Source organism: Coregonus clupeaformis, unplaced genomic scaffold, assembly GCF_020615455.1.
Source record: "Coregonus clupeaformis isolate EN_2021a unplaced genomic scaffold, ASM2061545v1 scaf0247, whole genome shotgun sequence".
NCBI lineage: Eukaryota > Metazoa > Chordata > Actinopteri > Salmoniformes > Salmonidae > Coregonus > Coregonus clupeaformis.
In genome coordinates this window covers 434,784-494,901 of record NW_025533702.1, presented here as the reverse complement: position 1 = coordinate 494,901, position 60,118 = coordinate 434,784, and the positions used below count along the sequence as shown (strand labels likewise).

General features: G+C 43.4%; 2 protein-coding genes across 2 annotated transcripts in view; both read right to left on the bottom strand.

Moving 5' to 3' along the window:
* Nucleotides 1-10,845: 10,845 nt before the first annotated feature.
* LOC121535008 (unconventional myosin-VIIb-like) lies at nucleotides 10,846-41,002 on the bottom strand. The gene is made up of 48 exons (XM_041841656.2): nucleotides 40,934-41,002; nucleotides 40,343-40,379; nucleotides 37,287-37,388; nucleotides 36,682-36,834; nucleotides 34,365-34,549; nucleotides 34,019-34,140; nucleotides 33,785-33,927; nucleotides 33,359-33,472; nucleotides 32,924-33,077; nucleotides 32,621-32,697; nucleotides 30,391-30,510; nucleotides 29,955-30,097; nucleotides 29,602-29,812; nucleotides 29,377-29,512; nucleotides 29,088-29,257; nucleotides 28,756-28,899; nucleotides 28,367-28,525; nucleotides 28,131-28,223; nucleotides 27,856-27,950; nucleotides 27,519-27,603; nucleotides 27,030-27,248; nucleotides 26,701-26,910; nucleotides 26,195-26,503; nucleotides 25,822-25,971; nucleotides 25,583-25,651; nucleotides 25,352-25,476; nucleotides 25,028-25,154; nucleotides 24,745-24,864; nucleotides 24,022-24,195; nucleotides 23,339-23,566; nucleotides 22,858-23,025; nucleotides 22,118-22,235; nucleotides 21,839-21,965; nucleotides 21,161-21,333; nucleotides 17,551-17,732; nucleotides 17,075-17,187; nucleotides 16,648-16,802; nucleotides 14,586-14,739; nucleotides 14,149-14,304; nucleotides 13,857-13,962; nucleotides 13,641-13,754; nucleotides 13,410-13,521; nucleotides 13,091-13,197; nucleotides 12,796-12,981; nucleotides 12,237-12,353; nucleotides 11,883-11,966; nucleotides 11,494-11,613; nucleotides 10,846-11,258 (listed from the first exon to the last, which is right to left on the bottom strand). The coding sequence occupies exons 2-48, from the start codon at nucleotides 40,358-40,360 to the stop codon at nucleotides 11,160-11,162; spliced, it is 6,546 nt and encodes a 2,181-aa protein (XP_041697590.2). The 5' UTR covers nucleotides 40,361-40,379; nucleotides 40,934-41,002; the 3' UTR covers nucleotides 10,846-11,159.
* Nucleotides 41,003-49,259: 8,257 nt separating this feature from the next.
* Nucleotides 49,260-60,118, bottom strand: part of dis3l2 (DIS3 like 3'-5' exoribonuclease 2) — a 20,392-nt gene continuing 9,533 nt past the window's right edge. The window contains exons 9-21 of the mRNA XM_041841655.1: nucleotides 59,956-60,118; nucleotides 59,637-59,716; nucleotides 59,376-59,488; nucleotides 59,122-59,229; nucleotides 58,725-58,958; nucleotides 58,323-58,402; nucleotides 57,471-57,654; nucleotides 55,319-55,405; nucleotides 54,791-54,938; nucleotides 54,289-54,419; nucleotides 53,682-53,786; nucleotides 52,443-52,547; nucleotides 49,260-51,695 (exon numbers count right to left, since the gene is read on the bottom strand). The exon at nucleotides 59,956-60,118 is cut by the window's right edge and continues 11 nt beyond it. Coding sequence (XP_041697589.1) covers nucleotides 51,597-51,695; nucleotides 52,443-52,547; nucleotides 53,682-53,786; nucleotides 54,289-54,419; nucleotides 54,791-54,938; nucleotides 55,319-55,405; nucleotides 57,471-57,654; nucleotides 58,323-58,402; nucleotides 58,725-58,958; nucleotides 59,122-59,229; nucleotides 59,376-59,488; nucleotides 59,637-59,716; nucleotides 59,956-60,118 — 1,637 coding nt within the window. The 3' untranslated portion in view covers nucleotides 49,260-51,596. The remainder of the gene's footprint in view (nucleotides 51,696-52,442; nucleotides 52,548-53,681; nucleotides 53,787-54,288; nucleotides 54,420-54,790; nucleotides 54,939-55,318; nucleotides 55,406-57,470; nucleotides 57,655-58,322; nucleotides 58,403-58,724; nucleotides 58,959-59,121; nucleotides 59,230-59,375; nucleotides 59,489-59,636; nucleotides 59,717-59,955) is intronic.

Genomic DNA, 60,118 nt, shown 5'->3' with positions numbered 1-60,118 from the left:
TTTCATAACAGGAGCAAACGGAACGAAACGGGGGTGAACATACCTTTGTCCAATAGAAACTGTGTCACTGTCTGTCCATGTGTCACTGTCTGTCACCTTAAATGTTTCTCCCGACCTGTGTGCACCTACATTGTAAACTTTAATTCATAGGCTAGGTTGTAGCAACCTCACAGTAGCCTAAACCTATCGATGTTACATTGAAATGGGTGAATGGAATATGAATGACAGTCATCCAATATGCTGTAATATAAATAAGGCCATGCTCATGAAAAGAGAAATCGTCCTCCCTCATCAAAAACGGCTCTGGCCGCCACTGGTATTGACTCAGGGGGGTGAATATGTATCTAATCAAGGTATATTAGTGTTTTATTTTTCATTAATCTTTTCAAAATGACAAATGACAAAAATGACAAAAAATTACAAAAAATTACAAAAAATTACAAAAAAATGACAATTCAATCTATTTTAATACATTCATCTTGTATAAATAAACAAAATATCTGACATTGTATTCCCATTTGAACTTTGCTGTGCTTTTAAATGGTTGAAAGCGCAGTGATAGACATTTGGGTGACAACTAAACCAAAAATCAGACATTGTTTTTCCATTGAAATTTGGTTGTGCTTTTAGATAGTTGAAAGCATAGTGATAACACATTGGAAATTCAACTAACTTTTTGCTGTCTTTTTGAGTGGGTGAATATAGGTCTCAACCAAATATTGCCCAATTATGTATGTTTAAATTAAGTGGTGTGACCAGTGGGAAGCATTTGTCCACCATGTTGATTTTCACACACAAGCATCCAAGGCAGGCAACATTCCAACAGGCAGAGGTACTGTAGGTTGGTTGATAGTTAGATAGAGGTTGGCACCTCAACAAGCATGAACTTGGCAGGGCCCTTCCTTGTACAAGCCAGGGAAATTAGATGGCAAGATATGGCTGATTTAATAGGAGCGGAAAAGCTTCAATGGGAACACAGGAACTGGAGGCATGTGCACGCCGCACAGCTATCAATCTTATTTATGAACTGAGTGTGTTTTTCTTCCACCTTTCACTGACAGTAGTTTGAGGAGCTGCCAACATTCTTTCTGATTCTCTTAAAGGCGGTTGACATGCTTAAACAAGGTTCTCTATCCCAGACTTTAAATTATGGATCGGAATGTTGACAGGGTCACAGGTGACATTTCGCAGTGGGGCTAGCATTTCAGGAGAAAATTAATTTAGCGTTTTTTTTGCTCAACCACTTGAAAGCTCTGCCTTGTCCTCCGTCAATTGTGATTAGAGGATCAAATGAGTTGATGTGTTATACGCATAAATTATTTATGTACACTGTTTTTGTAGCATTTGTGGCTTCTTGGGCCCTTTACGTTTTACAACATAGGCTTAATAGTGTAGAAGAGGCTTTGTAGTATGAGGGTTTAGAACACTGATGGGAAAAAGTGATATCAAAGCAGTGGGTGATATCAAAGCAGTGAAAAGCATTGGAAGTCAAGAAAATACCCTTTTCACATTACAGCCAAACCAAGCTGAGCCAAGCCAAGCTGTACTAGGCTGGCCTGGTTAGGCATCCACCATAGTTGCTGGAACCATGCTAGAAATGACAATGTGAAAAGGAAATACACGCGCCAGCACAGTATGATTCGGGTTGGCATGATCGTGTCAATCAGGCAGTGGAGATTAGAGATCAGTCTTTACATTGAGCCTATCAACACATGTTTCTGGTATGGGCCATAAGATGTACTAGACCCTAGGACCTATGCAGAACACTCCATTTCAAACTCCCTTTGGCTTTGGCAAGAAGCGCTGTAAAAGTATCATCCTTGAAAGGGGGAAGTGATTCAAGAGGAAAACACATACTTAATTAGTTATTTATTTTTATTCCAAACATTAGACACCACAAAGAAATCCTCAACATTTCAGTTGACTGCCTTTGTCAAGGGATGGGCTCTCTGCTCTGTGCAGTGAAGCAATATAATTTATAATATAATAACAATATAATTTATAATATAATAACAATATTATTTATAATATAATAACAATATTATTTATAATATAATAACAATATAATTTATAATATAATAACAATATAATTTATAATATAATAACAATATAATTTATAATATAATAACAATGTAATTTCCAGTCATCTGTGTTTGATGTTTGCACAAACCAGTTTTGATCTTCCAAACTCGGAATGTGTCCTCATGCAGCGCCCCACTGGGGCTGAACTCATTGTATGTTGTTGTGGCGTTTTCAGTGGTGAGATTGATTCACTTTTCCAAGGGCAGACATTTCCACTATTGATTAATGGGCACATGGAATAACGTTCAGAATCCGGGTCTGCTCCAGCTTATAGGGATTTTTAAAACACCCAAAGGGGAAATGAATTGACATAGCCGCGCGACATTTGTTTTTCTTGTCATCAAACCAAAACATATTTTGGACCTTAGGTAATGCATGTGTAATGTGTGATGGTGGCTTTAGATCCGCAGGGAGTTAACTCGCCCCACCTACTAGCCTACTAAAGCCAAAAGCTGTTACTGGCACCTCTAGCCCCCTTTTCATTGGCCCATATGCTTACTCCCTCATTAGGATTTAAGCTTTTTTTATGAGCACTTAGTTCTAATGTGATCGTACCAGTTATTGAGTGTGGACCAATTTAGAACTTGGGTAGACCTAATTAGGGAACTAAAAACGACATGTTAACCAATGTCTATTGACGATCACTAGGGGAAATGGCCATTGGGCAGATACGGTTGATGATGAATGAACATTAATTTTATAATTGAACATTAATATTTGGAATCCTTCAGCAAGGATAGGGGAAGTAAAAACATAGGCCTAAATACCTCAAGAATGAGTTTTCCTTGACTTATTTTTTCCACTATACACCCACAATGTTAACACAAGCAAAGTGTTGTTTTACTTTGGGTCCAAATTCAGTTTTTTACCGCCCGTCCTTCACACTCTTCTGGGACCCATCTCTCACTGACATCATTTCCCCTCTCCACACAGCGAAACATTGTCCAAACATCCCTCAGGGAAGAGCGAGTGAAGCTTAGCTTGTGGGAAAGTATGTGTCATGTCTCTAAGCATTATGGGGTGTGCGGTCCAGAATCAATGACCGCCAATCTTCACAATTTAACGTTTTCAGGGAGCATATAAAGGAATTCACATTGTGTGAATGCTCCATAGTACATCAGTGTTAGTGCCCTTGACATGCAGTTCTACAAAACTAAATACTGCCTTCTAGTGGCTCTGACCAGCTTGGTTCATCAATCAAATGTATTTTATAAAGCCCTTTTTACATCAGCAGTTGTAACAAAGTGCTTTACAGATACTCAGCCTAAAACCCCAGAAGCACAGTGGTCAGGAAAAACTCAAAATGTTCATCCAATATAGTAGTCAATAAAAAACGATTTCTTGCATTTCAATACACATTTTGTGTGCAGGTCTGGCTGTGGACAAGAATGTCCACCCTAACTCTGAGGAAGATGGGCAGGGCTGCGTCCCAAATGACAAATAGGGAAGAGGGTGCCATTTTGGATGCAGCCCAGGTCACATATACTTCACACATTACCATCTGACAGTCAAGAAACAACTGCCATTTTGTGCTGATAGAGGGTCTACCTTTTAGTCCTTTGACACATTTCTCTCTTGTTGGCACTGAATACATTTTTGGTAAACAATTTCAGCATAAAAGAGAGATAAAATGAGTGTAAGTACACGATTATGGAGTTGTGGTCCACCTCTCTCTCTCTCTGAGTGAGCCTCCCTCCATATTTCCTCTCTCTGTCATTCAAAAAGTTGGTTTTCTTTCTTAAAAGCATTGTCCACATCCTGCCTTATTCCCATCTTAGATATATCTTTGTCCTTATCTTCTGTATTGTTTCTGTTTCTGTCCAGTTCTCTTTCTTTGTGGATGTTATTCAAAAACTTTAGCAGGTCACTCTTCTGGTTGAATCTGCTACCACAGACATGTCATTTATCCGCTGAGTGAATCCGTATACGAATGGTTAAAGTCCCCTTCTGATGGAAACTTTTCCCAAAACTTTTGTTTGGGTCAGAAGATGTTCGGTTAAGTTCTCATTGTCATTGAAGCTTTTCCCACAGTCACCACAGCTAAAGGGATTTATCTGTATATGAGCGATTATGTATATGTGTTTTCAGGTTTTCCTTATGATTGAAGCTTTTTCCACAGTAACCACAGCTTTCTCACCTGTGTGGATCCGTAGACACTGAGTGTACAAAACCTTAGGAACACCTTCCTAATATTGAGTTGCACCCTTTTGCCCTCAGAACAGCCTCAATTCGTCGGGGCATGGACTCTACAAGGTGTTGAAAGCGTTCCACAGGGATGCTGGCCCATGTTGACTCCAATGCTTCCCACAGTTGTGTCCAGTTGGCTGGATGTCCCTTTGATGGTGGACCATTCTTGATACACATGGGAAACTGTTGAGTGTGAAGAATCCAGCAGCATTGTAGTTCTTGACACACTCAATCCGGTGCGCCTGGTACCTACAACCATACCCCGTTCAAAGACAAGTCAATCTTTTGTCTTGCCCATTCACCCTCTGAATGGCACACATACACAATCCATGTCTCAATTGACTCAAGGCTTAAAAATCCTTCTTTAACCTGTCTACAGTGATTGAAGTAGATTTAACAGGTGACATCAATAAGGTATCATAGCTTTCACCTGGATTCACCTGGTCAGTCTATGTCATGGAAAAATAGGGTTTTCCTATTTTTTTGTACACTCAGTGTATGTGCTTTCAGCTTTTCCTTGCGATTGAAGCTTTTTCCACCGTCACCACATCTAAATGGGTTCTCACCTGTGTGAATCATCATGTGTTTGGACAAATTTCCTTTGTGTTTGAAGGTCTTGCCACAAGTGGGGCAGGGTCTTTAGTTTACAGGTGTTGTAGCGCCTTTTGCAGAAGCGGCATTCAGTAAAATGCCTATGCAGGTCAATTTTCAGAGCAAACGTTTTTCCACAGTCATGGCAGCGATAGATTCCCTCCCCTCTGTGAATCCTCATGTCCATCTTTAGCTGTCCAATCTGAGAGAAGCATTTACCACGGTCAAGGCATTTGTGAGTCTTTAGACATGGTGCTGAGTCTGGAATGGTGTTTTGATCCAATAGTGGGATCCAGTGGTGGGTTGGGATCCAATGGTGGGCTGCTGTCAAGTCCTACTGGGTCGTTGCCTATGACTAAACTGTGGCTGGAGGCGTTATTTTGGTTATCTGGAGGGTCACAGGTAATGTCGAGACTCTGTAGGTGGGTTTCAAAAGGTTTGAGATCAACTGGTTTAGAGTCACTCTCTTGGTTTTCCTCAGGCTGGGTGAATGAATAACTGAATAACTCTATGATATCAGCCTCCAGCCCTTGCTGCTCTTCCTCCTGACTGGTCCTGAGTTCCTACTGTTCCCCTGTAATCTGTGTGGGCTCTGGGTCCTCCTGCCCCACAATGGGGCTCCACTCCTGCTCACGGTGCTGCTGTTCAGGGGGAACCTCCTCTTCAGAGACAGGAAGAGAGAGCTGCAGGGTGTCTGGAAGGAAGTAGAGAGGAACAGAGGTCTATCGAGTATGTTACAGCTTAGACATTCCCTGGCTTATTGCCTATTGCCTAGTGCCATGACATTTCAAAACGCTGTTCCTGACTCAAACAATTAACACAGATTAAAACATATTTCCTAAACACTTTATTAATTGAGTAGAACTGCAGCTAGCTGCATTAGTAGATGACATATATAGCTGATCATTTTCCTCCTGGTATTCCTCTACTGCTTTCTCAAGTGCCCCAAAAATCTCAACGGCAGCTGCTGATAACTGCTAATTGAAAAACACATGCAATGACTGTAATTTAGACATTTTCAGACAGTGGACTGAGAGGGGTATTCAGCTGGTATTTAGTACCAGTCTGTTTAACTTTGACTCCACTCCTTGCCACTCCTTGTCATGTTTAGCAATGACATTGAGTACAAGGAGTGGAATGTTAGCAAATCAGGTTATATATTTCAGGCAGGCGTAGTCCACAAGGGCCTTTTCTCAATTATATTTGATCAACTTGCATCCTCTCTCCTCCGTCCTCTGGTCTCCTTTTGAAAAAGGTCAAAGGTAATCGAGGAGAGGTGGCGAAGAGAGGGAAAGTGACCGAAAATGCACTTCCAATCGCACATCATCAGGCAAATTACATTTACAAGGTGGAATCCCAAAATACATTTTAAAAAAATCAAAACAAATGTAGCTAGTTATGTAAGACATTTTATAGATAAAAGGATAAAGTAGCATATTGTTTGAAACAGTTTGCATGCTTTTCTCCTTCAAGAAACAATAGCTGATTCAAAGGCAGATTTCAAAACTCTGTGAAGGACTCTGGTAGGATACACTTGTGCTTCCTCGCCAAAAGGAGGATATCGAGGAGGGGAGGACCGTTGTCCGTTTGCCTACTAACGAATTGACACACTCCTCGACCACTTGACCACTTATCAGTTTCCAGGTCACAGAGGAGAGAGAATGGAGGACGGACTTTTGCCCAAACGAAAAAACAAACAATGAATGTTCAAAATCCAAGCAAACTCGCCTCCAATCTACTTGTGTTCTTCTTCTTCTGTGGGTTTTAATGGCAGTTGGCAATTTAAATGGTAAATTATTTACCCCCCCTACTGGACTGGAGTGTGGACTAGTGGCAGGGAAGAAACCTTGCCGATATGGTGTTAGAACTCTGCGCCCACCAACTCCCTAAGAAAACTACATTTAAATATATAAATCACATATCCGGTGGTTTACTAAGCATCTCTTTCATATCTGCCTCCTGAATGCTGTTCAACTCACCAGGAAACTCTCCCTTTCCCTCCTGACATGTTCCACTGTCTCCACCTCCTGGCAATAATCTCACCTCCTAGTTGGGTGCTGCCTATGCTTTCAACCTAATATGATCCAGTCTTGGCCTAGAAATTATGGTCTCCCTTCTGTCTACCTGAGGACCTCCCTGCCCCCATCTTTCCCTGGATCTTATAAAGATGTCAGCCCTTTCCCTCTTTATTCCACACAGGGGTGGACTGAGACCAGAAATCGGCCCGGGCATTTCTAACACACTTGCCCATTCCTTCCCTCAAGGCCCCCACACCTGCCTTAAGGCCCCATTATTAGCCAAATAATTATAATAATGTTAAAAAAAAACAATTTAGACTGGCCCACTAGGATAAAAATGGACCAGCTCATCTAGCATTTGCCTGAACTGCCTTACGGCCAGTCCACCCCGAATTCCACATCTCCTGCCACTTCTTAACAACAACCTCTTCCCTAAAATTAACCACTTGGCCTCAGCTTTATTTGGACCTCCATGTCAACATTAATATGTCTAAGGACTTTGTTGGCAAAAAATGAGAGGAGCTGAGGAGTGGGATTAAAAAGCTCATGATCGGTAATAGTTATTACTGAAAACACAATATATAATGTATACCGGAGATGTCTGAGTACCAGCTATCCTAAATGTAATGTGTATATATAAAAAACTATATATTTGTTATGTAACTACTGTGTATAAAGGTACCATGTATGTCAAATGTGTGTAAAATGTATATGCAACAAAAAAGCTGTAAAAACAAAAACAAAAGTAACTTTTGTCCTCTGAAGAGGTGGTGGATGGGCCAATAGAAAAAGTATAACATTGATGTGACTTTCATTAATATGAAGACTGTTATTTATCGAATCAACTAACTATGTTTAATTGTTACTCGATTAAATTAATAATGTAACAATTAACTCATTAGGATTTGGGGCACCATGGAAGAAGTTGTTTATAGAGCTACCATCTCCCGAATTTAACTCTAAAATATATATATGTTATATATCGATAACAGTCACTTATTAATCACTACCTCATATAAGTCTCATTCTGAAGGTCGCATACTCCTTGATATCTGCAAGAACCCTAACCTTACTTATGAATCAGTAATACACAAATGAGCTTAATTATTTATTTACTAGCTAACTAAACAATAACACAGAATACATAGACACACACACACACACGGTATAGGTTATTGATTAGAAATGTAATACAACGGAAAAAGGTCAGTAGTATACTAACAACAGTATGACTGCTTGGTTATCAAATGGGAGGGGTCAGAAAGAGAGAGGGAGAGGGAGATGAAGAGAGATTAAAATTTATCGCTGATACATTTGGAAACTGCGCTCACAGAAATCAGAATACTTAGCACCCTAACCACCGCCCATTCGGATAACAAATGTAATGTATACATTTACGTGTATATGTCTTTGCTCGTCGTCTATCTCTGTTGGACTCGATCGATCCTTCTATGGGAAAGGGGGGTCGTTGGCTTTAGTGTCATGTTCGGTGTAAGGCTTGGCTTGTCCACTAGAGGTCACAATGTCCTTCTTCTTTGAAGAGCTTCTCTGGTAGTGAAGTGTTTGTTAGAACAGATACTTCAGATGCACTAATGGTCGTCTGAGATGGGATTCTCCTTTCTTCCCACCTTGTGTCTTTATTCAAAGTTCTAGACTACTTTACATGTACAGCTGCAGACTGGTAAAGCTAAGGTGCGTTTATCTTCTTCTTCACCTCGTGTAGAGGTTGAGAGTTTCAGAGTTTCCCACCATTTTACACGCCAGTAGCAACCCGGCAATGTTCTGGTCTGAGAGTTTCAACCATTTGTAACGTTTAGCTCACGCCTCACGTCTGATGTGAATATCGTTACCAAGGCTTTTTATCCTCGGGGGAAAAGGGGGCGTTCCATCACGCCGACACAATGTCTGTGCTCACTTGGGGCGTGGTTACTGACTGGGCAAAATTTTATTTGAAAAACAATTATCTCATTAGATGACTAAAATCACATTCCTATTTTCACCAAATACTCTCATACTTAATCATATATTTTATACAACATTTAGATGTAAAGTTGACAAATAGAATGTGTACGCTTTCCGAGATACAGGTACAGTTGAAGTCGGAAGTTTACATACAATTAGGATGGAGTCATTAAAACTCGTTTTTCAACCACTCCACAAATTTCTTGTTAACAAACTACCGTTTTGGCAAGTCAGTTAGGACATCTACTTTGTGCAGGACACAAGTAATTTTTCCAACAATCGTTTACAGACAGATTATTTCACTTATAATTCACTGTATCACAATTTCAGTGGGTCAGAAGTTTACATACACTAAGTTGTTTCAAGGCCTACCTTCAAACTCAGTGCCTCTTTGCTTGACATCATGGGAAAATCAAAAGAAATCAGCCAAGACCTCAGAAAAGAAATTGTAGACCTCCACAAGGCTGGTTCATCCTTGGGAGCAATTTCCAAACGCCTGAAGGTACCACGTTCATCTGTACAAACAATAGTACGCAAGTATAAAAACCACGGGACCATGCAGCCGTCATACCGCTCAGGAAGGAGACGCGTTCTGTCTCCTAGAGATAAACGTACTTTGGTGCGAAAAGTGCAAATCAATCCCAGAACAACAGCAAAGGACCTTGTGAAGATTTTGGAGGAAACAGGTACAAAAGTATCTATATCCACAGTAAAACGAGTCCTATATCGACATAACCTGAAAGGCCGCTCAGCAAGGAAGAAGCCACTGCTCCAAAACCGCCATAAAAAAACAGACTACGGTTTGCAACTGCACATGGGGACAAGATCGTACTTTTTGGAGAAATGTCCTCTGGTCTGATGAAACAAAATAGAACTGTTTGGCCATAATGACCATCGTTATGTTTGGAGGAAAAAGGTGGGCTTGCAAGCCGAAGAACACCATCCCAACCGTGAAGCACGGGGGTGGCAGCATCATGCTGTGGGGGTGCTTTGCTGCAGGAGGGACTGCTGCACTTCACAAAATAGATGGCATCATGAGGAAGGAAAATTATGTGGATATATTGAAGCAACATCTCAAGACATCAGTCAGGAAGTTAAAGCTAGGTCGCAAATGGGTCTTCCAAATGGACAATGACTTCAAGCATACTTCCAAAGTTGTGGCAAAATGGCTTAAGGTCAACAAAGTCAAGGTATTGGAGTGGCCATCACAAAGCCCTGACCTCAATCCTATAGAAAATTTGTGGGCAGAACTGAAAAAGCGTGTGCGAGCAAGGAGGCCTACATACCTGACTCAGTTACACCAGCTCTGTCAGGAGGAATGGGCCAAAATTCACCCAACTTATTGTGGGAAGCTTGTGGAAGGCTACCCGAAACGTTTGACCCAAATTCAACAATTTAAAGGCAATGCTACCAAATACTAATTATGTGTATGTAAACTTCTGACCCAATGGGAATGTGATTTAAAAATAAAAGCTTAAATAAATAATATTATTCTGACATTTCACATTCTTAAAATAAAGTGGTGATCCTAACTGACCTAAAACAGGGAATTTTTACTAGGATTAAAAATGTCAGGAATTGTGAAAAACTGAGTTTAAAGGATTTTGGCTAAGGTGTATGTAAACTTCCGACTTCAACTGTATTTATTGATACCATCCTTAATGACATCACAAAATAATTATTTATTATCCCCACTGACCATTCCAAACATTCGGATGTTAGGAATATTTGACTTTTTGGACGTAAATGTTTTCTGGAGACAAAGCACATTCCTTTACCAATACTGGAGAGTAGGAGAGAAATTACCCCTAATTTACGACCCAGTGTTAAGGTGTCAAAACCGGCCAAGCCCCCCCTTCCCCTCTCCTGTGGGTGAGAGGGTCTGGTTGTTGTCAACCATTTGCCAAGCTGATCTGAGTCCTTTGATCCTCAGTCAGGAGAGACATGACAACATTTAAATAAAAAAAACTTCAATTTATGCACATACACAACATGAGCTGCCATCTCATATTTCAAAAATGCTTTATTAGTTTTGTTCTGTGAGGCAAGTCTTGTTTGTATATACACATGATTTTCCATTTTTGTCTAGTTCCACGCTGTGGATACCGGTATTCAAAATTGTTATGAGATCTCTTTTACACACAACACAATACAAGGCACAGTGCCAATTCAATATGGCAACCATTACAAAGCTATGCAAAGGGGTTTAGACCAACTGAAAAGTAATCCCTCCATCAAATGACAAGTGGGTTTCCCTTCATGCTTGGTTTACTGTTTTATAAATTAATCTGCCTTGTCCTCCCTATTTCCCAACTGGCATTAGGTAGGGAACATGGAGTTATTTCTGGGTCGCACAGCCTGCCTCTGCATCTCGTACATGTTCACATAAGATGATAGAAGGTCATCCATTTTGTAACCCTGAAGAGGAGAGACAAATACAGTTGTTGGGGTGTGCACATTGAGGCAAAGTTACATCACATTCTCTAGTGAATAAGTCACTACAATACAAGTGTTTGGGAAGGTCATTTAGTACGCCCTCAACAAACACTATCAGCACTTTGGATTCACACAAAATGTAAATGTACTGGTTTATAGGAGGTAACATCTTTCATTTTGCCTCTCGTTTGAGAGTGAAGACGTAATGGCCACTTACCAATGAGGACTCACAAAGGAAAGTGTTCCCTTTGACCAGGTTGCCAATGGTCATGTGGAAGTAGGTGCTCCCACTAGACCAGTTGGTGATGCGGTTGAATGGGTGCATGACCAGCAACTCCTGAGGTTAGGGTAAGACCAAAAGGTCATGTTTGGTTAAACAGGGAAGGTCAATACTTTATAGTGCTGATGGTGGCAGAAGTGGGATCTTAGCTTGATGTTGTGGTGAAGCGTATGGAGTTCACATGTAAGCATTTCAGAAAGTGCAGTTAAGGTCAGCATAGTTACTGTAAATGACCATCTGGCAGTAAATGCCCTCTAGATGTAAGTAAAATTAACTGATAATGGTGATAAAATCTAAATAATCATATAAAACTATGGTGCTTTTACCTTTGTTTTGGGGTCGATAAAGTTGACTCCTTGCTTGCTGATTGCAATCTGGACAATACTCGGGTAACTCGGTTCAGAGGTTTGCTGTGAAGCAAGAGCATACAGAAAGTGAACATTGGCATGCGAAGTTTGATGTGTCAACATGCATCATTTTCGTATTTACATTCCTTTCCATATTTACATTTACAGCAGACACTCTTATCCAGAGTGACAAGGGTTAAGTGCCTTGCTGAAGGGCACATTTACAGATTTTTCACCTAGTCAGCTCAGGGATTTGAACCAGCAACCTATCAGTTACTGGCCCAACACTTTTAACCGCTAAGCTACCTTGACTTGAGCTGTCTCCTAACATACCTTTACTTCAAAGAAAGCACAGCCGAACGTCGGCCAGTGGCAGATGCCTTTTAGAAAGGCCACTTTAGCCTCATCCAAGGTGATCCCGGCCTGCTTGTTGTAGGAGGAGATGATGTGCTATAAGGGAAGAAGAAAACAACAGAAAGATTCAGAAATACGAGTTTCAGTATTTCTTTATTACTATATGCTTTCAATCATTGACATATGTATGATAGAAATCTGGACAAAATATTTGTCATAATGATGCACCATTAAAACACTTTTGGGGTAGTGGCTAAATAACTAGACTTGAGGTCATGATGGCAGTTCTAATTGCAGAAATAATCCTTTATTGGAATGAGCTTAGTAATGGAGAGAGTAAGAGATGCACGCCAAATATCATATAAACAAAATAACATGAGAAGGACTGACAGTGTAGCAGTGTACAATAGATATAAATAAAAGTCCTATTTGTGTTATCTCCTCCTCCTCATCCTCCTCTTCCTCCTCCTCCTCCTCTTCCTCCTCCTTCTCTTCCTCCTCCTCCTCCTCCTCCTCCTCCTTCTCCTTCTCCTCCTACCTTCTTCCAGTCCTCTGGGGACATGGTTTTCATCCCATCAGCTGGCACCAGGTCCTTCAGCATCCTGGGAATCATGACAAACTGGGACCTGTCCGTGTCCACCTTGACCCTGAACAGCAGGCCAGCCAGGCTGATCATCTCCTCCTTGGTACACTTGTGGTAGCCACGCAGGTACTTTGGCAACTCCTGAGGGGGAGAGGTTTGTGTATGAGTGGTGGTGAAGAACTAGGTGGGTGTGTGTGCGTGCGTGCGTGTTTGTGTGTGCACGTATGTGTATGTGTGTTTTCTGCTCGACCTGTGGGAAGTGGAAAGTAAGGTCAGCGGTCAGGTCTCTTCCTGGGGTCACGTTGAACCACAGCTTCCTCAGGAAGATGACCAGGTAGGGCATGGTGGCTGGAGCTCCTGAAAAACAGTGATCCTCAGACCCTCTAGCATAGCATAGCATAGCATAGAAGTTTCAATCCACTGACAACTTGGTGGGTGTAAGGGTTTACTTTAATATTTTGCATACATTATGTTATGCCTGTTAGTTTTTTTGTGCTACCATCTTAATGCACTGCCAATTTGGTGGATGCATGTTCATTGTATCTGTTCAATTCAATACTGTGCCTTACCTTCAGTTTTACCACCTTTTTTTGCCTCTCTGACTTTCTTTGTTTTCTTAGGTTGGCCTATGGTCTGCCTCAAACTGTCAAAGAAGTAGTTTTGGTCCTCCAAGCTTATCACCTGAAAGCAACAAAGCAAGAAAACATTTACGTACATTCATTTGCACTACCAAAATAAACTAAAGCAGTGGCTTGAAAATGTTTTTTTCCCAAAAGTTGTGATAAGAACTTGAATTCAACCTTGTTTGGCGTTTTCATGCAGAGACTGTAACCGTCAGCTGAGGCCAGAATGAGCTTGTAGGCAATGTTACGAACGAGGTCACGAATCCTAGTTGTTGAAGTCACCTCGAAGAGCTAAATAAAGGAGTAACACAAACATCAAAGATACATTATATTGGATTGTGATAGACATAAGATAACTATATTAAACAAGTATTATGGAAGCATGCGGCTCACCTCAGTTGAGTCATTGGGGAAGTGGATTTTATGGAAGATTTGGTTGCTGTTCTGTTGAATGGCGTCCACCTCCACCTGATGGGGAGGCAGCTTCCTGGGCTCCATACTACAACAAGAGAACGATAGCGTTTATTTCCCCCCACTCATTTTTGTACGTAACACCTCACAACACCAGCAACCTTGTCCAAGAGATTCAGATTGAGACCTCTTGGTAACTTGGCTTAGGTGTTGGATTCGCAGTGGCATTGGTTCGAGTCCCAGTCGCCCCCTACAGTGTGTTTTGGAGCCCTACCTGAGCAGCATTTGTAGCCGTTGCAGGCAGTCTGCAGCCAGGGGCTCTCTGGGCCGTGACTCTAGGAAACGTTGGGTGTACCTCAGCAGGGACTGACTGGGGGGGAAGAGGCCAGTGCACAGCCACATGAGCTGCCAACCATAGTCTACACTCATCCTGAGAGAGGGAGGGAGGGAGGGAGGGAGGGAGGGAGGGAGGGAGGGAGGAGGGAGAGGGAAGGGGAAGATGGAAAAAATGGGGAGGGGTGAGAGAGAGAGGGAAGAGAGTAGAGAGAGAAGGGGGGAGAGAAGGGAAAGATAGCAATAAAGGGAGAGAGAGCATTTTCATCATAGAATAAAAAATAGAACATCATACATGCATATATAGATGATTATTTCCTAGTAATACATGTGCAATAGCTGACATGACAGTATATTGTTGCCCATTTCCACACATACCTGCTGTTGTTACTGGTCATCTGCCTCATGATCTGGCAGTAGACCTCGTCCTGTAACGGTACATGCTGAGTGGCCGGGCCAAAGATCTGGTCTGTCAGCTCTATGGGCTGGTGCACCTGTTTGATAGGGTAATCTCCCATGTACTTTAGGATAGGTGAGGGAAAGGTTAAGGACAACAGGAAAACTCCACTTGGAAATACATTTTTGTAGGGTAATTCGGTGAAGGCTACTCCATTGAATTATTATTATTTTTAAAGGTATTCAGTACTAATAAACACAGGTATAATCACTCTCTAGTGTCTTCTTCAACAACTAAAACTCCTCCAGTGTTAGCCTCAATATCAATATGAACATCAACAAATGGCCCTAAATTAAAGGGGTAGTTCAGGATTTTAAAACCTGATATTAGATGGTTCCTCACCCTGAAAGTAATCTATGGGCCAGGAAAAACTGTAATCCATGGTTCGGTATTCTCTAAACAGCCACAACAAATTTCAGATGAGTTTAGCCACTGCTAGCTAAAAATCTATGGTAGAGATAGGGGAATGTGTGCAATTGGCAAAATGTAATGGCCAAATCAATTCAACTCAACTCCATATTTTGTTTGATGTTACTCAAAGGTGGAATCCACGGAAGGGGGAAACAGCGCCACTGTCCGCCCCACGGCCATTGTTATTTTTTAGTTTTGTTGATGAAGCACAGATGGGGAGCGTCATGCATCAAGGTTTTTAAAAAATTTAGTACATATGCTGCTGTTCTATCGCACGTGCAATGATATCTGATGGGGGGGAAAACAGTGTCTGTGGTTTGCAGTAACTTCTTTGTTGTTGTAATGTTATGATTTAACTGGATAAGAACCCAAATGCAGACAAGTACACGAAGCCATAGAAGTTTTAACAGGTTTATTTACAATGTTCAAAGTCCAGGTTCCCAAATAAATGGGAAGAGCAAGTCCAGGTTACAGGGAGGGTAACAGATCCAGATCAGGGCAGGTGTGGTACCGTAATGTCCTAGTGTCCGTGATGAGTCCAAAAGAGAGGTCCGGTATTGGAGAGCAGGATGGTGGTGGCAGGAGTGAAGCGGAGGCAGGAGTCAGGTTCCAAATATATGGTCGTCTTGACTATGATCTGACGATGAGTGGTAAGTTTGACCGGGTCTTAAAGGCTGAGGTGATTATGGTGAATGAGCTGCAGCTGGAACCCTGACTCCCGCACACCAGACTTCACTCCTGCAATCAAGGACAGACAGAGGGGAGGGAGAGGGCAGAGAGAGCTACCTAGCAGCAGTAGGCCTAACATGTAATGTCACAAACAGACATGGTAGTTTTACCATTAATGATTCCAGATTTAAAGGTCCAATGCAGATATTTTTTTCTCAATATCAAATCATTTCTGGGTAACACTTAAGTAACTTACTGTGATTGTTTTCAATTAAAATGGTCAAAAAGAAACAAAAATAGTTTTTTGCAAATAGCCATTTCTCAAGCAAGAACTTTGCTAGGGATGTCTGGGAGTGGTTTGAGTGAGGGGTCGAATATGATGAGCCTAAAAGGAGGGATATGTAACCTGAAAACTAGCTGTTATTGGCAGAGAGATTTGAAACTCTCTTTGTTATTGGTCTATTAACTTATACCACCTGGTGATGTCGCGATGCAGGACAAAACTCCATCCCACCAAAACAGGATGAAATTTCAGGCGGTCCTTTTAAACAGCTCTTACACTAAACGGCCATTATCATAATTTTCACAATTTCACAGTATTATTCCAACCTCATATGTGGAAATATATATAAAACACAGGAAAATCACATTTTTGACTGCACTGGACCTTTATATGTGATTTGGCCATTTAAAAAAAAACAAGAACCTATCATTTCAATTGATTGGTAGCTAGTGGTGGCTAAAGTTAGCTTAAGTTTGTAGTGGCTGTTTAAAGAAAACTGAACCATGGATTACAGTTTCTCGTGGCCCATAGGCTACTTTCAGGGTGAGAAACCATCTAACATCAAGTTGTAAAATCCTGAACTTCCCCTTTAACAAATAAAGTATTTGAGTAAAGGATATCAGTGAAGGAGATGCAGGCCAGATGGCTGAGGTCGGTGTTGTCCACCAGACTCTTCAGTAGGGGCTGTTTGATGGGTTCTTTGGATGCAGCCCACAGTTTCTCCCTGCCTGCCCCTTTGGCGTGCGCCCCACGGCCGCCCTCTTTACCAGGCTGCCTGGGGGAAATAAAGAAAACAAAGTTAAGTTGCTGTCTTAAGAATAAAGTGTAACCGTAAAAAAGACTGTAAACCATGCAAAATGTAGTAGTGAGATAATTGGTCAGATTACTGTAACATTGGAATACTCATTTGTTAAACCGTTGAATCATAAAAAAACTTCATGGTTATTATTACATTTGAAATGGTTATTGAAGTCAGTGGTTGCATCTGTAATTGAAATAAAAGGTGAGAGTGGATTTTGAGTGGATTTATTGAAGGGTTTTCTCTACCTAAAGTACTCAAGGGCGAACTCTTTCAGTGAGACGGGGGAGACTGCTTCTTCCCTTGCGGAGGTGTTCTGAGCCACTGTCCTCTTCTGGTCTGGGCTCAGATTCAGCAGACTCTGATGGTTCAACCAAACAAAAACACAACGTTAGTACGACCCCAAGAGAGTAGTCTTCCCCTGCCGCAATCCTCCTAAGAATGGGAACTGGACATGATGTGGACTTGCCCCACCGTAAGTGTAACAATGTAACAAGTCTGCCCATCCCTAACATATGGGCAGCATTCCAACTGGTTAGGTTTAGGTGTACTCCACCAAGGATCCATTATAGTGTTTTTCCTTTCTCATCTCTACAGGGGAATGACAGACAGCAGTTCAATGGACAACTATCTGGAATGGAATGCAGCCATGTGCCATTATTACCTTATATATAAGAATCTTATAATTCACCCTTGCACATCCCCATTGGCACTATGATCTTACCAGTGTGGTATCACTGGGCTTTTCAAGGGTTGGCAGAACCAGGACGGTATCCATGGAGATGGCGCCGGTGTTCCCAGTGCGCTCGTTAGTGCCTTTGATCCAGCCCCGGTCGGGGGAGTACTCTCCGTCCTTCACGATGACCAGCACATCCCCTCTCTTGTAGCTCAGCAACGTGGGGTCGTCTGCAGTGTGAGAGAGCGAGAGCGAGAGAGAGAGAGAGAGAGAGAGAGAGAGAGAGAGAGAGAGAGAGAGAGAGAGAGAGAGAGAGAGAGAGAGAGAGAGAGAGACATAAGTAAGTCACCCACGTACATAAGAGGAACCATATTGGTCATGCTGATCCCCAGCCAAAAACACCTATTGTATATGAATGGTCCAAATAGATGAACCTCAGTAATGAGGTGAGAAAGTGAGTTGTCATATTCATACACTGTCTGTTCATATACACTGCTCAAAAAAATAAAGGGAACACTTAAACAACACAATGTACAGTGGGGGAAAAAAGTATTTAGTCAGCCACCAATTGTGCAAGTTCTCCCACTTAAAAAGATGAGAGAGGCCTGTAATTTTCATCATAGGTACACGTCAACTATGACAGACAAATTGAGAAAAACATTTCCAGAAAATTACATTGTAGGATTTTTAATGAATTTATTTGCAAATTATGGTGGAAAATAAGTATTTGGTCACCTACAAACAAGCAAGATTTCTGGCTCTCACAGACCTGTAACTTCTTCTTTAAGAGGCTCCTCTGTCCTCCACTCGTTGCCTGTATTAATGGCACCTGTTTGAACTTGTTATAAGTATAAAAGACACCTGTCCACAACCTCAAACAGTCACACTCCAAACTCCACTATGGCCAAGACCAAAGAGCTGTCAAAGGACACCAGAAACAAAATTGTAGACCTGCACCAGGCTGGGAAGACTGAATCTGCAATAGGTAAGCAGCTTGGTTTGAAGAAATCAACTGTGGGAGCAATTATTAGGAAATGGAAGACATACAAGACCACTGATAATCTCCCTCGATCTGGGGCTCCACGCAAGATCTCACCCCGTGGGGTCAAAATGATCACATGAACGGTGAGCAAAAATCCCAGAACCACACGGGGGGGACCTAGTGAATGACCATCAGAGAGCTGGGACCAAAGTAACAAAGCCTACCATCAGTAACACACTACGCCGCCAGGGACTCAAATCCTGCAGTGCCAGATGTGTCCCCCTGCTTAAGCCATTACATGTCCAGGCCCGTCTGAAGTTTGCTAGAGTGCATTTGGATGATCCAGAAGAGAATTGGGAGAATGTCATATGGTCAGATGAAACCAAAATATAACTTTTTGGTAAAAACTCAACTCGTCGTGTTTGGAGGACAAAGAATGCTGAGTTGCATCCAAAGAACACCATACCTACTGTGAAGCATGGGGGTGGAAACATCATGCTTTGGGGCTGTTTTTCTGCAAAGGGACCAGGACGACTGATCCGTGTAAAGGAAAGAATGAATGGGGCCATGTATCGTGAGATTTTGAGTGAAAACCTCCTTCCATCAGCAAGGGCATTGAAGATGAAACGTGGCTGGGTCTTTCAGCATGACAATGATCCCAAACACACCGCCCGGGCAACGAAGGAGTGGCTTCGTAAGAAGCATTTCAAGGTCCTGGAGTGGCCTAGCCAGTCTCCAGATCTCAACCCCATTGAAAATCTTTGGAGGGAGTTGAAAGTCTGTGTTGCCCAGCGACAGCCCCAAAACATCACTGCTCTAGAGGAGATCTGCATGGAGGAATGGGCCAAAATACCAGCAACAGTGTGTGAAAACCTTGTGAAGACTTACAGAAAATGCTTGACCTGTGTCATTGCCAACAAAGGGTATATAACAAAGTATTGAGAAACTTTTGTTATTGACCAAATACTTATTTTCCACCATAATTTTCCCCCCACTGTAACTCCAAGTCAATCAAACTTCTGTGAAATCAAACTGTCCACTTAGGAAGCAACACTGATTGACAATACATTTCACATGCTGTTGTGCAAATGGAATAGACAACAGGTGGAAATTATAGGCAATTAGCAAGACACCCCCAATAAAGGACGGGTTTTGCAGGTGGTGACCACAGACCACTTCTCAGTTCCTATGCTTCCTGGCTGATGTTTTGGTCACTTTTGAATGCTGGCGTTGCTTTCACTCTAGTGGTAGCATGAGACGGAGTCTACAACCCACACAAGTGGCTCAGGTAGTGCAGCTCATCCAGGATGGCACATCAAAGCGAGCTGTGGCATGAAGGTTTGCTGTGTCTGTCAGCGTAGTGTCCAGAGCATGGAGGCGCTACCAGGAGACAGGCCAGTACATCAGGAGACGTGGAGGAGGCCGTAGGAGGGCAACAACCCAGCAGCAGGACTGCTACCTCCGCCTTTGTGCAAGGAGGAGCAGGAGGAGCACTGCCAGAGCCCTGCAAAATGACCTCCAGCAGGCCACAAATGTGCATGTGTCTGCTCAAACGGTCAGAAACAGACTCCATGAGGGTGGTATGAGGGCCCGACGTCCACAGGTGGGGGTTGTGCTTACAGCCCAACACCGTGCAGGACGTTTGGCATTTGCCAGAGAACACCAAGATTGGCAAATTCGCCACTGGCGCCCTGTGCTCTTCACAGATGAAAGCAGGTTCACACTGAGCACATGTGACAGACGTGACAGAGTCTGGAGACATCGTGGAGAACGTTCTGCTGCCTGCAACATCCTCCAGCATGACCGGTTTGGCGGTGTGTCAGGCATGGTGTGGGGTGGCATTTCGTTGGGGGAACGCACAGCCCTCCATGTGCTCGCTAGAGGTAGCCTGACTGCCATTAGGTACCGAGATGAGATCCTCAGACCCCTTGTGAGACCATATGCTGGTGCGGTTGGCCCTGGGTTCCTCCTAATGCAAGACAATGCTAGACCTCATGTGGCTGGAGTGTGTCAGCAGTTCCTGCAAGAGGAAGGCATTGATGCTATGGACTGGCCTGCCCGTTCCCCAGGCCTGAATCCAATTGAGCACATCTGGGACATCATGTCTCGCTCCATCCACCAACGCCACGTTGCACCACAGACTGTCCAGGAGTTGGCGGATGCTTTAGTCCAGGTCTGGGAGGAGATCCCTCAGGAGACCATCCGCCACCTCATCAGGCGCATGCCCAGGTGTTGTAGGGAGGTCATACAGGCACGTGGAGGCCACACACACTACTGAGCCTCATTTTGACTTGTTTTAAGGACATTACATCAAAGTTGGATCAGCCCGTAGTGTGGTTTTCCACTTTAATTTTGAGGGTGACTCCAAATCCAGACCTCCATGGGTTAATACATTTGATTTCCATTGATAATTCTTGTGTGATTTTGTTTTCAGCACATTCAACTATGTAAAGAAAAAAGTATTTAATAAGATTATTTCATTCATTCAGATCTAGGATGTGTTATTTTAGTGTTCCCGTTATTTTTTTGAGCAGTGTACTATGATTCTGCCAAATACATCAATCTAACTAACCCCTTGTTCAGAGATACACAGCTTAACCCCAGCCAAACCTATCCAAAATCAGTGTATCTCAGCTGTGAGGTGAGTGATGAAGTGATTCATCGTCATACTCATACCCTGTTTGTTGTTGTCCTGCAGGGCTACTGCGTAGACGGAGCGCTGCCTCAGGCCCTCCAGGTACCACTGGATCAGGTCAGCCATCTCCCCTGCATCCACAGACTGCAGTAGGAACTGCCCTCTCACTGTGGCCAGGCTCACAGACTGACTGCTGCCGATCCTGCCGTCATCACTGAGGAGCATATGAAACGTATGTGAAACATATGTGAAGTGTATGTGAAACACGTGAAATGTATGTGATAACTTCATGGTGGATTGGATGTCGGTATGAGGGAGTATGTGAACGGTGACGACCACCACTACTTGACAATTGAACAATAAACTGCCACTGTATAAAACTAGGTTGTGCTATGTATTCTGGGCCCTGTTGGAATACTTAAGAAACGCATCCTTCCTTGTTTCCTTGAGGTACAGTAAATACAGATCTATAGTGAATGGATAGGTGAAAGTAAGATTATCACTCTATTGCTTCCACAAATCCAACCAATACAGATCAGTGATCACTTGAAGGAAGGAAGGAAGGAAGGAAGGAAGGAAGGAAGGAAGGAAGGAAGGAAGGAAGGAAGGAAGGAAGGAAGGAAGGAAGGAAGGAAGGAAGGAAGGAAGGAAGGAAGGAAGGAAGGAAGGAAGGAAGGAAGGAAATATTTGAACAGGGCCTTGGTGTAACCTGTCCATACCTGGACTTGTTCACCCCAGTCACCTCTGGGTAGGACAGCTCAAGGAGCTTCTTCTCTTTCTCATCCTGGAAGGAGATCCCATTCCAGTTGATGGCCACAATAAAATTGCTTTTGGGTAGAGGAGGTCCTGTGGATATGTAAATACCTTAGTAATAAAATTGTCTTTAACAACAAAACATTTTTTTTGCCTGATGTAAACCAACTACTAAAAGGTTCACCATGTGAAATGAAGCCAACCTCACCTGGTACATTACGCAGACATATTCCTGTTAGACTTACCTGACATTTGCGTAACCTCGTAGAACTTGGAGAAGAAGATGGGCCATTTCTGACGAGCGTAGTCAACCACATCCCCCTTCACGCTGTCTGTGCTCCTTCTGCTGTTTATGTAAGGACCCTGTAAGAATGATTAGGATCATTATTTGTTGATACATTTTGTCTGGCATTAACCTTATTCTACTCTACTCTACATAACTTTTGTTAATTTATTTATATATATTTTTTGTTTTTTTGTCCCGTACGGACTCGGGAGAGGCGAAGGTCGAGAGCCATGCGTCCTCCGAAACACGACCCTGTCAAGCCGCACTGCTTCTTGACACACTGCTTGCTTAACCTGGAAGCCAGCAGCACCAATGTGTCGGAGGAAACACTATACAACTGGCGACCGAAGTCAGCTTGTAGGCACCAGGCCCGCCACAAGGAGTCGCTAGAGCGCGATGGGACAAGGACATCCCAGCCGGCCAAACCCTCCCTTTAACCCGGACGATGCTGGGCCAATTGTGCGCCTCCTCATGGGTCTCCCAGTCACGGCCGGCTGTGACACAGCCTGGGATCCTACTCTACATAACTTAACAGTAACTTAACTTAACCTAACTTTTTAATTTACTTTGCTTTACATTACTTAACTTTACTATACTTGATTGGGATAACATAGACTAATTCAAATTGAATTGCAGGAATTTTTGATATAATACAAATTGTCTGGCCATTACTTGTTGCACCAGTGAGTAGTAGTTTACCTGTGTGTGTGCTGTGTTGACCAGCTGAATCCATTTTCCTTGAGACTTGGTCTCAATAAGTTCAGTAGTGATGCAATCCTCCACCACCTTCTTGGCATTCTCTCCACTGCTGGCAGACCCAAACGTCACATAGTAGTACATTGCTGCCAGCTGGACAAAGTCATCCTCCTGGATGACAAAAATACAACAAAACATCTGTTATCAATTATAAAGAAAGACAGTCTTTGGTTAATAGTCTCCACTTCAAACAGTCTTTATATCTTAATATTTTTCAACAATAGTGGTAATTTTATGATTTCTCACATAGAGTTCAGTGAGACAATATGACTCCTAAGATCCATGCTTGGTTCATAGTCGAGAGAGAGAGAGAGAGATGTGGAGGCCACTTTCACAATTACACCATTGCTGTATCAGTGATATGATATCCACATTGTCTGGGTAGATGGACTCTTAGGCGTGTGTACTGTCAAAAACGTCTCACCTTCTCAGAATGGTACTCCCCAGACTTGAGGCCTCTGATGATCTGTTTGTAGATGAGATCCGTGCTGACGGCATCTATCGAGGAATCATGCCAGGGTGTGAACAGCTCCTTGCGGAAGTAGAGTCTCCAGGGGGCGTGCTGCTCCTCCTCGCCCTTCCGTCTCACTTCCTGCTCGCACTGCGAGATGGCGTCCATCACGTGTCTCCCGCCACTGCCCAGAGACCACACCTGGAAACAGCACAGTGCCAAAACATGTCACAGGGTTAGTCAAAAAATGTCACAGGGCTAGTCAAAACATGTCACAGGGCTAGTCAGAACATGTCACAGGGCTATGTCAGAACATGTCACAGGGCTAGTCAATGCAAGTGAATGTTAGTCAAGTTCTGAAAGCTAGCGCATATGCTAATATATGGTAGTCAAATGATGTCGAGACTAATTTCAAAATCCTTTTTAAATGTTCCTTCATAATATTCAACTGACACAATATGAATAAGCAAATTCAATTTCTCAATACACAAGGCACGATGCCCAGTACCAGGATACCGCAGTAATGTATCCCCTAGCCATGCGACTAAGAAGAAAAACTATTGACTGCTGTATTCATCATCTCTCTTCTTCGTTAATATGTACTCCTTTTAGTTGCATGGCTAGGTATCCCCAAATCCCATGGGGGTTTCCTTCACCTTCTCACAGAAGCCGATGTAGAGAGAGAATCCATAGATGTCCTTGATGTTGATTTTCTTGGCCAGAGCCTGGCACACCTCAGCAGAGGTACAGGCTGAGTCTACAGGCAGGCTGACACTAAGGCTGTCCATCAAGGCCACAAGCACTTGTGTGGTCTTCTTGGTCTTGACGGCCTACACATGAGAAGATGGAGGCATGGTAATATGTAGTCCTTGTAGTATGATGTACTACTACAGTACACATAATGCTCTGTATATATATATATATCCTTACTAATACAGTCACTGTCATAAGATTAAGACTAAGATTGCTTTATTTGTCAATTGCACACAAGGTCGAACCTGCCGGCATAAAGGTATGTCGGCAGAGCAAAAACAGAGAATGGATTGATTTGACAGGTTAGATATTAACAATGGTTAATATAGCTGTAGTTGAGCAACTTTCTCCCACAGAACTGATGCAACCTCTCATCATATAGTGTGGGTGCCAGTATGTATCCGCTTCAGTCAATGTGTTGTTGTCTTACCAAACCTGAGCCAAGAATATTGTCCATGACCTGTAATGCTGACACTGCTTAACAGCAGCAGTAGTCCACACCTAGCAACATCGTCAAGAGATTTGAGCTTCATTGGCTAGGGTGAACCCCCCCAATTCTGTTGCATTGTGTCAGAAGGGTGATGCAGCCAGATGAGTATCTCTCTGTCATGGATGTTGTATCTTACCTGGAGCTCTATCCAACAGGGTGGTTCACCTCGCTCCCCATTGGCCACGATGCGACGCAGGCGCTCAGCACAGTACGGACCGTAGCTATTTGATCCTCTGCGCAGGAAGCTCTCCAGGTACTGTGGAATAGAATCAAATAGAATAGAACATAATAGAATTACAGTGTATGTAATTAATTGAAGGGGGCCTGGATTTTAAATGCAGTATGATTATGCATAAAAAAACAGCGCCTTAAGACATACAGTATAGCCATAAGTAAACAAATGTCAACTTTAGACTGACCGGCATAAGGAGTTCTGTTGGGGGGAAGATACCCAGACAAATAGAGAGGAGGACCCAGCCTCTGAGGGAACTCGTCTGGTTCTTATTGTTCACCAGCTGTTTAATGATCTGACAGTAGATCTCATCTCTACACGGACAAAGAAGGACAGACAGGGCTCAAGTAGCTATCTATCAGTTTAGATGGATCGTATTTATTTCCATTTCAACTGTAGCTGTAATCTTCTATCAGTTATGAATTTAACAGTTTTGGTATTAAAGCAAATCACCTTTCTAGACATTGATAACTGGTTAACATTGTTTACATGTTGTAATTCGGTTTGTTACCTTATATCACGTCTGGATAGGGCGTATCCAACAATAATGTGCAGTTTTTCAAGGTCGGATATTGGCCGATCCAAAGTGCGCCCCTCTCCAATCAGAATGTCTTTCTCCTCTGTCATAGTCTCTGACTGGAGGAGGTGGGGAGCACAAAGAGCCAATTATCCTGTGTTGTTGATTTATGGATATTCAGCTTAGTTTTAGTTCTTAGGACAAAATAATATGTATGTCACAAACCTCCTCTATAATGGTCGAAGCTTTTCTATTCCCCATTCCTTCTTTCTTTCTGTTTTTCCTTAGTATTTTCTGATGGAAAAATGGATATGACTATTTAGACATCTGACAAACTGTTAGTGTGTCAATTCAGTCAGCAAAAACTCAGTAACAACAGTAACCTATTGGAAGCATGTAAAATGACGGCATATTGAACTAAGTTTAATTGAGTTTGAGGTGAAGTCCTAGTAAGGCTTCAGTACCTGATCCAGGCCCACCAGGTTGCTGAGCCTCCTGTTCTGCCTCTGGCCCAGGTTCTTCTGGATGGGAGTGGAGGGCTCCTGGTTGATCAGTTTTGGCTCAGCTATGTCCCCCATGAACCTCAGTATGATCCACCACACTGTCAGACAGGCCTGGAGAGGACAGGAGCAGAGGAGAACGTGGGGAATGGAAGAGAAAAGAAAGGGAGAAAAAAAGTGTGAGGAAAGCAGAGGAAAGGGAACAAGGAAAGGAGAAAGTAGGGTACACAAAGAGAAAAGATGAGAGGGAAATATGGAATATGTTCTTGAGGAAGAAAAATGTCATACTTTCTTTGGATTCCACTGAGATCACTGAAGCTTGATATTGAGTTCTCACCAGTGCGTCTCCCTCGTCCTCGTGATAGAGCAGGGGCTGCCGCAGCCTCTGGGTGATGTGACTGTGGGTAGCAGAGCCCTGGAAGTGCAGAGCACTGAACGTGGTGAAGGAGAACTCCTCATCCTCATCATTGTAGTCCACCACTGGTTGCTCCACTGGTACTGCGATTGGTACTGGTTCTGGAGCTGGTGCAGTCCGAGCTAGTGCTGGTGCTGGTACTTGTATTACTACAGGAGCTGGGGTTTCTACTGGACTTTCCTCTTGGCTCTCCTCAATCACCTCTGGGATGGTCTGAGTTCTCTCCAAGTCCTGAGGACGGGTAGGGAGAGTGCAGATGGATACTCAGTTCGTTTTTTAAGTTGTAGAGAATAGTAAAATATTATAATGTTTCTTCAATGAGAAGAAACGATTAGGTGAATTTGGTCATTCTATTAGCAGTGTTAATCATTGAGTAAGAAGCCTATGTTGATATAATATGGAGATCCACCATTGGTTGTGAGCCTAACCTCAAAGCCCTCTGGAGCTGGTCCCTCCCGTCCTCCTACTGCCACTTTGTTGGGCAGGAAGTCAAACATGGTTTCCACCATTTCCTGCTCACTGACTGGCTCTGGCTTGGCAGCAGCCTTTTGTGATTGGCTGAGGGCCTCCTCTAGCCTCCGCTGGAGCTCCGCGGCTGTCCGCTCCCTCGCCTCACGCTCCTGGGCAGATAGGAAGGCCTAACACACACACACACACACACACACACACACACACACATATATTGAACTCACACAATTGCACACACAGGTGCGCGAACACACCCACACACGCACTTTTCTCAAATGTCATAACTCACATCTGTCTTCATCTTGTTGGTGGTCCTCCTAGCCAGCATGCCTCTGGTGTGGGCCTGGAGGACTGTCACAGCTTCTCTCTTGCTCCTATAACTCTTCCTGGCCAGGTACCCGCGCACCTGGGACTGCATGGTGACGGCCGCCGCCAGCTCCTTCAGGTAATGCTCCCGGGCCAGACGGCCACGGATCTTAGACTGCAGACGCTCAAAGCCACGCTGGAGCTGATTGAATGAGACAGAGAGGAGTAGAAATTATGCCAGAAGCAGCAGGTAAATGTGAGCAAAAGAGAGAAACACGAAAGATATGTTCAAAGTTGATCTAGTCTATAAAAAAGTATATATGAGCAAATCTCCATCAGCACAATGTGCACTCCTAAGCTATGGCAATGAATCAATATCATCTAGATTTGTCTTCAGAAGTGTATCTGACTTGACTCCTTACCGTGCTTATGTTGACGTGATATTAGTGGACTTTGACAGCCAGTGACTTACTTTTCTGTATTCTTTCTTCTCTTTGTAACCTCTCCATCGCTTCTGTATAACCACGGCAGCTCTCCTTTTCTTCACAAAGCTCTTTCTACAAGAGGAATACATTTCAACAAAACTGGAATATCACCGACTGTTAACAACTACTGTATTACAATAGGTACAACTGAAGTAACTCTGGGGTAAAGCTTTAGATTGGGGTGTTGAAGAATAACAGATAAAACCATGTCAGTAACCACTGCCAGTGTGCTATGTAAGGTCCCTGTGTCAGGTATGGCACGTCGCCTGTCATTCTCTATCCTGTGTTCTGCCCAAGCTGTGTGTCTCAGTGTTCTTCCCTTACCTGTCTCTTTGGCCAAGCATGACCCTCTGGATGATGAGGGCTTTCCTATTGAGCTCTCGCTCTCTCTCCCGCTCTAGTAGGGAGTCATGGGCATCCTGAATGGGAAGAAAGTGAAAACCGGTTATAGAGGGTGAATATGGACCTTTTCGGATAGGGTTACCGACATCATTCTAGCATCTTTGAATTGCTTCTTGTGACAGACATTTGGGATTCCATCACTACTGTCACAACGTGCCAATGTTTGTGGTTGTCTAGTGGGGTAGTTATAACTGTACCTTTAGAAAGATCTTAGTCTTGCCGGTCTTCCAGTCGTACTGTCCTGTAATCACGGCCTTGCAGATGGCATTACAGCAGGCTGATGCTGACTCCTGAGTTAGGAGAGGGAGGAGGATATTGGTAACCATAACCACACAACTAAAAGCAATGGTAACCGTGGAGCTTTTCGTGTTAACAAATATCATCATCATCATCATCATCATAATTTTCAAAATAATGAAGGTATACGTCTCACAATTTTGGGGTCACAGACGGTTGTATTAAGAAGCACTCTGTACCGCTGCAGAAACTGCTTGAATGTGTGACGGATCGGATATCCCAGTTTCCGGATTTTGATGGTATCAATCATTCCAGAATACCGCAGCTGACGTATGCACAGGTCTCTGTCAAAAACCTGAAAAAGACAGAGACTTTCATAAGCTTGACTAGTAGAGCGGAGTGCACTGTGGTATGGAAAAATTTGACTTTCATGGAATTGTCCCATTTTCATTGTGTATAACGCCCTATATTTTTTCCGTATGGGTGTGAGTTTAACCTCTACCGATTGTCACATTGCACCATAAAAACAATTAATCACGTCTCCCTGTATCTGGCCCAGTGCTACAAAATGGCTGCCTTATTCACCATGGACTTCTTATCGTCATTGGGCTTGAAGCAGCGGATGAAATGGGGCTGGCAGATGGACAGGGCCTTCATGAGGGAGTCCAGGGACTGGCGGAACTGACCGCTCAGCGTGGACACCTGCCTCCTGCCGTCCGTCTGGGCCGCCTGTGGGGAGAAAAATCACAATGTCAACTGCGTGGACTTCTTTACCATTGTCAGTGACTTTCTCTGCAGGAAAGCCATGTGAAGAAACTGGAATTCCCACAGTGCAATTTAGCTTTGTTTTTTGGTGGATGTAGCTAATGGGAGTTGGCGTGAGAGTCAGAATCTTAATAGTAACAACAGCTGCAAACCCTTAGAGAGCTCTTGGGTGTCATAACGATCCTGTTGTTGCTTGCAGGGTTCTTCACTACATTTGCAGAGAGCTCCTTCTCAAAGATCTGTCTCAGCAGCTTGTTGGTGGATGTGTCAATCAACTTGAGGATGTCTGAGCTAAGAGCATCTCTGTTCTTCTCCAGGAATCCTGAAGAAAAACATACAGGATCAAATGGTGCCCCCCCCCAATATCTGATTGATCAGACTCCTGTGTTTGAGAGAATCAACTATTGCTGTATAGGTGTGATCCCTTTTTCTTCTGTTTACCTTTAGAGTCATAGTGAACAACCCCAGCAAAATGGCGGATCCCAAACTCCATGTCATGGGTGTTCTTGGATGGAATGTACTTGTTGCACTTTGCATGAACCTGGTTCATCTTGTTCAGCATGGTGACATCTGTGCCCTGGAAGAAACATTTAAGGTTGTCACAAACCTCACCAATTCAGACTGCCACCACAACATGGTTGACTAGAGGAATTTGAGATTGTTGACCTTGGGAAAGTGGCTCTCCTCATCGATCAGGGCCAACACGTTGAGGGGCTTCCCAGCGAGGAGATCAAGGGTTTCTGTGTTGTCGCTAAAGGTGATGTTCTTCCAAACAATGTCCTCCTTGGTGTACTCCTCCTGCTCCAGCTTGAACACATGACGCACAAAAAACTGCTGCAGCTGCTCATTGGCAAAGTTGATGCATAGCTGTTCAAAGCTGAGAAAAAACATGGGGAAAAGGTTTGTGTTATTGACCGGTTGGTTATATGCCATCAGGGAGAAGGGATGAAGGACATACAAGGAGTATGTTGCACTCACAAACGACAAGGGAAATTAGTATTTGATATTGACTGGCATACCTGTTTGAGTCGAAGTTCTCAAACCCAAAGATGTCCAGCAAGCCGATGGAGTTACGGACGTATTTGGGACCGTTGGCAGGAGTCTTATGGATGGCACTGTTGATTCTCCCAACGATCCAGATGAAGAGTTTGCCATATATCGCCTGAAGAAATCATGACACAAACAACACACATACTGTACACTTGAATAGAATATGGACTAAATCCTAACTTGAAATGTGCATGTTTAACTCAACAATCAAATAAATCATGTATTGATGTCAACGGAAGACTTGTGCGAAAACTTGAGTTACGTCCATTCGCACACGGATCTCAAGTCAGGATTCGGGTCTATGTGCCTTTGTGAATATTTATGTTTATGCCTTCCCTCTTCTTTCAGGTGGTAGCCTACTGTATATCTTGCCTTGGTACCTTCAAACAGGAGTGGCCTCATTACCTTGACGAAGGCATCCCTGGAGTCGGCTGCCTGTTCAGAGTTGAGGGGTTTGGACACTCGCTCTCTGTTGGTCATGAAGGAGCGGCAGGTCAGGCTCACAGCCAGAGCAGCAGGCTGCACCTGTAGGGAACATACAAAGACAATATATATCAACTGTACTGTATATGTTATTACAGAACATACCAGCAAAAAAACATTACAAATAAAAAAATCCTCAGCAATCTATACCCAATACCCCATAATGACAAAGCAAAAACAGGTTTTAGAAATGTTTGCACATTTATTAAAAATAAAAAACTGAAATACCTTATTTACATAAGTATTCAGACCCTTTGCTATGAGACTTGCAATTGAGCTAGTGCATCCTGTTTCCATTGATCATCCTTGAGATGTTTCTACAACTTGATTGGAGTCCACCTGTGGTAAATTCAATTGATTGGACATGATTTGGAAAGGCACACACCTATCTATATAAGGTCCCACAGTTGACAGTGCATGTCAGAGCAAAAACCAAGCCACGAGGTTGAAGGAATTGTCCGTAGAGCTCAGAGACAGGATTGCGTCGAGGCACAGATCTGGGGAAGGGTACCAAAACATGTATGTAGCATTGAAGGTCCCCAAGAACACAGTGGCCTCCATCATTCTTAAAAGGAAGAAGTTTGGAACCACCAAGACTCTTCCTAGAGCTGGCCGCCCGGCCAAACTGAGCAATCGGGGGAGAAGAGCCTTGGTCAGGGAGGTGACCAAGAATCCAATGGTCACTCTGACAGAGCTCTAGAGTTCCTCTGTGGAGATGGGAGAACCTTCCAGAAGGACAACCATCTCTGCAGTTACTCCACCTGTAACGATCCCGGCTGTCTGAGTCGGGTCCTGTCTGGTGACTAGTTTTTTCCTGTTCGTAATCTCCAGTTTCCCGAGGTTCGAGAACGCTCCGGGGAGCGCTCTGGTTTTCCGCACCTGCATCCCATCAGCAATCTGCACACCTGGTCCTGATCATCACCCTTCTTAGGCTCTGGCCGAACATCCAGTTCCTGCCGGATCGTTAGCTATGAACAGTATGTTTGTCAGCGTGTCAGCCTCTGAGCCCTTAGTTAGATTTGTTGTTTTGCACCTTGTTACTTGCTGTGTACTGACCTCCGTTTTTGTTCTGTCTGCAGTCTCTCACCCGGAACCTTCACCCAACCTCTGCCTGATGGTCGGCGGCTGCCCGAGCCAGTACCGGACCAACCACTGCACCCTCAACAACCCATCCACGCCACCCGCTCTGTTCCCTGGATTATTCAGCCTCACTCGGAATCTACTAAATAAACACTCACCTTTCTCTCAACGTACCTTGTCCTTGTCTGCTTCTGGGTTCTGGCATAGTAAACCGTGACACCACCAATCAGGCCTTTATGGTAGAGTGATCAGACGGAAGCCACTCCTCAGTAAAAGGTACATGACAGCCCGTTTGGAGTTTGCCAGAAGGCACCTAAAGACTCTCAGACCATGAGAAACAAGATTCTCTGGTCTGATGAAACCAAGATTGAACTCTTTGGCCTGAATGCCAAGTGTCGCGTCTGGAGGAAACCTGGCACCATCCCTACGGTGAAGCATGGTGGTGGCAGGATCATGCTGTGGGGATGTTTTTCAGTGGCAGGGACTGGGAGACTAGTCAGGATTTAAGCACAGATGAACGGAGTAAAGTACAGAGAGATCCTTGATGATCCTCCAACTGGGGCAAAGGTTCACCTTCCAACAGGACGACGACCCTAAGCACACAACCAAGACAATGCAGGAGTGGCTTCGGGACAAGTCTCTGAATGTCCTTGAGTGGCCCAGCCAGAGCCCGGACTTGAACCCGATCGAACTTCTCCGGAGAGACCTGAAAATAGCTGTGCCGCAATGCTCCCCATCCAACCTGACAGAGCTTGAGAGGATCTGCAGAGAAGAATGGGAGAAACTCCCCAAATACAGGTGTACCAAGCTTGTAGCGTCGTACCCAAGAAGACTCGAGGCTGTAATCGCTGCCAAAGGTGCTTTAACAAAGTACTGAGTAAAGGGTCTGAATACTTACAGTATGTAAATGTGATATTTCTAAAAACCTGTTTTTGCTTTGTCATTATGGGGTATTGTGTGTAGATTGATGAGGGAAAACAATACAATAATCAATTTTAGAATAAGGCTGTAACCTAACAAAATGTGGAAAAAGTCAAGGGGTCGGAATCCTTTCCGAAGGCACTGTACATACCTCCAGCAATTTGGCTGCAAGGGTGAAGTGATCCGATGAACTGACATCAGAGCTCTCCATGTTATTCAAGATGGCGGCTGCAAGGCAAATAACAAAATAAAACTTGGTCAATCACAACTTTCACATAAAAAAACTAACAACAACATAAACACCTCAACATTCAAGTATTTCAGGATACTCAATACATTTGGCCATTGGGGTTGGTGGGGGGATGACAAGGCGCAGGTCATATTCCCTAAGAACTACGGTCATAGATCATACACTCAGACATCAACTGAGTCATACACCAGGAGAAGACCTCACCTTCGAAGCTGACGTTGCCCAGGTGGAGGAGAGCAGCAAGCAGCTTGAGGATCTCCCAGCAGTGGGTCTCGGTGAAGGTGAGGATCTTCAGGGCCGTGCGGATACGGGTGTAGTCCTTAGCATCGTCACGTCCATTGCAGACAATACAGTCACCCTATAGAACACAGGGTCAGAGGTTAAAGGTTATAGCTATCGCCCCATCTCTCTACTTAATTACAGCTACTATCGACCCATTTCTCTCTTCATTGGTGATACTAAAGCAAATCATATTTGTGGCTGTTTTTTTTCAGCTCTGGGTCAGTTTTCTAGGAGCGTTGTAAAGAGGACGTCAGTTACTTAGTTGTACTCAGTAAAAATGTCCTTAATGAGGTAGATTTATAACTGTACGTGAGAAAACCTGTAAGTGATTATGTTTTAGTAGTGCATTGCTATTACCCTCTTGAGGTAGCTGAATTCAGCGGCATTTCCCAAACACAGTGTTTTCTTCTGTTCTGCCGTCATCCCCGCTAACATACAGTAGAATATGTGGTAGTTCCGCTCCTCCGTGGCCTAGGGTTAATTAGTGAAAATGAACAGTAGTGTTACATATATCAAGATCTCATGACATTACACCATTTTGCCTGGTTACTGGACAATCCAGCAATGGATTTGGTCCTCTTCCAAGTACGAACAAAAACATGTAAATGAGACTTAAATTAGATAAACCTGTTATTTACGAGAGATAGTTTACACAGTTTTGAAAGGAATTCACTTTATGAGGCAATTAGCTATGAGATTTCTACATTTCATTAAAATATAAGGACAACAGCAAAACGTCCTGGTTCACCAATTGTTTTGATTTTACAGCCTGTGCTTCCCCACCTGATGGCAGACACGAGACTTCTCCAGTAAGTACTGTTCAATGCGAGCCCCTTCGATGGCGCCATCTTTGTTGAAGAAGATTTCCACGTATTTCCCAAAGCGGCTGGAGTTGTCATTGCGAATTGTTTTGGCATTCCCAAATGCTGGGGGAACGCAGAAATGAGAAGTGTGTCATGAGTAGCAACAGTTGGGATAATGTGGGAGAGAGATATTGTTATAGTAAAGAGATCCTACCTTCCAGTATAGGGTTAGCCTCCAGTATCTGCTGCTCTATCCAGGAGTGCTGTCCACTTACTGCAGCCAGGAACTGAAGGACGAGCTTGGTGCTCTCTGTCTTCCCTGCACCTGACTCCCCACTAACAGGAAGAAAGAGACAGTGTGTCATATTCTTGGATTTCAGTTTAATTCCAGTGTAATTGTCAATGTAAAAGTAAAACTGAACCCCTCCAAAGAGCATCTTCAAATATAGTCCACAACATTGGAATATGTGACGCTTCTGCCTTGGTTTCCTTTTGTTCAACTGAATGACTTTCAAAAGTGGAATGTTGCCTGTCTGGGACAAATGTACTTTTGGTCTCACCTAATGATGCAGCACTGGTCTCGGTTGTGGCGGCGCATGTTGAAGTAGCAGGTATCTGCGATGGCAAAGACGTGCGGGGGCAGCTCGCCCAGCCTACGCCCGTGGTACAGCCTCACCTGGTCGGCTGTGTAGAGAGGAAGCTCTTGGTAGGGGTTGACTGCCACCAGCACAGAGCCTGTGTAGGTCTGGACACAGCACAATAACAGCGGTTTAGGCTTTTTCCGCACACATTTTCTGGGCCCGCTGTAACAACGGCTAATGTCATAACACTAGTTAATGTAATAACTTTTCTATTTTTAATACATTTTCAATTTTTTAAGTAATAAAACCAGTTAATGTAATAACTTGCTGGTTAACGTAATAAAATGTTGATTGGTTAATGTAAAAACTTTACCCGCTAAATGTAATGTTATCACATTAACCGGTGGTTATTACATTAACCGGTGAGTAACAACTTTTTTGATGAATAATGTAATAACTTCCACTGATCATGTAATAGTTTTTGTACTACTTCCCTCAATTTGATGCACATACAACCACACACTGCCAATTACAACACAAACAAACTCACACACATCATACAGGAATGCTCATATATAGAGACACTCACAAGCACACATTGAAATGTACACCCTTACAGAAAAAACACATGATTTCACATGAAATTTCACGTGAAACCATGTGAAAAAGAGTGGTTTTGGAACACTTCACATGTGATCACATGTTTTCACATGAGTAGTTTAATGTTGTCACGTTATCACATAAACTTCACATAAGATCACATGTTTTTGGAACACTTCTCGTGTTCACATATGTGCATGTGTGTGTGCGTGTGTGTGTGCATGTGTGTGTGTGTGTGTGTGTGTCTATGACTGTGCATGTGTGTACATTTCAATGTGTGCTTGTGAGTGGGAGCATGATTTTGTGTTGTAATTGGCAGTGGGTGGTGGTATGAGCATCAAATGGAGGGAAGTAGTACATCAAAACATTGATCTTGGTATGTTATTACATGATTGGTTGAAGTTATTAAATTATTCATCAAAAAAGTTGTTACTCACCGGTTTGTAATAACCACCGGTTAATGTAATAACTTATTACATTTAGCGGAAAACGTTTTCACGTTAACCGTTAAACATTTTATTATGTTGACCGGCAAGTTATTACATTAACCGGTTTTATTGCATAAACAATCGAAAAGTTATTACAAATAGAAAAGTTATTACATTAACCAGTATGATTACATTAACCGTTGTTACGCACCCCCATTAATAAATCTGTGAATGTCTTTCATAAATCTTTCAGCATAAACAAAATAATCCACCATCCATATCATAGAAAGGGTCTGAATGTCCAGCATATGTAAGAGCGGTGATGGTTGTTTTGGTAAGGAGATGGGTTAGACCAACATGTTAACTTAAAAAGCTTCAGAACATTATGACCAAACTGTGTAACACAGAGCATTTTGGGTACCGCCCACATGAAAAATATACTACAGTTTACTATAGAATACTACAGTACATACTGTAGAATTCTGCAGTAAACTGTAGTTTACTGTAGAATACTAAACTACACAATGATTTAAATAATCAAAGCTTGATGATGACTTGGTTATTTGAATCAGCTGTGTAGTGCTAGGGCAAAAACCAAAATGGGAAACATTGCTATAGAATGTTGTAGTATACTGTAGAATAGTAAGTTCTACAGTATTATCCGCAAAACAAACATGGTAGTAAATACTACAGTAATGTCTGCAAAAACACTACAGTCCACAGGAACACAACACTTTTCTAACTATAGTCAATACTACAGTATTTAATTTGCATATTCCCTATCCATTCCCCTCCCCCATATCACAATTTGTGCCACCCATAAGTGAGAAACATACATGCCAAGTACAGACCATATATTGTGTTCCCTACAGGTTATGAAAAGAGCAGAAGTTCTGAACTATCTGTTCAGCTCCCAGTCCTACCTACCTACAGGTCATGGAAAATATTATTATGCACTATTTTAGTATTTCTCCAGTAGGTTTCCTCAAGGAGAAAGCCTCCACTTCTATGTCAAAGATAATAAAATAAAAACACTATAGACAATACTACATTAATGTCTGCAAAAACACTACAGTAAATACTACAGTATACTACAATCTGCAAAGACACTACATTAATGACTATAGTATATACTACAGTTTAATTTTACTATAGTTAACTGTTAATACTACAGTATACCACAGTGAATACTATAATATTTATACCATAGTACACTATAGTATTTTGTCATGTGGGTGTAGTACATCATAATCCATTAGGGGACTTACATAGATGATGCCCTGCCTGTGTCGGACCAGCAGGTTCCTGAGGAGCCCGGCCTCGTTCAGGTCCCCCAGGCGGATCATGTCGTCCACCCCCTCCACTGAGGTGAGGTGCATCACCCTGATGGAGCCCTCCTCCTTCTGGGATAGCTTGTGTTCCTGGAATGACACAGGAAAATTCAGGAAGTTATATGGCGGTGCGATGCAAACTTTAGCGCAAATCTCCCATTGACATCAATGTAGGATTTGTTAGAAATCTTGAGTTACATATAACGTCACATTTTGAGGTCTGTAAGCCTGAAAATGTTGGCTTTGGTTTTAAACCGTCCCTTTAAGTTTTGGGGTTTGGCATTATATTGTTGTATGACCGACCAGTGCAGAATGCAAGATCACTGTCCATGGAAGTACAGTAGAAACACAATGATGAACAAATGATGTCAACATTCTAGAGTGCATAACTTCTATAGTAAAAATGAGATATAGTAGTTTGACAGATTATTCCCTACAGGTAATGACTTAGATCTTGAACTCATTTGAGACCAACAGTACATTCAAATACAGTAGACACACAATTCAATACAATACATGTAATAAAGAAATGCCATGGTCACCTTTCCTTCATCATCAACCAGCAGCTGGTGTCCAGTGTCGGTCACTTTGACCCGGGCTCCGATGGGTACCCCAATACCAGAGTCAACCCACACCCACTCACCCTGAAAGCAAGGAGCACAGTGGGTCACTCTAAATTCCAAGCATCTGTCTCTAACCCTAGGAAGCTCTTTGCCACCTTCTCCTCCCTGCTGGACCCTCCTCCCCCTCCCCCCTCCTCCCTCTCTGTGGATGACTTCGTCAACCATTTTGAAAAGAAGGTTGACGACATCCGATCCTCGTTTGTTAAGTCAAATGACACTGCTGGTCCTGCTCACACTGCCCTACCCTATGCTTTGACTTCTTTCTCCCCTCTCTCTCCAGATGAAATCTTGCGACTTGTGACGGCCGGCCGCCCAACAACCTGCCCGCTTGACCCTATCCCCTCCTCTCTTCTCCAGACCATTTCCGGAGACCTTCTCCCTTACCTCACCTCGCTCATCAACTCATCCTTGACCGCTGGCTATGTCCCTTCCGTCTTCAAGAGAGCGAGAGTTGCACCCCTTCTCAAAAAACCTACACTCGATCCCTCCGATGTCAACAACTACAGACCAGTATCCCTTCTTTCTTTTCTCTCCAAAACTCTTGAGCATGCCGTCTTTAGCCAACTCTCTTGCTATCTCTCTCAGAATGACCTTCTTGATCCAAACCAGTCAGGCTTCAAGACTGGTAATTCAACTGAGACTGCTCTTCTCTGTGTCATGGAGGCTCTCCGCACTGCTAAAGCTAACTCTCTCTCCTCTGCTCTTGTCCTTCTAGACCTGTCTGCTGCCTTTGATACTGTGAACCATCAGATCCTCCTCTCCACCCTCTCCGAGTTGGGCATCTTCGGCACGGCTCACTCCTGGATTGTGTCCTACCTGACAGGTCGCTCCTACCAAGTGGCGTGGCGAGAATCTGTCTCCGCACCATGTGCTCTCACCACTGGTGTCCCCCAGGGCTCAGTTCTAGGCCCTCTCCTATTCTCGCTATACACCAAGTCACCTGGCTCTGTCATATCCTCACATGGCCTCTCCTATCATTGCTACGCAGACGACACACAATTAATCTTCTCCTTTCCCCCTTCTGATAACCAGGTGGCGAGACATATCAGTGTGGATGACGGATCACCACCTCAAGCTGAACCTCGGCAAGACGGAGCTGCTCTTCCTCCCGGGGAAGGACTGCCCGCTCCATGATCTCGCCATCACGGTTTACAACTCCCGTTGTGTCCTCCTCCCAGAGTGCAAAGAGCCTTGGTGTGACCCTGGACAACACCCTGTCGTTCTCCCGCTAACATCAAGGCGGTGACCCGATCCTGTAGGTTCATGCTCTACAACATTCGGAGAGTACGACCCTGCCTTACACAGGAAGCGGCACAGGTCCTAATCCAGGCACTTGTCATCTCCCCGTCTGGATTACTGCAACTCGCTGTTGGCTGGGCTCCCTGCCTGTGCCATTAAACCCCTACAACTCATCCAGAATGCCGCAGCCCGTCTGGTGTTCAACCTTCCCAAGTTCTCTCACGTAACCCCGCTCCTCCGCACACTCCACTGGCTTCCAGTTGAAGCTCGCATCTGCTACAAGACCATGGTGCTTGCCTACGGAGCTGTGAGGGGAACGGCACCTCCATACCTTCAGGCTCTGATCAGTCCCTACACCCAAACGAGGGCATTGCATTCATCCACCGCTGGCCTGCTGGCCCCCCTACCTCTGCGGAAGCACAGTTCCCGCTCAGCCCAGTCAAATCTGTTCGCTGCTCTGGCACCCCAATGGTGGAACAAGCTCCCTCACGATGCCAGGACAGCGGAGTCACTCACCACCTTCCGGAGACACTTGAAACCCCACCTTTTTAAGGAATACCTGGGATAGGATAAAGTAATCCTTCTACCCCCCCTTACCCCACCCCCCCAAAAACAAAAAAAAACAAAAAAAACATATTGTAAAGTGGTAATCCCACTGGCTATAAGGTGAATGCACCAATTTGTAAGTCGCTCTGGATAAGAGCGTCTGCTAAATGACGTAAATGTACAAAAAAATGTAAATGTCATGGTCAGGGTCATACATCCAAAGAACGCAGCTTTTACACTTAATATAATTCAATTGAAGAAAGTATAGTGTGCACACACCTATTGTAATTCCATCAAACTGGTAAAAATATAAATAAATAAAAGAGCCTTTCATGAACTAACACTCACACTTGACTTTTCTTTCCCCCTCACTAGCTCTGACTTTGCTGATAGCTACTTTATTGATGAAAAATGGACTTACTATGAGATATGTATTTGTCCCATCTAGCTACTGTAAATCGCTCTGGATAAGAGTGTCTGCTAAATGACTAAAATGTAAACGAGTATAAGATCCAATAAATCATTTGTGGAGCATCAAAGAGTGCCAGTGTGCTAAAGATCACTATTTGTGCTGTCTTGCCAACTCCTATTGGCGATAGAAGTTGGTACTCCTGAGTGGCGCAGTGGTCTAAGGCACTGCATCGCAGTGCTAACTGTGCCACTAGAGATCCTGGTTCAAATCCAGGCTCTGTCGCAGCCGGCCGCGACCGGGAGACTCATGGGCGGCGCACAATTGGCCCAGTGTCGCCCAGGGTAGGGGAGGGAATTGCCGGCAGGGATGTAGCTCAGTTGATAGAGAATGGCATTTGCAACGCCAGGGTTGTGGGTTCGATTCCCACGGGGGGCCAGTATAAAAAAAATATATATGTATTCACTAACTGTAAGTCGCTCTGGGTAAGAGCGTCTGCTAAATGACTAAAAGGTAAATGTTAAAGGTACAGCACAAACAGATCTGGGAAAAGACTAAGGATTTCCCATTTCAAGCCATTTCCTGAAATGGATGGCAATGGCATTGACCCCAAACCCTAGATGATCAATCACATCCAGACACAATTGGCAGAGATTCTCCATAGAATGACTAGGCAATGGAAGTGTTGATTACATTACATTTCAAAAACCTTTATAATCAAAGCATGGCATTCGGGTTACATTGATAAAATAGTCAACAAAGATCATGTTGAGGGTCTTACCTTTCTTAACACCACCATGATACAACTCTCCTATTCCCTAAATTCAAGAAACAAGAGAGACACAAGTCATGCATTTTCTAAAACATATCTGTAGATTACATAAGTCTGGACATACTGTGATCTCAGTGCGTGTCTTCTCAATGTTGTAAGAAATATGTCACTGTCATTCCAATTTTAAGATCCAAGGGTGATTATATGGTGACAATGGTGCGCAAGAACTACAATCATCCATAAAAACAACATACTATACATGACAAACAATACAGAACTTAAGTCAATACAACTGCTACCTTCTTCTATAAGGATGACTTAAATGACTGCTCATCGTTACTCTACACCATTCAGCCTAATGACTCTATAAGGGTGACTGAAATGACTGCACATCGTTACTCTACACCATTCAGCCTAACGACTCTATAAGGGTGACTGAAATGACTGCACATCGTTACTCTACACCATTCTGCCTAACGACTCTATAAGGGTGACTGAAATGACTGCACATCGTTACTCTACACCATTCAGCCTAATGACTATTGCCTCATTTCATAACCAAAAAAACAACCACAAAAAAAAACATATCAGCCAGCTTACTTGTAGCAACTGAAGTGATGGTCCTCATTGAAATCCCAGTCCTTTAGTAAGTCCTGTGCAGTTGTGGAGCTCAAATGTTTGTTAGCTGATGTTCACTCAAACCCACCTGGATACCACAAGGAACAAGGAAGTGGGTGACACCCCTGACACATCTCCTTTATGGCAGTTTGACTTTGATCTGTCATGCAAACTCACAGCTCAAGAAGACAGGAGGAAAGTCACCTCCTACCCACTCATTCTCTGAATGCGTTTGGCCCAATACGCCATTCAATTCTGGGCCTGCTTCTAAGCAGTAATAGTGGAAACACCATAATAATTTATTTCAAAATCTACAACTTCAACTACAGAACATGTTAGATAGAGTTTGTGAGCTAGGAGCACTTATGGGAGTGCCCTTTGGACCTGTGGGCTGGTCAGGCGACACTGGTCTCAGTATTACAACACTAATTAAGTAGTAAATCAATGAGATAGTTAGTCATCCAATACAGTACCAGGAGAGAGACTGGTCCCCACTACTGCCTGCGTCACTCTGATAACGCTTAGTTGAGGAATTCCCTCTAGTTAACAAGACTTGTGCATCACCACACACACACAGACAGTCATTGGCTGTACAATAATAATACATTTATTTCCTACAATAAGTGCTGTGCCCTGTTCAAAGAGCACTTTGTATTCTCTCACCTCTCACCGAGCAACAGCAAACTTCTCCGGACTGACATCTAAACTCTGTGGTGCCCAGGAACTAGTATTGTTTGTCCATGATTGTAAAATAGTAATTGTTTATTCACTGAACACAAATGATATGAAACGAATGGGGTCCAGATTGAGGACCAATTTCCTTGTGGAATTAGAAAAAAAAAACAGGTGATAAACACCCGATGAGGCGCCACACTAGCCATATTACATACAAATGAGTGAAGTTTATGTAACCAGTTCCGATAAAGACATCATAAAGGCATGTCAATTTCCTGGATTGCTCATTGGAAGCTGTGCCGATCCAAAGAGGAAATTAAACGAACAACTCCCTGTGCCTCTAGTCACTGCCCTGACCTTATTTGCTTTGTAAGAGGTCAACAACTGTTAGTTTTTTTACATGGGTTGAAGAAGGGTTAGGGTAAGCTAATGTATTTACTGTAAGTAAGTTATGATATCAACTGTTTTTCTTTTACCACTGAAATCATGATACACAAATTGATGCAGTGGTTTCACCTATGTGCGTCTAATATGGCACCATCGCACTTTTCTTAAATAATTCGAAAAAAAATTCTAAAATAAGTTGAAATTGAAGAAATTGGTCAGCGATGAGTCCAGATTAGAATCCCATCAAAAACCTAAGGAGAGGTCTGAAAAGATATGGAGCAGTTTGCCGCTAAAGAGTGGGCCAAATTGCAAGTAGAAAGGTGGAGCAAGCTCTTTGATGGCTACAAGAAGCATTTGTAGGCAGTTATCTTGGCCAAAGGCTGTGCAACCAAGTATTAGCTCCCAGGTGCCAATCATTTTGCCAATGCCATTTGTTTTCACTTTCTAAATTAAAATGGTACATTTGGTAAAAAGCTGAGGGATGGGGCTGGAGAAATGTAAACACTCTCAAATTCATAGACAGAGCTATGGATGCAAGAACTGACAATCAATTATATCAAAATTATAGTTTTAACCATGTTTGGGGATACAGTATATAGTGTTTGTTTACATTGGAGTAAAACAAGTTTATATTTTGGGTTCTGATGGGGTACGATGGTTGAACTGAGCTCATGAGTAATTTATAAGTTATATTCTTGAAGAATCAATGGGTACGTATTATTAATTTATAAGTCCAAAAATGGATGACTGCTGATTGCCCCTTTAAGTCCCCCCCAACACCAACAACAAATGTGCTCTGCAATGTTCCAAATCCAATAACAAGGTGTGGAGACCCAAAAAATTAAATCTCAAATTTCAACTTATTTTAGAAGAAATTGTGAAAAGTGCAAGAATGCCAATACATTAAGCTGCAACTTTAAGATCGAGTCCACTTTCATTTTGGCTATGGGTTCAACCAGTGCACTGTTGCCATTGACATTGTCTTGATATACAGTGGGGGAAAAAAGTATTTAGTCAGCCACCAATTGTGCAAGTTCTCCCACTTAAAAAGATGAGAGAGGCCTGTACTTTTCATCATAGGTACACGTCAACTATGACAGACAAATGGAGAAAAAAAAATCCAGAAAATCACATTGTAGGATTTTTAATGAATTTATTTGCAAATTATGGTGGAAAATAAGTATTTGGTCACCTACAAACAAGCAAGATTTCTGGCTCTCACAGACCTGTAACTTCTTCTTTAAGAGGCTCCTCTGTCCTCCACTCGTTGCCTGTATTAATTAATCAACTACGGGGCTGTAGTGGTGAGTGAGTAGTCATGCTGTACTTCGCTCCGCAGGTAATATGACACATTACATTACAATGGAACGATTTGATTAGTGTAATGTTGGCTAGTAATGTTGGCTAGCTACATAGTTGTATTTGTATCAAAGATAAAGGTGTAGTATAGAGTAACTATCGAGGTTAGCTACCCAGCTACACTCGTTCGCAGCGACGCCGTTTTTCAAACAAAGTCAACACCGCAGCCATTGCTAGCTAGCCAACACTACCAGCTACCAGCTAGCAGTACTGTAGCAACTATATACAATATCCTTTTAGCCAGCTACATTCGTTGTATTTGTATCAAAGATAAAGGTGTAGTATAGAGTAACTATCGAGGTTAGCTAGCCAGCTACACTCGTTCGCAGCGACGCTGTTTTTCAAACAAAGTCAACACCGCAGCCATTGCTAGCTAGCCAACACTACCAGCTACCAGTTAGCAGTACTGTAGCAACTGTATACAATATCCTTTTAGCCAGCTACATTCGTTCGCAGCGACGCCGTTTTTCAAACAAAGTCATCACCGCAGCCATTGCTAGCTAGCCAATACTACCAACTAGCAGTACTGTAGCAGCTAAATACAATATCTTTGTGCTAGCTAGCCAACGCTTAATTATTGCTGCGTTATGAAAGGAACTAGACACGGACACGAATGATCTGTTTAGTGTGTTAACACACTACTGGTAGTTTGTTGTAACCAAGTATTGGTGCTAAACCGTGTGTTATTGGATGCTAGCATGCTAGTTAGCTATGGCGTCATAGTTAGCTAGCTGAATAAAGTAAGTTGAGTCTATTCCTTGAAACATTGAACCATTGTAGTTTACAACAATTCTAATTTCTAAAGTGGAAGTTGGGAGAGTTTTATTCGGGTGTTTCAGTGAAACAATTATAGTTTCTGAGGTGGAAGTTGGGAGAGTTATATTTGGGAGTTGTGGTGAGGGAGGCCCCGCTCTCTCCTTTCCCAGATGTTTAGTTCATTTCATTCCGATCTCCTCTGCATTATTGTAGCCATTTGCTACAGCCTGTCAACTATGCCTCTGCCTATCCCTGTTCTCTCCTCTCCGCACAGGCTACACAAACGCCTCACACCGCGTGGCTGCTGCCTCTGTAACCTGGTGGTCCCTGCACGCACCACACACCTGGAGTTCCAGGTCTCAGGCAGCCTCTGGAACTGCCGTTCTGCTGCCAACAAGGCTGACTTCATCCCAGCCTATGCTACCCTCCAGTCCCTCGACTTCCTGGCGCTGACGGAAACATGGATTACCACTGAAAACACTGCTACTCCTACTGCTCTCTCCTCGTCTGACCATGTGTTCTTGCATACCCCGAGAGCATCTGGTCAGAGGGGTGGTGGCACAGGAATCCTCATCTCTCCCAAGTGGACATTCTAAATTTTTCCCCTAACCCATCTGTCGATCTCCTCATTTGAATTCCATGCTGTCACAGTCACTAGCCCATTTAAGCTTAATATCCTTGTCATCTATCGCCCTCCAGGTTCCCTTGGAGAGTTCATCAATGAGCTTGACGCCTTGATAAGTTCCTTTCCTGAGGATGGCTCACCCCTCACAGTTTTGGGGGATTTCAACCTCCCTACGTCTACATTTGACTCATTTCTCTCTGCCTCCTTCTTTCCACTCCTCTCCTCTTTTGACCTCACCCTCTCACCGTCCCCCCTACTCACAAGGCAGGCAATACGCTTGACCTCATCTTTACTAGATGCTGCTCTTCTACTAATCTCACTGCAACTCCCCTCCATGTCTCCGACCACTAATTTGTATCCTTTTCTCTCTCGCTCTCCTCCAACACTACTCACTCTGCCCCTACACAGATGGTAATGCGCCGCCGCAACCTTCGCTCTCTCTCTCCCACTACTCTCTCCTCTTCCATCCTATCATCTCTTCCCTCTGCTCAATCCTTTTCCCTCCAATCTCCTGATTCTGCCTCCTCAACCCTCCTCTCCTCCCTTTCTGCATCCTTTGACTCTCTGTGTCCCCTATCCTCCCGGCCGGCTCGGTCCTCCCCTCCAGCTCCGTGGCTTGATGACTCATTGCGAGCTCACAGAACAGAGCTCCGGGCAGCTGAGCGGAAATGGAAGAAAACTAGACTCCCCGCGGACCTGGCATCTTTTCACTCCCTCCTCTCTATATTTTCTTCATCTGTTTCTGCTGCTAAGGCCACTTTCTACCACTCTAAATTCCAAGCATCTGCCTCTAACCCTAGGAAGCTCTTTGCCACATTCTCCTCCCTGCTGAATCCTAACTCTCTCTCCTCTGCTCTTGTCCTTCTAGACCTGTCTGCTGCCTTTGATACTGTGAACCATCAGATCCTCCTCTCCACCCTCTCCGAGCTGGGCATCTCCGGCGCGGCTCACTCTTGGATTGCGTCCTACCTGACCGGTCGCTCCTACCAAGTGGCGTGGCGAGAAGCTGTCTCCGCACCACGTGCTCTCACCACTGGTGTCCCCCAGGGCTCAGTTCTAGGCCCTCTCCCTATTCTCGCTATACACCAAGTCACTTGGCTCTGTCATATCCTCACATGGCCTCTCCTATCATTGCTACGCTGACGATACACAACTAATCTTCTCCTTTCCCTCCTTCTGATAACCAGGTGGCGAATCGCATCTCTGCATGTCTGGCAGACATATCAGTATGGATGACGGATCACCACCTCAAGCTGAACCTTGGCAAGACGGAGCTGCTCTTCCTCCCGGGGAAGGACTGCCCGTTCCATGATCTCGCCATCACGGTTGACAACTCCGTTGTGTCCTCCTCCCAGAGTGCGAAGAGCCTTGGCGTGACCCTGGACAACACCCTGTCGTTCTCCGCTAACATCAAGGCGGTGACCCGATCCTGCAGGTTCATGCTCTACAACATTCGGAGAGTACGACCCTGCCTTACACAGGAAGCGGCACAGGTCCTAATCCAGGCACTTGTCATCTCCCGTCTGGATTACTGCAACTCGCTGTTGGCTGGGCTCCCTGCCTGTGCCATTAAACCCCTACAACTCATCCAGAATGCTGCAGCCCGTCTGGTGTTCAACCTTCCCAAGTTCTCTCACGTCACCCCGCTCCTCCGCACACTCCACTGGCTTCCAGTTGAAGCTCGCATCTGTTACAAGACCATGGTGCTTGCCTATGGAGCTGTGAGGGGAACGGCACCTCCGTACCTTCAGGCTCTGATCAGTCCCTACACCCAAACGAGGGCATTGCGTTCATCCACCTCTGGCCTGCTGGCTCCCCTTCCTCTGCAGAAGCATAGTTCCCGCTCAGCCCAGTCAAAACTGTTCGCTGCTCTGGCACCCCAATGGTGGAACAAGCTCCCTCACGACGCCAGGACAGCGGAGTCACTCACCACCTTCCGGAGACATTTGAAACCCCACCTCTTTAAGGAAAACTGGGATAGGATAAAGTAATCCTTCTACCCCCCCAAAAAAAATTTTTTTGCACAATTGCACCATTGGTGGCTGACTAAATACTTTTTTCCCCCACTGTAGTCACTGGCTACAATCCAAATAATGTTATCACGCTCATATTGCGCTTATCTCCAGGGAGGCTTCTCTAGGAGGGGCTCACAGTGGATATGGTCAGTAAATGTGTGCGTGTGAGCAATGGGGTAGAGTAAAGATACAGATAGGCCTGGGTGTATACATGGGAGTTTCTACATACAATCTTTCATTTATTAATTTACAATTGATAGTCTCCTTCTCCATGATGTCATGGTACCCTGTTAGCTCATAATTCATGAGGGTGAAACCTTGACAATGTTCCAGATTTAAAATAGAATGTATATATATATATATATATATATACCTGACACAATCATGTCAGAGTCAAATATAAAGATCTCTGAGTCATGTCGGTTCTGTACAATACATTTCTATCTCCTAAAAAGCCCTGTTGTCAACGAAACCCCTGATAAAACAAACTCGGCAGTCTGCCATCTTGATAAATTGTTTATACAGTTCAGTATCGTTTAACTGAGGTGTGTATCCATAGGGTAATAAATCCTTTCTAGAGAATACTACGGTTATGTCACACTAATGTTTAGTGATAGTCTACACACCCCTTTCACAGTCTTCACATTTTGCTGCCTAAATATTACATCTAAAAAGGGATTAAATTGTATTTTTTTCCTACAGATCTACACAACCTATTCCACATTTTCGAAGTTAATGGAATGTATATAACATTTTCCAAATTAATAATATCTTCATTGTGTAGGTCTTCACATCCCAGAGTTAATAATTGATGGAAGCACCTTCCGCAGCGATTACAGCTGTGAATAATTTTGAATAATATTCTACCAACTTTGCACAATGTTTAGGGCAACATACTGTATGTCCATTGGTTTTGACAAAATTGTGTCAAGAACTACAGCACTGCTGGGTTTTTCACGCTCAACAGTTTCCTGTGTGTATCAAGAATGGTCCACCACCCAAAGGACATCCAGCCAACTTGACAACTGTGGGAAGCATCTGAATAAGATTGTACCAACCTTGCACAACTCTTAGAGCAACATATATCCATAGTTTTTTGTCAAAATTGCTCAACCTCAGTCAATTTGGTTGGGAATCATTGATAGACAGCAATATTCAAACCTTGTCTCTGATTTTCAAGCAAATTTAAGTCAGGACTCAGGACTAAGACTAGACCACACAGGAACACTCAACACCTCTTGGAAAGTCATTCTGGTGTGTCTTTGGCATAAACATTTGTGTAATCATATGATGCTGCGTTTTGCATCATCTGATGCAAAATGTATCATACAGAGATGATTTCTATATTTTGAAAGTCACATATTAGACTATTGAAACAAATACCAAAAGATAGGTTTTTGAGCGGACTTTTCCTTTAAACTTGCTTAAAAGATCTGAGACAAGGTTTGAATATTGCTGTCTATCAATGATTCCCAACCAAATTGACTGAGGTTGAGCAATTTTGACAAAAAACTATGGATATATGTTGCTGTAAGAGTTGTGCAAGGTTGGCTGGATGTCCTTTGGGTGGTGGACCATTCTTGATACACACAGGAAACTGTTGAGCGTGAAAAACCCAGCAGTGTTGCAGTTCTTGACACAAACCGGAGCGCCTGGCACCTACTACCATACCCCGTTCAAAGGCACTTACATTTTCTATCTTGCCCATTCACACTCTGAATAGCACACATACACAATCCATGTCTCAAGGCTTTAAAAAAATATATATATTTAACCTGTCTCCTCCCCTTCATCTACTCCGATTGAAGTGAATTTAACAAGTGACATCAATAAGGGATCATAACCTTCACCTGGAAGACATACGCAATCAATACATTCTCATTTTGTATTTCTTAGTAATTTGGACAATTTCTATAATTTTTCTTTCACTTTGAAAACGTGGAGTAGGTTGTGTAGATCAATAGGAAAACATTTGGAATTATAAGGCAGCAGAATGTGAAGACCGTGCAAAGGGTTAATATACTTCCACTAGCATTGGTATCTGTGGCATGCCAGAATACTGGTAACCTCAAAACACAACTGAGCAAAGTTTTAACGTCAGTTTTCTATAATTACATTTGGGTCATTTAGCAGATATTCTTATCCAAAGCGATTTAGTGCATTCAACTAAGGTAGCCCAGGTAAGAGAACCATAATCACAGTCATTGTCACTTTTAACCTCAATAATAGTCACTACCCCTTGAGCACAGTCAGTCCTTTGCTGTAATCAATAACGCTCCTTCCTTGTCATGATGATGAGGAGGGTGTGGGGATTGTTGTAGAAGTCAAATGACAAATATCAATGACACACTCACAGCCATTTCTCCATCTTGATTGCGCAAGAGCCCTCTAATAACTGATTAGGTAACATCACATAGGTACACCCTTTATTAAGTGTTGAATCAAAGTTTATTCAGTACGGTACAAAATGGACAGCACTTGAAAATTTTTGTGAAGCCAATGTTTATTTGGTTCCCAGGGGCCAGCCACATCAAGCACACTTTTACACTAATTCCTAAGTGATCACTGCTAATACATTGATATTTTGTGTCCAGTTGGATAGTATAACATGTTAACGACACACACAGCATAGTTCTCCCATTCCCCAATCCACAGGACGACACCTGGGTCATGTTCAGTAGAACACAATGAAGCAAAATGTTTTGCAAAGGTAAAAACAAAAATATGTTCTTATTGGACAAGTTCTTGTGGTATATACATGTTTCACTGTTTTATTACATTTTCTTCCTATTGAACATAACACTGCTATCGTGGAGACAACCACTTCAGTCTATACATTGGCATCACCATGAGCAGGCATTGCAAGTACACCTACATTACTGACGTCACACAAATAGAACGAGGAGCGCAGTAGAAAATCAAATCAATGAAAAGGTCCTTGAATCCTAAATCTATAATATTTCCCTTAAATCTGAAACAGAAAAGGCATTAACCTTTTAAAGCCTGAATTATTTTAATGTAAGGCATAGATTATGTGGGCAAAATGAATGGAATATATTGTGTAAAACAAGTGCAAAGGAAATAAGTTATTGTGTGGACTGACCGCCTATATCTCCCTTTCCTGTTAAAGACCCAATCCTCAATTCCTCTCAGCGACCCGATTATGAAATACAATCACAATCTTTTAAAATCACACAAAAAATTGCACCCTCTAAATATAAAGCTCTGGAAATTGGTTACTTTTGTTAATATTTCCATCAACTCCAGACTGTAATTACTTAGTAAAAGGCAAAAGGTTTATTAGTTATATAAGAAAAACCAGCGCTAAAAGTTAAACCCAGATTGTAATTCCTAAACAGAAATTGAGGAGTGAGTTACAGCAACTAGTTAGAAATATACTACTCTATCAACACATTTGATTTGTGAGTATGAACATGGTATCAAGAGTTTAAAGGAGTTCCTTGCTACTGGCAACTTAAAATTTGCAGAACATTTATGGTCCTAATACATCACATTTGCTTAATGTACACTGTATTTACATTGTAAACCAAAAATGCTAGATGAGAAATAAAAGATGAGTAAAACAATGTCACGGAAAAAGGCACATCTGCTTATGGAGCGAGACCACTAAGATTACTGCCCTCCAAAACAATACAGGATTTATAAAGCATATCATTACTGTCATGTACAATACTGAGATCTTGAGATGAAATACAACACAGAGAAAAGTGTCAGTATTGTTTTGGACATGCATGCCATTAGAAGGCTTTTACGGGAGACAAAATGGTCAGTTGAGAGAAGAACGTAAATGCATTTTTTAAAAATCAAGGCCTCACAACATTCACAAGGTAGTTCACGGCAGCATTATACAACATTATTTTCGAATCACTGCCAAAACTGTCACGATACAAGTCAAGTCACACATTTGGCAACTTTGAGATACAACGGATTAGCATGCTTAGAATCTGCACTGTAAATACCAGCTTGCACTGCAATAAAACAGCAGTAAATTGGTAGATAGGGTAGGTCCATCTTCTTTTTTTTTTTACTAAGCAACAGTTCTGTCAACAAGGATTTCAGGTCACACTTTAAAACAACTTCATAAGACCTTGTAGATGCTTCACAAACAATGTATAAGCAAATGTCTTGCTATATAAAAGGGTGCCAAAGCATTTGACAAAACGTCAGATGTTATTCATTGTGTGAATTCGCTTTTAAATAACTGAAGCATCTACATAGTTCTTATAAAGGGTTTATGAATGCTTCGTTAAGCCTTTAAAGTAGTTGAATGTGGGGACGAGTGTCATACTATGAATTGATGTGAAACAGCATACAAGCTCTTGCCAGGTTACAGCTACAAATAAACAATGACAATTGCATTGCGACTGAAATGACCAGTTACTGTACACTTGACATTAATAGAACAGCTTCATTTAAACTCGTTTTAAACCCAAAATAGTTTAAGCCATCATCTTCACACATTGACTGTGTATATAATTTGAATATCTATCTAAAAATGACCTCATAAAAGGTAAAATCTGCAAAATAAAAGTTAATTGCACAGTCTAGGCACTTTTACAGGCCCTATTACAACAGCGCTGCTTCAGTGCTACAGTCCAGCCTTGGCTCCTCAATGGTAATTGAACCATAAAGTTAAATCAATGAAAAAGTTGCTTTTCTAATACATATAAAAACGTGCAAGAACGTGTGTGTGTTTGTGTAGTCAATGTCAAAATACTGCCAAAGCTTCTTTGTGTGTGTGTGTGTGTCAGAGAATGTGTGATATGGTGTGTGTGTGTGTGTTATTGGGGGCACATGAGAGTATTCATTACGCCGTCTCATTGGGCCTCTTGATGACAGCGCTGTATTTCATAGGCGCTCCGTCTGCCCTCAGCTGCACGTCCACCAGACTAAAGATGGAGATCTCCTAAAGGACAGACAGGAACAGGACAACCCTTTGTTAGTGACAGAGGACACTAAATAATAACATTCTCTTAGCATTCAGCGTCTAGTTTAATATGGGTTTGGGCTTCAAAGCTCTACTGTTTAAGACAACCTGCTTAAATGTACTAGCGGTCTAGTGCCTTCAAAACAATCCAACCAAAACTTCAGCTGAGCTCTTAGATTTGTATGGAGAGTGAACGGTTATCTTAGGAAACATGCTAAATCAATCCTGTTGGGGCCTCGGGAAACAATAGTTGGAATGTAGCTCGTCTACAGTTTTGCTTGTGTATCCCATCATTTAGATCCCTTTTTATAGGCAGTAATTTCTGTAGGCCTAATGGGAGCTTGGGTGCGCAGCACGTGTGTATAGAGGGAGCGGTCGGATCGACATTTAGTGAGACGTAATGGAGGGAAAAGATAATGTAGGGAGAAGACCTGTGATCACTTGGCTAGGTTTCTTTTTTGTTGTGAGTCACTTATGCACATAACGAATGGAAGGAACACTAGAGTTAACATGAATTAACTGTTGTCTTCGGGACAAAATGTCACCTGCCCTTTCGGTCAGCCACAAAGCAGATTGCAGATGCCTAAGACTACTGTATGACTGCGGTAGAACTTCATTGCCCCTTATCGGTCATACCACGCAATAGGATTTGACTTGGATTTTTATGAAATTCAAATCGGAAAACCGATTTTAAAAAAGTCATTTGTCACCATCCCTAGTTCTTACCTGCCGTACGCTAGGCTTCCCGGGTTCCTCTGCGGCCCACACCAGAGTCAACTCCCCCTTTTTCCCCACCTTGTGGAAGTGGAACGTCTCCAGGCCCTGTAGACCCTGAAGAACATGACAACACAACTTAACACATATCCAACTACACACCTCTGCATTCATTCTGTTCATCCAAAACAGGAGAATCATTTACTCTTTCTGATCATATATATCTGGGTTGTGTTCATCAGGGAACGTAACAGAAAACATAAATATTTTGCAACAGAACACTTAAATTAGGCCAGGTAGTCCCTCTCCGTTTCAGTCAATTTTCTACCGTTTGGTGCCTATTGAATATGAACCTGATTTCATTCAACTTAGTATCCATAAGTGTAATTAAAATTAGACTAAAGCTTCGTTTTTTTGTAGTGCAATAGTTGATAATTAGATGCTATCAAGCCGTTTCAGTCAAGGTCTTGGGGTGTAAAGTTATGAAATGCTGACAAAACAATGTTTACCTAACATTCGTCCGTCTTCTCTCTCTCATGTATATCATAGTACACGATAAAGACTATAGATAGGACCATAAAGCTTGACGTGGTATCTAAATGGAAAGATGAGTCACTTATGAGCCTGGTTCCTCTCTAGGTTTCTGCCTTTCTAGGGAGATTTCCTAGCCACCCTGCTTCTACATCTGCATTGCTTGCTGTTTGGGGTTTTAGGCTGGGTTTCTGTATAGCACTTAGTGACATCTGCTGACGTAAAAAGGGCTTTATAAATACAATTTGATTGATTGATTATGGATGGTAACCTGGGTCGTGTTCACACAGCACAAAATTGAAGACAACTATCAGAAAAGGCCTGAAATTGAGGTTATTTCTGAACTTGTCCAATAAAAATTAAAAACTTTTGGAAATGTTGCACTACGGTGTACCCTAATGCAGTGGTTCTCAAACCTCTCCTAGGGGACTCGCAGACGTTTCATAATTGTGTTGTAGCCCTGAACTAGCTCACCTGACTCACTTATCAAGGGTTTGATGATTAGTTGACAAGTTGAATCAGGTGTGCTAGCTCTGGAATAATTCAAATACATGGAACGGCTGGGGTTCCCCGAGGAGAGGTTTGAGAACCACTGCCAAAGAGCACCTGTCGTGTTCGGCACTATATGGACCCAAGCAGGACATAAGATAACAAATCTCAATCAGATAATCTGGTATTGTCACGCAAAATGAATACTGCAATGGTTTGAGTGGTACTCACTTTGCAGTAGATGCGTTTCTGCACCCCGTAGCGCAGCACAAGGACGTCGAAGGCCTGGTCCAGAATTCCCATCACCATTGCCTCAGAGTCCAGGGGACCACTCTCCTGCGGGGGGGCAAATAAGATTCTGCACAGTGCCACCGCTGGGGCTGCGCTGAATGCAACACCAGGGGCTGAATCCTAACTGGAGATCTGAGTGTGTAACAGCCCTGGGTCCAAATAGTATTTGCTTTCTTTCTAATTGTTTACATGCACTTGATTAAGGTTGCCTGGTGCAATAGAACCAATAGACCAGTCCCAAAAGTACACCACCCATCTAAGACTAAGCAGGCTCAATTAAATGCTCATTGTATTTGAAATAAAACAAATAATATTTAAAACCACATCTGGTATATTCTAGGGCCCTCAAACGCAACTCTGGACCTCGAAGCCAGTTCCACTGGATTTTTTCATTCTTCCCCTCTAATCAGGGACTGATTTAGACATGAGACACCAGGTGGATGCAATTAATTATCAGGTAGAAGAGAAAAGCAGCAGGCTCCAGACCTGGTAGGGTCAGACAACACCCCTGCTCTAGTGGGAACATTACACAGTATGTTGGGTGTACCTTGACGAACACACTGAAGAACAGCTCTGAGCTGAGCTCCTGGACTCTCTTGGAGGCAGTCTTCCTGTCGTTGCAGTGGGACGCCTGCTTCTGCACCTCCTCCCCTTTCAGCTCCAGGTGAGGAGCACAGCCTACACACACCAGAAATGCCACAAAGAGGCGGAGAACTATTGTAAAGACAGGCACACAACACACACACACTGGAGTACACTTGATCTACTGTTCTCTTACAGAGAGGGCAGCACAACACCACCAAAAGGCAGTGAATCTCAGACAGACACCGGGACAAAAAAACATCAGCTCAGATTCAGGGTGTTTTGGAATCTAAGGGACGCTTTTGTCTTTTACCACATTGCTATTCCACCACAGAGCCAATCTTCTCTGGGTGCTACAACACAGCTGAGACACTGCCTGCCCTCGGTCCACCCCTCGTAACACAACAAAGACATTGTCCTCTATGGGGTAAACACACACACACACACAGCCCAGTGTCGCCACCCACCCAGAGAGGCGGCCAGCAGCCTGTGGACGATGACATCAGCGTAGCGCCGTATGGGCGAGGTGAAATGGGTGTAAAAGGGTACGTTGAGGGCGTAGTGGCGGAACAGGGGTTCCTCCTTCAACACCCCCGTACAGAAGTACATAGCCATCTGGGGAGGGAAGCATTCATATATCATTGATCACTGAGAGTGACATTTCTGAATTTGGCTCAAAAGCAAAATAGGTTAGAGAGAGAGTAGAAGGCAGCCTACAAGAAGACCCCATTGACATTAACAAGTATAATACAAATACAGCTTTTAAAATTTGCAAAATAAATGTTGGATATGTTATTTGGCTAGCTGGGGGCAGCCCAAGAGGAAAACACAGGGGGACAATCCAGACATACATAGAGTTAGAGCCCCAATAGACTACAGTGGTAGACTGATACAACCAATACAGGGAGCCAATGGAGGGAAACAGGAAAGAGATACAAGCGAGTGGACAGCTAAAGCAGTAGTATAGAGAGACGACGGTAGTGGGACACACTAACCTGCATGGGTCTGGAGCACATGTGGGTGAGGACCTCTTTCCTGGCGCTGGTGTACTCATCATCACCAAGAGTCTCATTCAGACTTCTCTATTGGGGGGAGGGGTAGAAGACATTCAGGTTGATTTTATGTGCTTCAGAGAATGAGTGTGTACATTGTGTTGTGTAAATGTGTATTAATATACAGTGCATTCGGAAAGTATTCAGACCCCTTGACTTTTTACACTGTTACGTTAGTCTTATTCTAAAATGTATTAAATAAAAACATTTCCTTTTCAAATCTACATAACATACCCCATAATGACAAAGCAAAAACAGGTGTAGACATTTATGCACATATAAAAATAAAAAACAGAAAAACCTTAGAAATATGCATTCAGACCCTTTGCTATGAGACTCGAAATTGAGCTCAGATGCATTCTGTTTCCACTGATCATCCTTGAGAGGTTTCTACAACTTGATTGGAGTCCACCTGTGGTAAATTCAATTGATTGGACATTATTTGGAAAGGCACACACCTGCCTATTTAAGGTCCCACCGTTCACAGTGCATGTCAGAGCAAAAACCAAGCCATGAGGTCGAAGGAATTGTCTGTAGGGCTCAGAGACAGGATTGTGTAGAGACACAGATCTGGAGAAGGGTACTAAAACATTTCTGCAGCATTGAAGGTCCCCAAGAACACAGCGGCCTCCATCATTCTTAAATGGAAGAAGTTTGGAACCACCAAGACTCTTCCTAGAACTGGCCGCCCGGCCAAACTGAGCAATCGGGGGAGAAGGGCCTTGGTCAGGGAGGTGACCAAGAACCCGATGGTCACTGACAGAGCTCCAGAGTTCCTCTGTTGAGATGGGAGAAACTTCCAGAAGTACAACCATCTCTGCAGCACTCCAACAATCAGGCCTTTATGGTAGAGTGGCCAGACGGAAGCCACTCCTCAGTAAAAGGCACATGACAGCTTGCTTGGAGTTTGCCAAAAGGCACCTAAAAGGACTCTCAGACCATGAAAAACAAGATTCTCTGGTCTGATGAAACCAAGATTGAACTCTTTGGCCTGAATGCCAAGCATCACGTCTGGAGGCAACCTGGCACCATCCATACGGTGAAGCATTGTGGTGGCAGCATCATGCTGTGGGGATGTTTTTCCAGCGGCAGGGACTGGGAGACTAGTCAGGATCGAGGGAAAGATGAACGGAGCAAAGTACAGAGAGATACTTGATGAAAACATGCTCCAGAGCACTCAGGACCTCAGACTGGGGCGAAGGTTCACATTCTAACAGGTCAACGACCCTAAGCACACAGCCAAGACAGCGCAGGAGTGACTTCGGGACAAGCCTCTGAATGTCCTTGAGTGGCCCAACCAGAGCCCGGACTTGAACCCGATCAAATATCTCTGAGAGACCTGAAAAAAGCTGTGCAGCGACGCTCCCCATCCAACCTGACAGAGCTTGAGATGATCTGCAGAGAAGAATGGGAGAAACTCCCCAAATACAGATGTGCCAAGCTTGTAGTGCCATACCCAAGAAGACTTGAGGCTGTAATCACTGCCAAAGGTGCTTCAACAAAGTGAAGCATGGTGGTGGCAGCATCATGCTGTGGGTATGTTTTTCATCAGCAGGGACTGGGAAACTGGTCAGAATTGAAGGAATGATGGATGGCGCGAAATACAGGGAAATTCTTGAAGGAAACCGGTTTCAGTCTTCCAGAGATTTGAGAATGGGACAGAAGTTCACCTTCCAGCAGGACAATGGCCCTAAGCATACTGCTAAAGCAACACTTGAGTGGTTTTAGGGGAAACATTTAAATGTCTTGGAATGGCCTAGTCAAAGCCCAGGCCTCAATCCGATTGAGAATCTGTGGTATGACTTAAAGATTGCTGTACACCAGCGGAACCCATCCGACTTGCAGCTGTAATTGCTGCAAAAGGTGGCTGTACAAAGTATTGACTAGTTATGCACGCTCAAGTGTTCAGTTTTTTTGTCTTATTTCTTGTTTGTTTCACAATAGAACATATTTTGCTTTTTCAAAGTGGTAGGTATGTTGTGTAAATCAAATGATACCAACCACCAAAAAAATCCATTTTAATTCCAGGTTGTAAGATAACAAAATAGGAAAATGCCAAGGGGGGGTGAATACTTCCGCAAGCCACTGTACCCACATGGAGCGTCCCGGCCGAGGAGAAGTCGATATTAATTCCCATCTGGTCGCAGAACTCCTGCAGGTCGTCCACCATCTTGGTCTGGGGCGGGGGGTGGCGTCGCAGCAGGGCCTTCTGGGGGAAGGAGCGGTAGATCTGGTGGGCCGTGGCCATGTTGGCGAGCAACATGAACTCCTCCACCAACCTGGGAGAGGAAGGAGAGGAAAAGAAAGGCATAGACAACTTGACAAGACATTCTATAGAATCTGAGAGCATCTCCATCTGAGAGCACAGTCACTGTTAGCTTGCTTAGGGAACTGACTCTTTGGGTATAATGTGTGTATATACACTGAGTGTACAAAACATTAGGAACACCGTCCTAATATTGAGTTGCACACCCTTTTGCCCTCAGAACAGCCTCAATACGTCAGGGCATGGACTCTACAAGGTGTCGAAAGCATTCCACAGGGATGCTGGCCCATGTTGACTCCAATGCTTCCCACAGTTGTGTCCAGTTGGCTGGATGTCCTTTGGGTGGTGGACCATTCTTGATACACACTGGAAACTGTTGGGCGTGAAAAACCCAGCAGCGTTGCAGTTCTTGGCACCTACTACCATACCCAGTTCAAAGGCACTTAAATATTTTGTCTTGCCCATTCACCCTCCAAATGTCACACATACACAATCCATGTCTCAATTGTCTCAAGGCTTAAAAATCATTCTTTACCCTGTCTCCTCCCCTTCATTTACACTGATTTAAATGGATTTAACAAGTGACATCAATAAGGGATCATAGCTTTCACCTGGATTCACCTGGTCAGTCTGTCATGTTTTGTATACTCAGTGTATGTGTATTGTGTGGGGTTGACTTACTTGTTGCTGTCCCTGTACTGGTAGACATAGCAGCCTTGGGGCATGCTGGTCTCTCTGTCTAGAGTGAAAGACAGCTTCAACTGCAAAACAAGACAGGGGAGATCACAGTCATCATTCTGAGATTTCTAACAGTCCTTTCACTACAATCCTCACTACTCACTCCACATGGTAACAAAAATACACTTAACGTATTCTAAATCTTTAGGACCCGTATTCAAAAAGTGTCTCAGGGTAGCAGTGCAGATCTAGGATCAGGTCCCTTCTGTTCATTCACTGTGATCTAAAAGGCTAAACTGATCCAAATTCAGCACTCCTATTCTGAGACCTTGTGACTACAGCACAAATGGCATTTCCTCCAAATAGCATGACACAGCTGTCCTAAACTATGCAGTGACTTCTGACCTGGTCAAGTCGGAGGGCGCCGCCCTGGAAGCGCTGTGCACGGAGACGCTTGGCGATGGAGTGCAGGTTGAGCACGGCCTGGTGGATCTCGTCCACGGGGTGCTCTGGGGCACAGGGGGGCAGCTCGTCTGTCTGGAACAGCTTGTCGGGGGCCTCGATCATGCTCTGGGCGTGGTCGTAGCTCAGCTTGACGCACGAGCGGATCACCGAGCGACCAAACCACTCACTCAGGATCTAGAGGGGTAGAGATGGAGTGTGGTGATTATGTGGCACACATCTGCATATACATGCAATAGAATTGTATATTATTTACACAATGCATCCATCTGATGGAAACAGTGCCACAGCGTTCGGTTTCTATGGCCACACCAGCCTACTTAGTATGAAGGGGTTGTACCTTGCCCTCAGGGGTGATCTTCCAGATGACAGAGAAGGTGAGTCTGTCGGTCAGGGGGTTTAGACTGCACAGCTCCTCACACAGCAGACGGGGCAACATCGGGATCACCTGGGAATGGCACAGGACAACATCCACAGTTAACGTACTGTATGCTCAGCTAGTAATGTACTAATAGTCAGAACTTACTTGATCCAATAATACATTCATTATCAATTGACTAATACATTACTTTATCAGTAATAACAAATGAAGACCTTTTGAACCATGTAGACACTGGTGGCTCTCCGACTGGCGATGAAGTCCAGTGCATTGCCTTCTTCCACAAAATAACTCACATCAGCAATGTGAACACCCAGCTCAAAGTTGCCTGAGAAAGAGACCATTACAGGAGAACATTGTCATTGATTTCCACAAGTAAATAAAAACATGAATAAATTCAAAACATGCCTGCATTTATAGACCATCAAAATTGCATCCCCTATCCTTTATTTCCAAAGGACCACAAAATGGCTTACCGTCAAGCAGTGGTTTGCAAGACAAGGCATCGTCCAGGTCTCTGGCGGTAGCTGGGTCAATTGTGAATATGCATTCATTCCTGAATAGAAAACAATAACTCTGCATTTGAGTGTTGTCTTCACCTGTTCAGTTGTGTCAAATTAGTACTTATAAAAAGGCAAAGACAATGGCGCAATACATATGTACATTGAGTGGCTCCATTGTAATTGGGCATACGAGAGCCTTTGTGTACGGCATCCATGACAACTGAGGGAGTTTTGTCTGAGAACAGACAATTTCCTGATATGGATGCCGTATTTGTGAACGTCCTCTACTCACCGCAGGTCTCTCCTGTTGCCGAGCTCCTCGGGGGGGATAGTCCAGGGCAGCTTCCGGGGCAGGCAGCCCAGCACCTCGTCAGAGAACTCAGAGAAGTCCACGTCGTACTCTATCAAGATGCCCTCGGTCTCCGGTTCAATCTCCCCAGCCTGGCCCAGAGTCT

Excerpts from the sequence above, each read along its gene's own strand:
- LOC121535008 (XM_041841656.2), bottom strand. Across the intron at positions 29,513-29,601 it reads AGGAGAGCCACTTTCCCAAG|GGCACAGATGTCACCATGCT; the intron begins GTCAACAATCTC and ends TGTTTCTTCCAG. Across the intron at positions 27,604-27,855 it reads ATGCTTGGCCAAAGAGACAG|AAAGAGCTTTGTGAAGAAAA; the intron begins GTAAGGGAAGAA and ends TTCCTCTTGTAG.